Source organism: Thermobia domestica, chromosome 11 (genome assembly GCF_964235325.1).
Source record: "Thermobia domestica chromosome 11, izTheDome1.hap1.1, whole genome shotgun sequence".
Lineage (NCBI taxonomy): Eukaryota > Metazoa > Arthropoda > Insecta > Zygentoma > Lepismatidae > Thermobia > Thermobia domestica.
In genome coordinates, this window is record NC_137464.1 from 66,124,036 (window position 1) to 66,184,983 (window position 60,948).

General features: G+C 35.6%; 1 long non-coding RNA gene across 1 annotated transcript; it reads left to right on the top strand.

The window, feature by feature from the left end:
- Positions 1 to 30,190: 30,190 nt before the first annotated feature.
- On the top strand, positions 30,191 to 45,395 carry LOC145663586 (uncharacterized). The gene is made up of 2 exons (XR_014127187.1): positions 30,191 to 30,273; positions 45,093 to 45,395. It is a non-coding gene; the product is annotated as an uncharacterized LOC145663586 (long non-coding RNA).
- The last annotated feature ends 15,553 nt before the right edge of the window (positions 45,396 to 60,948 follow it).

Below are 60,948 nucleotides of genomic sequence, written 5' to 3' on the forward strand. Positions count from 1 at the left end.
CGCTGTTGGGCACATGTTACCAGAAACACAGCTTAATGTTTACAAATATTACTTCTTGCACCATGCTGATCTTGATGGGTTTTTGGTGGCTTCAAAGGTCACCAAACCAGGACATGTTGAGAGAACACTAGACTTGGATGTGAAACAATTAACGAAACATAAAACAGACGGTTATTCATCGTAGTTTATTCGTAGGTATGATATTCCTCGTATTGCCATCACTCCCTTCTCTAATCGTTCTAGATGTAAAATATAAATCGTGTATCAAATTTGCGATATACATTGTTTGCTATTATGTTTTGATCTTACATTATACAGGTAACAAATTACGGCATACAAACAGTAATATTATAGTTCAATTTCATGCGAGCGCTGAAAATTTAGTGGTTTTCTCACCAAATCTGGGGTTTTGAATGTTTGTTTAGAGGGGAAATTTTTGATCTGGTATGTACTGTCAATATCTAGTGGGTCGTGAATTAATTTTGGTGTAAATCTAATTGCTTTTTAATAGCGAACTGACAGTCTGATATACGAAGTCTTACTTACCGCTTCCGCTTCTTTCGACGAACCAATAGAATCTAACAGGCAAAACAAACAGTCCTTTTGAAAATTCCTCCGGATAAAAAAAAAGTTGTGGTTCTGATAGCGTGCAGCATGGAGGCGAGCTCTGCTTTTCTTCTTATTAATGTTGTGATGCCCACGGCTTGTAGCAGCTGTAAAATCAACACTTGATGTATTCAGTATTGAGCTGTACAAATAATGTGAGTGTTATGATGGGAATGAAGAATGGTGTGTAATAAATATTAAAAGGGACATCTCACTTGTGATTTTTCCACATTTTGTGTTTATCACTCTATTCAACTTCCGGTCTGTTGTAACAAGTGTGTCTGTCAAGAAATTTGGATTTGTTTAGTCAGAGAATTGTATATTTGGCTTTCGCGATTTGAATCACATTAACAGTTGTACTATGTTTAATAATTCAAACAAACCAAAAAGTCTATTCCAAGAATTTACTACTTTTGCTTTTCACTTCCATGTCTAATGGAAGTTCTATGGCAGTAAACATTTTTAGTGGTATTATGGTGTTTTTAAGGCATTAACCTGTTGCGAAGGGTGCTAAATTGTTGGCAACACTGTTCTCAAACTAGTCTGTTACAAAAATATAAGGAAAATGAGTCAGATCTAAGGCAATTCGTAAGAATCTAGGCCTTTTCTTTAACTTTTAGATAGTCCTGGAAAGCAGTCTAGGTTTTGTTAACTAGAAGTGTACAATGTCCCTTATATTGCCTTTAATTTGCTGTTACTTTTGCATGTAAAGGTATGTAAGCTTGTTTGTTTAGACTAGTAACTATAATTTAAGGCCAGAAGATGCAGTTCTATGTATCAAATTAGATTTGATTTATTATGGAGCCTTAGTTTCAGAGCTGGCGCCTAGATCATATTTGTTTTAAGCCATATATATATATATATATATATATATATATATATATATATATATATATATTGTGACGCTGAGTTCAAAAATATGGTTACATTGCTCTTTATTGAAGGAATTGAAAAAGATTATTTTGTTTAATATGCATTTTAAAAGACATTTTTCTCTCTTGACTTGCTACAAGCTAGCAACAGAAAAAGGAAATACGTAAAACCTTCTGAAGGTGACTAATGTTGCTTTTGCTGCGCAATTTTGTAGGAAGTTTACTTGTCGAAGGTTACTCATAGTCATCCTACAGGATACATAATCATGATTTTGGCAACGTGACACCGCATTAATATGTTGAAATTGGTTATATAGTTATGAATCTATAGATAAGTCTAGAGATCACGTATTGAATTCTTCCGGCTGTGACAGTACACGTATGTACATGTGTGTCACGCCACGTATTTTAGGTGCGGCAGTCTCTAAGAGCCAATCAAAATGCAAAAGAGCAATGAGTTTCCATATTTGTGGAAATGATAAAACGGATGTACTGACGGATATGAGGCTTGGGTGTGACCCTCGGGAATAATATAAAAGAACCTCAAGGTCTCAAACGGTTGTTCAGAAGTTCAGAAGCTCAGAAGTTCAGAAGTTCAGAAGTTCCGAGGTCCAGAGGTGCATAGGTTCGAGACGTCGGTTGTGACCAGACAGAATCATCGTCAGAGTTTCTAAGAGTTATAAGAATACTACCATAAGGTATGTATAATCCCTTGTTGCATCATAAAATTCAAGTTTAGAGATGTCATGCAGTACTTCAAAATGATTTGTGTACCTACCATAAAACTTTCAAGATTAAGAACTGTTGTCACATACTTGTATTTCATCTTCCGTTTCTTCTAACTTAAATATTTGAATATCTAGCCTGTTAATCAATCTATATTAAGGTATCAAACTATCAAATGAACTATCAAATATCATATTATTCTTGTTAATCATTCAACTAAATGTTGTTGTATATTACCATTTTAGTTATGTAATAAACTTACCTTTTATAAATAATGTTGTCATTCCCCTAGATTAAACCACTTTTCCCATGAAAATCATGGTGTAATTTAAGTATATTTCTTTCGTGACACCCGCTAAGATATAGCGTGAGCAGTTCTCAATGAAATGTGGAAATTAACGAGCTAAGCAAATAGAAAAACAGACTGCACATCGTCACAAATTGGGGCTCGTCCAAAGCTTTTCTTCTTTCTTTTTCATTTTTCGGGACGAAAAATTTTGTGGTGTTGCTATGACATCTTTTCTTTTCCATTCTATGTCTTATGTTTTGGTATTTTGTTCATAGTTCATGATAATTGTGTTATTATAGTGCATGAATTATGTAAGTTGTCGCATTACTGCAATTGTGTTATTGTGGATTCTAATGTCAATTAGTGATCTGATTATATTGCTCATAGAGAAATACTCCCCCATTAATTTTTTCTGATTAGAGAAAACAAAAAAAAAGTGAAAACAGTAATTCAAAATGTCTTTCCATTGGTTCCCCTTTTTCAAACCTAAGAAATCCCCACCAAAATTTCATGTTTGGTATATTGCAAAATCGGGTGAAGCAAGTTGCAAATATTGGAGAAAAACTCTTGCTCAGAACGCCGCGCTTACGCAGGCTTTGCGCTCCGAAGTATGTCCCCTGGCAAAAGAAGCAACAGATCTGCCCGTGCAGCAAGCCAGTTTCCCAGTAGCCAGTTCGCCTACTTTACTTGAACCGCGAATAAACCATCCACAGCAGTATAGTTTACCGGATCCTGTGGATAGGCAACCGATAACACAAACGCAGCGTTATAAAGAAAATTTAGCTAAGTTTGAAGAAACTTGTAATAAAATGCCATCCTTGGCTCCTTTGGACAGTACACAGTATAAACCAGTGGTCGCGAAACGCACAATTTTCCTTAAGCCAGAACAACTTACTAACCCTTCTAATGAAGGTGCAGATAGTTCATCCGAAGAGTCTCCTGGCATTATGACGAGTGATTTTGAGTTTGACCCTAAATTAGCGTCAACACCTTTAAAGAAAGAAGAACAGCAGCAAATAGTTGAGGATGAAGTTTATTTTGCATTTGATATACCACCTCACGTGAAAAAACCCTTGGAAGGTAAACTCCCAGAAAATTCACCACCTGAATCAAGTAAATATAATTCAGAAGACGAAATTAAACAATTGGCAAAGAAGGAGCTCTATCAGGAAAAGACTGCATGTGACGTACTAATACCGAGTCCTTTCTCATATGACTCAGGCGAAGAACTTAAAGAGTTTATAAATGAAGAACCTTGTATTGAAAATCTAAGTTTTCTTAAATATTCGCAAATTGCTTCTCACCCTCCTCAAGTGAAATATTCCCCCACTGCCGATAACGCACTTGCACTTTTGTTATATAATAATATTAGGCAAGAAATTTTAGATAATCACGAAGTGAAGACTCCCTTAGAGGATGCATTACCCTTGGACGAGAATAAGGCAATAAATGTTTACTCCCTCCGAAAGGACCCCAAATAGAAAATAGACAAGATCCTGATGAATCAAGTGCACGGGAGGAAACAGAAGATCGAGTAGCCAGTGTCCCGGTATTGAAATTGCCGAAATTTAAAGGAAGCCCTAAAGAATCTGTTACAAGATTCCTTGATGAATATCAGACCATATCTCGTGCCCTCGATTGGATCGACCAGGAACAATGTATATATCTAGCGGCCTGTCTCGAAAATTCGGCCCTTGATTGGTTCCTATGTCATAAGGATGCCATCCAACAGTTGCAGTTTCGAGAATTAAAGCAAATCTTTTCTCGAGCATTTCCTGACGATTTATATAAAGGACAGCTTGAACAAAAATTAAAGAGAAAACGACTCCCTCCTCGTTTCCCACCTGATAACTTCGCATATACTTTAATACGAGACTGGAAGTTCGTAAGACCTGAAATGGGAGAGAGAGAATTGTTACGCCTATTGTATAAAGCGTTGCCTTCAAATTATGTCCAGGCCTTAGTATTAAAGGAAGTATCGACAATAGATCAAGCTATTCATGTGTTGCGTTTATTGTATTTAGCTGACATTTATACTGAATCTCATCGGGAAATGAAGAGAAAATGTAGAGAATTAAGACCACATCATGTAAAACCTTATATGGGTGCTAAAAACAATTCGTTTGTTAAAAGAATGTGGACATATAAACGTGAAATCGGGAGAGATGGTAGGCCAATTGAAGTAAAAAGAGCTCGAACGAATTTGTGTGATCACAGATTGCCCACGATACCAATTCGAATTTTTAACAAAAAAGTAGATGCATTATTAGACAGTGGTTCGCAAATCTCTGTTTTGGCTGAAGAAATGATCCCTCAAAATTTTCCAATTGCTAAGCGAATGCGTGCCACTATTCGTTTGCGCACATTAGGGGATAAGTTAACTGAACCACTCCCAGTGGTTCGGTTAAATTTCCAAGTTGTAACTTATGGTCGAAGATCGCGTCGTTTATGGTTAAATGTGGCATTAGTTAAACAGTCTCAATTAGACGAGAAAATGGTTCTAGGAATAGATTTCATTCAGCGTTACACATACGGTATAGGGTTACAGTCTATAACTATTAATGGCAATCAAAGACATCCTAACATGAAGTTTTATGTTCAGTATTTGCCAAGTCGTAAGGAGCAAACAGTACTTAATTTATCGCATGTTCAGTTTTACAACAAAAATGGTAACCCTAGGACGAATACAAACGTTAGCTCAACATCAGTATCACCTACGAACATTGACGTGCCTCAAAGTAGTTTAGAACTTCATGATTCAATCTCCCTTTCTGAAGACGCACATTGTGATTCCCAACCTGAGGACGAATGTCCTATATTGAAAATCAACTGTATTGAGCAGCAAACATCTCGTAACTTGATCACAACTGCCGAGCGCATGCAAATACCTGCTGGGAAAGTTGGTTTAGTGCAAGTTAAGCCATGTTATCCTATAACTGGAGATCATTATGTTGAACCGAATGATATTTTGCATCGAACTTACTCATGTTTAATACCACCTACAATGTATGTAGAAGAAAATGGGTATGCTAAACTGCCTGTGTTTAATTTGAGTAAGCGGGACGTGACTATTCCGGATGCTCAAATCATAGGACATTTGGAGAAATGTGTTCCTACACCAGAGATAAGAGTGAACACGGTTAAAGCCAGCCCACTCTCCGCTGAGAAAGTCGAAAATTCGAAATATAAATTACAACACGATGTTGGCAAAGAAATTGACATTTCCCCTCACCTTTCGTCTGAAGATCGAAAAAGGGTAGTAGATTTATTGAATGAATTTCAAGATATTATTGCGTGGACAATAAATGATATAACCGTAACACACGAATATGAGCATAGCATAGAATTAATTTCAAACATTCCTGTATCTTCACCACCCTACAGAGAGACATTAGAGACAAAAAGAGCCATGAAAGAAGAGATTGACAATTTGCTTAAACAAAACATCATTTCTAGTTGTCGGTCTTCATACGCATCACCAGTTATTTTAGTTAAGAAGGGAGATAATTCTAAGAAACTCATAGTGGACTATAGAAAATTGAACTCCGTCATATCTCCTGACAGTTACGCTCTTCCATCACTCAACGACCTAATAGATTTATTCACAAATATTCAATTCATAAGTTCAATAGACCTCAGATCTGGTTTTCTACAAATTCCCTTAAAGGAAGAGGATAAATTAAAAACTGCATTCATTTGTAGTGCCGGTTTGTTTAATTTTAATGTGGTCCCAAAAGATCTCTCCACTTCCTCCGTAGCATTTCAAAGAATGATCGACAAAGTGTTTGCAGGGTTAAAATTTAATATTATGGCATGCTTCGTGGATGACTTGATTGTCTTTGGAAAATCTATAGACGAAAAGTTAGATAGACTTCGGAAAGTATTCACTCGTTTGCGAGAAGCCAATCTAAAGTTAAATCCCTCAAAATCTCACTTTATGTATGCTGAACTACCAATCTTAGGATTCGTCGTAGGACGCGAAGGGGTTAAGATAGATCCTAAACGAGTCGAGGCTATCACTAACTTTCCCGAACCTAAAACAGTTCGTGATTTACGCAGTTTCATTGGATTGGCTAGTTATAATCGAAGATTTATTAAAAACTTTTCAGTTATCGCGAAGCCCTTAATAGATTTGACTAAGCCTGATGTAATCTTTCAATTTGGAGATAAAGAACGTCAAGCCTTTAATAGCTTAAAGGAGAAGCTCGTTACTGCCCCAGTATTAGCCATCTTTGATCCTGAAGCCGATGCTACCGAATTGTATGTAGATGCCTGTGAATACGGAATTGGCGCCTCATTAATGCAAATCAAGAACAGAGAGAAGAAACCGATTGCTTATTATAGCAGAAAAATCTCAGACCATGAAGCTAAGTCCTTAACGATCCCAGAAAAAGAGACCATGGCTTTGGTACAAGCGGTGTTACACTTCCATGAATATCTAATAGGAGTGCCTCACTTCACTGCATTTACTGATAGTTGTTGTGTTTGCTATTTAAGGAACATGAAAAATCTAAAAGAAAAATATCTTCTTTGGTTGATAAGGTTACAATCTTACAACTTTTCGATTAAAGCGATAAGAGGTAACCCCTCCAATCGTCATTCCGACTGCATGTCCAGATTTCCTACGCAGACTCTAAGTGAGGAAGAGAATGCAAATCGCGAGGAAGGACTTTGTATAAATACAATGAAGATTGACGCGACTGATGTAATCAAGGCACAGAAAGAAGACGAATGTTTTGGTAGAATACGCGAATTAGTAAGGTCTGATCCTACTAATAATGAGGCTCGCCCTTATGTATTAGTAGACGAGGTATTATATCGTAAAGCCAATAACGATTTAAAACAATGTGTTCCACGATGTATGATCCCTGAAATTTTATATGCTATCCATACATCATGTCTAGAAGGCGGATATCTTGGAGAGAGCAAAGTGTTTTCTCGTGTCAATGAGCGATTTTATTGGCCTCGAATGGGATTCGATATCAAACAGTATATTAAAACATGTCGCGAATGTCAAGAACGTAAAGACTCAACCTCTACACCGTTAGGGTTGCATGAACCAATTAAACCACTAGCTCCTTTCCATACCTTAAATTTGGAAGTATTTGGCCCACTGCCCCCCTCTAATGGTTATAAGTATGTCATCACCGCTGTCGATATGTTTTCAAACTATGTAGTAGCACGACCATTAAGAACAATAACAGCCAAGAATGTTGCAAAGTTTTTATTGGAGGATATTATTTGTTATTTTGGTCCACCCCGCCATATATTGTCAGACCTTGGTTCTAAATTCCACACACAAGTAACTAGCGAAATTATGACTGTACTCGGTATACATCAAAAGTTCAGTATTAATTACCATCATAGAATAAATTTACGAATGGAGAAATATGATCAAGCTTTGGTAAACTATTTGAAGAAATATGTGTCTACTTCTCAGAAAGATTGGTCTCTATTTGTTAGAACTGCTTGTTACTCTTATAATACTATAAAACACAAACACTATCCTTGTTCTCCATTTGAATTGGTGTTTGGTAGAAAGGCTGAATTAGGATTCGAACTCGAGACTCCATGCCGAACCCCGTATGGAAAACTCGTGAAAAAGAAGCTTGGTCGTATAAAGACATTAGCACAAAAGGCCTTAATTAGTCAGCAGTAAAAACAAAAAGCCAAAATTGATAAGCGTAGGAAAGCCCATACGTAAAAAGAAAATGATTAGACCTCATTACAAATTTGGTAACTAAGCCGGGGTTATTTCCTAAATGTATGCAACGTGCATCATAAAGAAAGTTAATGTTGAACGAACGAAGTTATATTGTCCAAGTTCTCTAGTTTCAACCTGACCGAATTGTTCGATCATTTCATAGTTAAAAAAATGTTAAGTTATCGCGATAGGCATAGGAACTTCTAACGTGAAATTCAATGTTGATGCAGGCTTTCTGAAAGAAATGTTATATTAATACCTAAATAAATAATTAAGTAAGTAAATGGGTACCCAATCAAATATTTATATGTATAGAAGGAATAAATAGAGAAAAGAGTAGTTTAGAGAAGTACAAAATGGTTTTAAATCCATGCATGGTCGGAAACCCTGCTATAAAAAAAGAGAAAAGAGAATAAGAAGAAAATATATACAACTAAGGAAACAGCTTGATTCCTTGCGTAGGTATTATATTCCTGGTGTTGACAGACAGACCGATGGCCAGACAGACAGACAGACAAACAAAAGGAAAAACACCAAGATAAAGGAAAGAGAGAAGTGGTTAGAAAAACAAATGTTATTTTTATTTGCTAAAGGTAAAATTTCCGTTAGAAGAGTTGAGAATCGCATTAATGAGAATATAATTACAAAGAGAGAATAATAATTAAAAAACAGGATACGCCTTTGTATTTTGTAGGTAAAGATAGGCTCTTGCCTTCGCAGCCTCATTTGAGCTTAGTGAACCACTTGCCTTGATTGGCAAGATGGAAGAAAACATCCCATGAAAGTTTTTCGAATTATTTTTGCAGTTCAAGGAGTATGTAATAAACTAGATTTAATATGAGTGAAAACGATAAATATTAGAAGGTTTGGACCCCGCGCGTTGGAAAATATCTCACTCTTAAGCCAGGTCGTGAGCAAATAAAGTTGATTGACTAAAGTTGAATGGATCTGCCAAGGTTAAGTAGGTTTACGTGCCCTCCTTGATGCTCTCTTGGAGCTCCATAATGTGACATATAGTCAACCCAAGTTAAAATCAATCGACAGAGTGTACTGATAAATCATGGAGGACAATGATTCTATAATAATAGAGGCCGTGGTATAGGAGGTCATTATAATAATAGAGGCCAGCCGTGATAGACAGATTAACAATAAGGATAGAACTCTCAAGATGTAAGACCTATAGATAAAACTCAAAAATAAGCGAGCATTGGTATTTTTTTTATCTTATTCATTGCATTTCTTTCAATTTTATTTTCTTTCCTTTTACTGTTTATATTTCTGCGCAGGTAATTAGTAGTTAAAAGAGATAGCTAAGGAAATAAAAATATATAAAAGGGACTGATATAATAATTTATATTCCCTTATATCATAAGATAACCAATCATGAATCACTGTGTGCTTCGTCCTCGTATAGCAGAAAGGTGTACGTTTCCATATTTCTATTAGTATTATTTTACTCTAAAGCATTAGATAATGAAGCAGTGAGAACGATGAAATTGTCATTTGAAAACAGAAACAGACAAGAAAAGAACACGAGCAACAATAATTTTAATTTTGTATAATCATGTTTTGCTTCCTTTTACAGATAATGCCTCTATAAATTGTCATCGGTCGTAAGTAATTACGTCTTGCTTTGTTTGTATTAATGCAATGCAACATTATAGTATATTCTATAAAAAGGTATTATAGTTACATACACCATTGTATTACAGATACTGCAGATGGATGGCAATTCACAATTCACCGTTTGTTTGAGCACTATAGGTAGCCCCGAAATACCTGTGTACCCCTCCCTCTTTATTTTTTTTGGATTGGCATGAATGTAGGTATAGTACTCTGTTACGAAGCAAGGACGCCTTCTTCCCCTTTACTTCTTTTTATTTCCGGTTTATTTCCGGCCTGATCCAGCAACGTTCTGTACCTTTTTTTAAAGGTCTCTCTCTCTAAGCAAGTATATGTTTTGTAATATATTTCATACTTGTTAATATATATATATATATATATATATATATATATATATATATATATATATATATATATATATTGTGATATACTTCATAACTGTTAAATCAAACATTGTTCTTTTTCCAACGATCTGACTTCATAACAGTATTATTTGCTATTATGTAATAGTGTTTTCTTGAGTAGTTTCTACATTCCGGAAGTAAGTTATTTACTTCCTTATTCAACTGTTATCAGCACACACTCTCAGGACAACAATCTTTATCTGTAATTTGTATGCAATGAAGTGTGTTACTTTAAAAAGAAGAAGGTTCTAAGATATAAAAATCACCATCATTACTAATTGAGATGAATACTCTACTATTGGAATTAGGTCAAGTTGAATGACAACAGCCTTACTCAGAAAGTTTTCATGCAATAATAATAATAATAATAATAATAATAATAATAATAATAATAATAATAATAATAATAATAATAATAATAAAATGGTAACTAAATTGTACCGTACATTAAAACAAATGAATAGTCATGAGCATTCTATAATCTGGAAACAATAATAAGATTAATAATTAATTAACATCCATTAATAGGCATAGTTCATTCATCATTGCTAATTACAAGGCAGTAGTCACTATATATACCTTTTATTTTCTCAAGGGTGCATATTATGAAAACGTATTCACTTTCAGACCACTAAATTTATGGTTTGGATTGGTCCTATTCTGATGGGATCTCTATTTCAGCAGTAAAGGAACTGCTTTCCACCTTACTCACACCAAATAGCAAATTATACTGCAAGGAAAATTAATAACAGTAAATGAATTCTAAAGTTATTTAATCAAAGCTGAAAAATTTATAGAATTTAGGATGCTCTCGGATAGGAAGCCTTCCGTTCTCGAGTGAGCACGGAATTGCCTTTGATATTGTGTTACAAAATCTAGGCTGCTCCTTGTTCGCCCACTGCTCCATTTCAAAGTCTGTTTAGACGTTTGTCTTTAATCATGACCTTTAAATTGTTATCTAATTGTCACCATTAAATTAGCTAAAAACAAAAAAAAAAATATTATTGTACCACTGGCTAATAAGGAATATGTGCTCCACAGTAGCCTCTCCGAAGAAGGCTTCTGCGTACGAGTGCTTTTACTCTGACCGCTTTAGATTGGATGAAACGTCAGTGCTAAGAGTGATTTCCATTTCTTAGACAGCTTGACTCTTACCTGTGCTGATTATTTGAATATATCAAATGTTATTGAGTTATGCGCCTTACTACTCCTTATTAATGTACTATTATGAACGTTATATTGCTTTGATTACAGATGAGCTTTGATTACAGATGATAATGTAGTTATGGTGATATTATTAGTACATAATTATATGTGTTGCGCAAGTTATGTTTCAGGCTAATGTTGATTATCTTTGTATTATTGATTAATATTGATTTACTGTTGTTTTATCATTAGAAGTGTAGAAGTAACGTTATATAATGGCTAGATTTATTTGAATATGTATATGTAATAGTTATTTAGTTAAATTGTTAGATTATTATATATTTTGCACATTGTCGATATATATATATATTTGCACAAGATGCTATTAGCTTATGATGATTTTAAGCAAAGATCGAGTCATTATCATTCCTTATGTGTAATATATATATAGAGAGTGTTGACTTCGTTCACATATTTTATATAAGAACACTATGTTTAGTAACTTGTAGGCTAACTTATTAATTAGTATATTACTCATATATCCCAATAGTATATCACTTATGGATACAGTTAGCACACATATAGATATAACTCCCTTGAGTGCACTACTAATTATGAAAAAAAAAACTAAAATAAAATAAAAAAACAAAAACACTCAACAAAACCTTGCACATGAAACATGCATAAAACCTTTGCGTTGCATCTGTTATATAACTGATAATAAACTATATTGTGATAATAAGAAAAGTGAAAAGGAAATCAAGCAAGTTATGTCAATACTACATATTATACTACTACATGCATTACATGTCATAACTCATGCTACATTCCCTCTAATTACTAATTCTACATATACTCCAGACTCCATGCATTCAAGTCTTGTTCCAATGTGTAGGTGTTAATTGGTGAAATTCTTCAGTCCTCTCTACATCCACTTGCTAAGAGCATGCGAGGTGAATTAACAACATTCCCCAGGGACACCCCTGCCTAACGGAGTTTAATTAAAATCACGCTAGAGTCAGGGTTGCCCCTAACGGAAGTTATTAGTAATCAACATAGTGCCATCAACCCCATTGCAGACTGTCGGGGTCCATCCACAAACCAGGCAGGGCGTTACATCATGCAAACATCTATGGTATAGTTTAACTTTCTGCTACCGGCGTCCCCGAATAATTGGCGTAAATTTTCCTAAATTGTTCCGGAAGTATTTTGAGCGGCCAGTGAGTGTGTTCTCTTAAATGTCATTGAATGAGTGCCTTCTTCCTCTTCAACGTGCATTCTAACGTGCATTCTAAGATCTTACCCATTAGTGTTTTTATCTCAATAATTATGGTGGACAACACCGTGTGTTTTCTCGAGATTTTCCCATTTCTTCCCACTTCCTTCATTTCATCATTTTCATTCATTACTCATCGCCACCGTCTACTTTAGCCTAACCGGCATAATCATGGGACGTAATTCAAGAAATTCAATTCATTTTTCATTATCTAATAAATTTTATCGCACTAATTTATATGGTACAACATGGTATTTAACAAAAGAAAATACAGTAATTTGGTAATAATCTAATTCCTTTCTATACAGATAAAAGCTTGTTTTGCCACAAGTTGTAAGTACAATCAAGTTATTTAAAATGTATTCTCATTTCCAGCCGACGACAGACCCCTATTATCTCTTAATACAAATTCTATTATTCAAAGACACAGGTAGACTCTTGATTAGGTAAAATAGACAAATAACACCATAAATAATTAATCATATGAACAGGGGTTTGCCTAATATCAATTATGTGGATTCCTTTTATCTATTTACTATTTTTGAGAGAAATATATATATAAAAAAAGGAGAGAGAGAAAGTCTATGCAAACATTTGCATGCAAACATTTTATACTCTTCAACTTCACTATTACTTAATCTTATGTAACAAATCATTACGTAAAGTTGGAAGCCCGGAAGACTATCATCACAAAATTCCAACGACTCGCTATCAGCAGAACAAGGACACACATATGAATGAACAGACAAATGCATTATTATGCGGCTACCATGCACTTTAGATTATACTACCAACGTTTTCATACTTAAAAAAAACAAGGAGTGAACAAGAATATAAAATAACAATATAAGAATATAGAATAAATTATTTATCCTTCCTTACTATATATCCATTCTATTAATTGTGTTGTGCTGTTATAGAAGTTATCATTAAGTATTAAAGTATTAAAATTCGTTAATGGTGATTAATATTATTGTTATGTATTAATGATTTGGACTTGTTAATTAGAGTTTATTAGTTGTTATTTAGAGCTTATAAGATTATGAATTAATATATTTTCAATTGTCTTTTCATGAGTAACTCTAGACTACGGCTCGAGAAGCGCCTCGTTCAAAATTAACGGCCAGCACTAGAAGGGGATACTTAAAAAAAAAGGTTAAATCTTCAGACATTTGGAACAGCTATTGGACGGACAAGTGAATGATTGTGATCTTTACAAGGATAAGTTCACCCTTCAAAAATAGTATTCCTGGAGCACCTGCAGTATCACTAAGTATTATTCGTGGTAGTCTATATGATGTTTGGTAGGACTAAGGAAAAGACATTCAAAAATGCCTATTTACTTACCTGGTTAACGAAACTTTCCTTTACTTGTTCTCACTTTAATACTTTTGTTTTATACTAATTCTACAATTTTTTTTACACTTAATTGTTCACTTCACTAAATAACTGCACTAAATTGCACTAAATACACTGTACACTGTACACCACCTACTAGGCATACCTTCTGAATTCCTAGGATTGAATATTGAAGAACAATAGTATACTTCGATACGAATCTTTTCCGGACAACGCCCGAACGGATTTCCACTAATAAATTGCAGCCACCAATCGAATAACAGAAAACATATTTTCAACCCATATTAGGCGTTATGGGTTCGCTTGCTAACATTAGTAAGAATTAAAACGTTCCATCCCCACATTTTTTTCCTAGTATATCGGTATCGCGCATAAACAGCTTGAAGGAATATAAATTGTAGAATTATGTATACCCTATCTTGGTTTAAAACTCATACTTACAGATGGAAATATTGCTGCAACTTTCTTCGTTGCATTCACACAAGTGCCTGTAATAGCATTTTAATGCGTAAACAGGAAATCCCTATCGAAGCACTGTGGTTGTCCACGGCGTAGCTCATAATACTTGTTATCTAATATTTCCTCTGATGTACCTCGTCTATGCATGAAATTGTATTTTTTTTTATTCTATGTATCTGTTCAATTGTCGTGATGTTAGTGAAATAGCCCCCTGGAAACGTTGATTCCAGGTTGATTCCATGTTGATTCAAAATTATATTAAGGATACGATTTAGTTCCTGAATACAAGTACTCTGAGGTTCGATTCCCCCTCGTCACAGATCGACAATCTAAAATCCTCTCTCCTCGCTCCATTGGCTACTTAATGTAAATAATAGGAGAAAGGGGAGACGATTGCTCCTTAATCGAAAGGTTACAAAAACGACTGTTGCCCCTGCTCCTCCTAAATCTAAGGTTGCAAATAACCGCCTATGGCAATATACTTTGATGCCGGCAAGAAATTAATAATATGTGAATGATTAAACTTCTTTAATTGGCTCAATTCGGTATACCTAAAAACTCGCCCATGACCAGGCGGAAGTAAAAACCACTAGGTGCGAAGATCCCAAATCTAACTAAGTATTGGTTCGATACTAATAATAAACAACAAAGGATCCTTTTCCTTCCTCGCTCCTTTGAATACACCTGTAAACTTTTTAAAACGCACAAAAAAAGGAGAAAGGAAAGAGAGGATTATTCATTATTTTGGAGGATTACTTAAGACGAAACAGGGTTCCAATAAATTTTAAAATTCATGACATGTAGACTCAAGGCAACGGCTACGAGTAAACTCAATATTGAACTATTATTCGTTGTTTGTCACGCTTAAAATAATATAACCTATAGTAAAGAGATAAATTAAAATTCAAGATCACAATATCAACAGTTTGACGGTAGTTCCTCCTTAAATCTACATGCACTTAAATATTGGAAATTCATTATAATAAATTAACAAATCAATGGTAGTCAATAATAGTAATTCAACCCTTGTTGATATCTCGAATCCTTATGTAACCAAATCTCTACTAGCTATGTAACTGTAGAGATCTCTATTTAAACCCCATTAATAGTTTACGTTACTAATTACTCATTACCAATTACTTGAGGTGACTAAATTGTAATCATTCATTTATCTTTGTAAACAACGAAACTAAGCTGTCTTGCTATGTAATTACCACAAATTATGTATTGGCATATCTTCTTTTCCATTCATCTTAGGTGCCAATCTCTTAATCAATGGTTTATGTTCTCTTATTTCAATCAATCACCTCATAAGCACAATATTGAAATTAAAATATGTGTGTGATGTAATGAAATAATGCTAACTATTGTGCTCCTGAGTATATTACATTGTTACTAATTATAACAATACTATTTCTTACTTACTTGTGTAGTGTTAAATTTCTAATGGGACCCTATTTCGTTGAAAATGAGATGGTACACATCTCACTAGATTGTGGTATTTAACGTACGTAACCGTATATTAATACTTACTTTTATTAAGGTTCAGAATTTGCAATTAGTGAATCTACTGTACTAAAGAAACTGAATTGAATCTAAGACAGTGTGCTGAACATTACAAAATCACCGTTAGAATGATAAACCGAACGGTTCTCTGTTATTGTCCAGTAGTCTAATTCACTCTCTGTCATTACTTTATTCTCTGTCTTTTTTGCATATATTACAATTCCAATAAAATGTGAATGCTTGTCGTTAAGGTTTTTATGCAAGATTTTTTTAAATAATGAATCTTAAGAACTGAGAACTGTTAGTTGTTAATGAACATTATGTAGGTTGTTCTCCTGTTGCATTCTTGCAATCGTAGCATTTGTGACAATTGAGAAAACTGACTTTTTCTCTTAATGTAGCATGTTCAATATGTCATTGACTTTTCAACTTTAGTGTAATAATTCATTCGAGTGACTTCTTGCAAATTTTAACACATTGAAATGTTGTTCATCTTTACTTTGATATAGTATTTGGTCTAGGAATTAATTCGTGCGGTTGGTACGCACACATTGAAGCTGTAGTACAAACACAAAATACATAAATACCTTAAGAAAAATATTGTCCATCGCTAGCCACCACTTTCGCCCATCTGTCAGGCAATGTACGGATTCCGTGGCGAAAGAAGTCCTCATCCTTGGAAGCGATCCAGTCAGAGACCCATGTTTCGATATCTTCTGAAGAAGTAAACCGCTGTCCAATCAAATCGTTGTTCATGCAATCGAACAAGTAGTAGTCCGAAGGAGCAACGTCTGGTGAATACGGCGGGTGAGGTAAAACTTCCCATCCGACATTTTCTAAATAGGTTTTGACCGGTTTTGCGACATGTGGGCGAGCGTTATCATGTTGAACAATAAGTTTATCATGTCTGTTCTCCCATTCTGGTCGTGTTCTGGCCAGAGCTTGCTTCAAACGCATTAATTGTCGTCGATAACGTTCTCCATTCATAGTTTCACCCGGTTGCAGCAGCTCATAGTACACCACACCTTTCATATCCCACCATATGCACAGCATAACCTTTGCACAGTGAATATCTCGTTTTGGTTGTGATGGACCTGGTTCACCTGGTTTCACCCAGGCCTTTTTTCGTTTAGGGTTCTCGTAATGGATCCACTTCTCATCACCCGTAATAATTCGATGCAGAAACCCCTTTCTGCTCTGTCGTTGAAGCAGCAATTCGCAAATGGTTTTTCGTCTTTCAACGTCTCTGTCTTTCAATTCATGTGGAACCCAATGTGACATCTTTTGAATCATTCCCATGGCTTTCAAGCGTTTGGAGACTGTTGTTTGATCAACGCCTAATGCTGCTGCAAGTTGTTCCTGCGTTTGACACGAATCCTGCTCGAGCAATGCTGTCAATTCTTCGTCTTGAAATTTTTTTGGCTGTCCAGCTCGCTCTTGGTCTGCCAAGCCGAAATCACTACTTCTAAACCGTGCAAACCACTTCTGACACGTTCGCTCAGCTAGAGCATGGTCACCATACACTTCCACCAAAATACGATAACTTTCAGTCGCACTTTTCTGCATGTTAAAGTAATGCAGCAGGACACCCCGCAAAAACACTTTATCAGGCACAAATTGCGCCCAATGTGACATCTTTTGAATCATTCCCATGGCTTTCAAGCGTTTGGAGACTGTTGTTTGATCAACGCCTAATGCTGCTGCAAGTTGTTCCTGCGTTTGACACGAATCCTGCTCGAGCAATGCTGTCAATTCTTCGTCTTGAAATTTTTTTGGCTGTCCAGCTCGCTCTTGGTCTGCCAAGCCGAAATCACCACTTCTAAACCGTGCAAACCACTTCTGACACGTTCGCTCAGCTAGAGCATGGTCACCATACACTTCCACCAAAATACGATGACTTTCAGTCGCACTTTTCTGCATGTTAAAGTAATTCAGGAGGACACCCCGCAAAAACACTTTATCAGGCACAAATTGCGCCATGTTCACTTAACTACAAACTGGTGTTGTTGACGCTTTAATCCACTGCCCTATACTACGAACGATACGCGATGACAGGGGTTTTCAACACATGTGTGGATACACGGAACTGTGGGACGCTCCGTTCGTTGCGCCATCTCTTGTCCAACCGCACGAATTAATTCCTAGACCAAATACATCGGTAATGTTATATGATATGTCAAACTAAAATATTTTTGTAGTTGATGTTACTCATTCATAATCACTAAAATATTCTTGTTAGTTGTTGTAACTCATTCATAATCACCTGTATTTCCATTTTAGTTGTGTTATGTGAAGGTACAGAGACACCATTTTGTTATAAACGTTCTCTGTATAATTGTTAAGAAAAGATGAAATGCGACTATGCTGACAACAGACTCATAAGTATATATGACCTATGCTTTCTTCACTTTGCAAAAACCTTTTCTTTCAATATAATATTTTTTTTACGAGGGTCGCTCGGAAAGTTTGGATATCTATGTTCCAGCTTCAACGCTCGCTTCTTGATGATTTTCGAGTTCGAAAATTATGAAGCAGTGGGAATGTGACGCTGAGTTCAAAAATATGGTTACATTGCTCTTTATTGAAGGAATTGAAAAAGATTATTTTGATTAATATGCATTTTAAAAGACATTTTTCTCTCTTGACTTGCTACAAGCTAGCAACAGAAAAAGGAAATACGTAAAACCTTCTGAAGGTGACTAATGTTGCTTTTGCTGCGCAATTTTGTAGGAAGTTTACTTGTCGAAGGTTACTCATAGTCATCCTACAGGATACATAATCATGATTTTGGCAACGTGACACCGCATTAATATGTTGAAATTGGTTATATAGTTATGAATCTATAGATAAGTCTCGAGATCACGCTATTGAATTCTTCCGGCTGTGACAGTACACGTATGTACATGTGTGTCACGCCACGTATTTTGGGTGCGGCAGTCTCTAAGAGCCAATCAAAATGCAAAAGAGCAATGAGTTTCCATATTTGTGGAAATGATAAAACGGATGTACTGACGGATATGAGGCTTGGGTGTGACCCTCGGGAATAATATAAAAGAACCTCAAGGTCTCAAACGGTTGTTCAGAAGTTCAGAAGCTCAGAAGTTCAGAAGTTCAGAAGTTCCGAGGTCCAGAGGTGCATAGGTTCGAGACGTCGGTTGTGACCAGACAGAATCATCGTCAGAGTTTCTAAGAGTTATAAGAATACTACCATAAGGTATGTATAATCCCTTGTTGCATCATAAAATTCAAGTTTAGAGATGTCATGCAGTACTTCAAAATGATTTGTGTACCTACCATAAAACTTTCAAGATTAAGAACTGTTGTCACATACTTGTATTTCATCTTCCGTTTCTTCTAACTTAAATATTTGAATATCTAGCCTGTTAATCAATCTATATTAAGGTATCAAACTATCAAATGAACTATCAAATATCATATTATTCTTGTTAATCATTCAACTAAATGTTGTTGTATATTACCATTTTAGTTATGTAATAAACTTACCTTTTATAAATAATGCTGTCATTCCCCTAGATTAAACCACTTTTCCCATGAAAATCATGGTGTAATTTAAGTATATTTCTTTCGTGACACTCGCTAAGATATAGCGTGAGCAGTTCTCAATGAAATGTGGAAATTAACGAGCTAAGCAAATAGAAAAAGAGACTGCACATCGTCATCACATTATAAACATTGTGTAGTATTATATAACATTCAATACATATACTAGGCTGGAAAGATCAGAAATACGTCGTTGAAAGCACTAAACTCCATTTCGCCACAGTCCATACGGAATTATATTTGGCCAGATGTCGCCACAGATTTTTCTTGCCCGTTCGGCGCCCTCTTGTCATCAGCATCCGGGGCAACCATCACGCTCGCTTCCCCTAGCTCTGATCTTAACGTAGGTTGATGTTCGTAATTTGATTCGTGTTGGAGTCAGCAATATATTTGTCGCGTAGTTCTCCTGCAATACACTTTGTATGTCCTATCGAGATATATAGGCTGATGGTCGTAGCTTGGATCGTGTTAGGATAAGTAATGCATTTGTAGTGTTTTGTACGTTGTATATCATACTATCACACTTACTAGTCCCTAGGTAAGCTAATGACCATAGCTTGATTCATGTTATGGAGAGCAATACATTTGTAGCGCTTTGTACGTGGTATCCTAGCAACACATTTACTACACCCCATGCAAGCTGTTTAGCATAACTTGATTCATGTTAGGGTGAGAAAAACATTCCTAGTGTTCTGTATGTAATATTCCAGCAATACACTTCGTATGCCCTTACTACACATTCTTCAGGTAACCTTTTTTGTTTATTTATATTTCATCACTGGATGGTCTCATGGTGCTGCAATTAACGGATTGCATAAGTAGTCATGTCTTCAACGAGGTAATTAGTATGGTCTACAGTCACTGAGACTAAATTTTCTCGCTTATGGGATAGTAGGATTTAGGATTTAGGATTTAGATTTCTGGGCTTTCGGCATCTAAGGCCATTTAGCCCGTCACGATTTGAGGGATGACGTCCCTCGGCGAGCACACAATCCGGGGAAAGGGAAGGAAGAAAGGATTGGGGAGGGAAGGAGGCGGCCTGGAAGCTATAAGTTAGGTACCACCCCGGCATTTGCCTGGTGTGAATGAGGAAAACCCAGGAAAACCTCATTCAGGGTGGCTGGCCTGAAAAAGCGTGTTCACTTTTTCGACCGAGTGACCCCACCGGGAATCGAACCCGGGACCGCTCGCACCGAAGGCGAGAGCGTTAGCGACTACGCTAAGCGGGGCCACGCTTATGGGATAGTATTCTAACTTTGAAATAACTTGAAAAGTTAACTCCTTAAATAGAAAGTATTTCTGGGAATTACTTCCTTTGTCGAAATTCATAATTAACTGGAAGCAATAATATAGTTCTTTTCTCCCGTGTTGTCACGTTTGGCCTAATCCTCGTTTCGCCTAACCAATTATTTGACACTTTTATGACAGATAAATGATAAGATTTGTGTCCGCCATTTTAGGCGGAAAAAGGATCCTTGTTTGGCCTAATCCTCGTTATGCCTAAAATGGCGAACATTAAGAAAAAATCGTGGAAATTCAACTAGAGAGAAATTATAAGAGAAAATTCCCTAATATATAAAGAATTAAGAAATGCAAAATATATAGATTGTTATTATATTAACTATTTTCGAGGAGTTAAGATTACCAAAACTCCTTTATGTATTTACTATGACCATGCATACATACGAATCATATATATATCAACACGTTCTCCATCGATTCAAACAATTTATGGTATGGATTCCGAATCTTAAGAATAGATTTCATCTCAGCTTCATTCTTCTATTGAAGCCAGAAGTAGTAAGAACTAGTACAACTTCCGATTTCAATATTGATTCCTAAATATTAAAAATCGTAAGGGATAGCGAGAAATCGTTTTGATGAGAATTCAGCTTCCGATAAACAGGTTGCATGTCAAACATTATCATTCTATTGCTGCCGGAAGTTATACATATATTTCCGGTTTCAATATTGAATCTACAGTAAGTTAACAATGTAAAACGAAACTCACATGTAAGAGAATGAGGTATAAATGTTTTCATAACTTTGCTTACTGCACCGAACACCAGTAAACCTTAGCCCAGACAGCCACCAACTGAATAAGGGGTTCAGCCGGATAGTTAGTAGACAACGTTCGCTTCATTGTATGGACTTCCGAAGCCGATAACCCACGAGGTTACCACTTGTCATTATACGTCACTGTGGTTAATGTCTTGCACTGGCAACCGAACGCCGTGATTGGACCATAAAAACAAATAGCATGGTGCGATGAGTCTCAATTTCAATCTTACCACGCCGAGAGATCACCAACCACCCTCGTAACAGATCCCAGTTGGCCATCATCTGTTTGGAGGTGGCGAGGAGCATTCCACTTCTTCCTGCTGAAAGAACCACCGAGACACCCGGATTTCAATCTCATTATATATCTCAGTCTTGCGCTATGGACATTCCCGATAGTACCTGAAACGAGTGGAAATTCAACTCAAAAATGTAATTTCAAAAGTAATAGACTAATAAGAATTGTAATATATTTTTCTTCTTTCTTCGTTATAGCACATTGAGATGTTTGGATCGTGGAATTATCCAAAGAGCAATTTGCCGGCGGAGCAATTTGTCACAAATCGCTCATTTCGATCACAGTTGTTCATTGCTAAGTTATGAGCAAATTTAGGAATCTTTTATCAGATCTAGCTCAAAATATTTACAAATTTCATACGAATTATAATTACAATAGAATCACAATAGAGTGTTTATAGGATCAATTATAATGCATTAACAGTTTCAAAAAATATTGAAACTGGAATGAAATCCTCTGAAAGATCAGCAAAGGCTACAACAAAATAACTTTTGCATCCATATAAGAAGAAATACTCAAACTACATTATTTCCTTTAACATACCGATTAGCAGTACCATTCGACAAATGGAAACAAACTGCAAACTAAAAGTTACTTTTGAACAGCACTCACCTTTAAACAAAATTAATAACAGGTATAACTTGTTTTTTTCTCATCTCAAATAGAGCCACTATATACTCTGGAAAGCGCAACACTTGTGGTATCGACATTTGCGGTACTTCGAGTATCAACATTTGTGATAGTGGGACATTTGCAGTACTATTCAAAATAACTTTTTGTTCTTCAAACTAAAAGGATGTTTTGGGTGTTCAGTCAGAGGATACATATTTAGTATCAACTGCTACATAAAGACCAAGTTTTATTGCAATGGTGTAGCCATAAAGTTGTTCTGGAGGGGGGGTATAATATGACGTTTTTAGGGGACTCGGGCTTTATGCATACTAAAAGCAGACTAAAAATCTTCTTTCAGAATATGAAATCACTATTAACTCACTATACATACATATAAACCTTTTTCGCTGCACCCAAGAACATGCAAACGCAAACATAATGATCAATTATACAGAAAAGTGAAAGAACAGTTACTAGGATACATGGTAAAAACATCTGAAAAATGTAAACAAATGCTTGTTTGTGATTTTCCAAAGCCGAAAAATGTAAATAAATTCTTATCTCTGATTGGTCGAACGTCTGACCATGATATTTAAAGGGAACTTCTAAAAATATTTATCTTTTTCGTTTTCTTTTATAGTTTTCCTTAACAGTTTTCCAATAACTATTTGCCAATGGTTACTCAGAGTTGAAATAAAATATTCTTTTTTTTTTTCATTTTTAATATGTTGAGATAGCTATTTGTAATTATGCGTAAGCATTGCAGGATTATCCAAAGAGCAACTTGCCAGTTGGAGTGATTTGTCACAAGTCACTCATTTGGGACACAGTTGTGAATTGTTATGAGCATATTTAGGGACTTTTGGTCAGATCTAGCTCGGAATTAGTATAAGAAACAAAATCAAAATTAACGTTCAATGAATTATTAGTTTATTTCCCTCATTTATAATAAAGTTCAGTTAGTACATTAGTAGATACTTCTGGGACAAACAAAAATTACTCCAATTTTTGAATGTGTGCCATTTTTCTCAAGAATTTCTTGACATCTTTTGAGGCTACATATTCAGTTAATACATTTTACATTCTTTGGTTCAATCTTATATACTGACGTCGTCCGCTTCAATGTTTAAAGTTCTTCCTTCATATAGTAGTCGTTGCACACAGCCTCACTTTTTTAGATACTTCACCAAACAGTACAGATTAAGAGTTGACTCTGGTTAAGTGACTTTTTTTAGATACTTCACCAAACAGCACACATTAAGGGTTGACTCTGCTTAAGTAAAGTTTTTTTTTTAATTTTTTTTTAAAGATACTTCACCAAACAGTACATATTAAGAGTCCAATCAGTACACATTAATGATTTGAGTCTGTGGTTCACCCTTTAACAGCATTATTCTTTCTGCGCTGTTGATTCGAGCAGTTCCAAATGGATATGTCAATACCGGGATTGTTTTAGCACTGTTCTACAAAATAATTTAGAAACCTCTCAATTCTTTCGTGATATGGTGCATTTTCCATAATGGAAAGCCAACTAACATCGATATCACCTACAGGAAGAAATGCTAGAGCAGAACACATTCTCAGTCAAGCCTCACCTTTGGAACTGATGTATAATCATTTGTAGAGCCTAATTTCTGAACATTCCTGCAGAAGCACTGATTAAAATGGAAATTACACCCACTAATGTGCCTTTCCGGAAACAGTGTTCTTAGTAATGTTGTTGCAGCTTGTTTGAAATCCAATTTGATTAATTTCGGATTCTAATCATTAATATTAGCGTTCATCAAACTGAAAAATCTCTGACACCTCTACTTGTAAGAGATCGAAAATCAAATCCAAGTTACTTCCAATGTCTGCGTGTGTTGTTTATAATTGGGGAAACTACCGACTACAACACTTAAATGTTCCATCCATAAAAAATAGTGTGCTCAGTTGCATACTGTCTTCTGTTCGCAGTGCAAAATATCAACATTCTTCCTTCTTCCGTGGTGTCATCTCCAAGCAATAAGTTTGTCTCATCATCTATCTTTAGCATATACACACGTTCTACGGTGTGCACCGCAAATGTCCCACTGTCTAAGGAAAAGGTTTGAACAGTACCGCAAATTTCCCCAAAAAACTGGTTTGCTTATTGTACCGCAGATGTCCTGATACCTACACTCTGAGAGGGCATTAATATTCTCAAAATGGAAAGGAAAAATAACTGTACAATTGTCGAAACATTTTTTCGAAAGCAAATATTCCTATAACAAATTAGTTATGGGAAAACTAATTTGTATTTCTCAGTTCTTCACATAGTAGGGAATATGTTTTTCGAAAAAATTCCCTCCAATTTTATCTCCACAATTTTTTTTATAGTCTGCCATTTTAGGCAAAACGAAGATTAGGCCAAACGCCTCATTATGCCTAAAATGGCGGACGTAAATCTTATCTTTTATCTGTCATAAAAGTGTCAGATAATTGGTTACGATGAGGCCAAACGATGCAACATTCTTTTCTCCATACTACAATTTATAAGCTATTTGTCTACAGTGACGTAATATTTCGTGAGAAGCCGAGGATGAACACGTAGTTAAGAGGTCATACCAAGTAATTTTATTTCTGCATTTCAATTTCAGTGTAATAACTATGATGTTTGGATATGTTATTTTATGGGTGCTTAATATGATGTTCATTATGTCACTTTTAAGTTTCTCACTCTGCCCTTATAGTTAGTATCATGACAGCAACAAAGTAATTCTATGTGCCTACTTACGCTTCGACATGTACTCAATAAATTAACTTAACTTGATATGAAAATAATTACTTACCACGTTACTTTCAGACCTTTCGGATATAATAATGTACATTTACTATGCCCATAAACAAAAGTTATGCGTTGAAGAAATAATTGGTTGCATGTCCTCAGGCTAAGAATAAGTTGAGTATGTCGTTACATATTTCTATACTGTTTCCTTTATACCTTCCCTTGTTAGAGTCAATATGTTCTAACGATTGTTTTCTGTGTATGTTTTCCATGGGCGCAGATTGACTTTTACTGTACTACGTGTACGCACCATTGTCATTATTAACACATATGTAGCATAGTTTATACAAGCTAAGGCACTTGAGCATCTTTCGAAGTAAACATTGTATTATGTGTGGTTTTCTACCTATAGATCAGAATACAATCACTACTGCGCCATCACATAAGTTTAAAATTATTAGTTAGCAATCCATTTATGTGGAATAAATAATTTCCTTTAGGGATACTATAAAATCATAAAGTGCTAAATGTGAGTTTGATCGGACAAGTTTTCACACCAAGCACATATAATCTCCCCATATCCCAGTGACCACAATGTTCCGGCGATAATTCCTGGCAGTAGTGTAGTTTTCTCTACTAATCTTAAATGATCTGAGATCAGATCGGCGTAAGCCAGATCGATTTCTATTCTTTAAGTGTAATAATATTATTTGGGAAATGCAAAACCTACATAATTGTCACATCATTTATGAGAACAAGTCAAAACCTATAGTGTTTATTCTGTAAATATGTAAACTTAAAATTCAGTACAAATGAAAGACATACGCTGCAAGTGAAGCAAAATAAATAAATAAATAAATAAATAAATAAATAAATAAATAAATAAATAAAAATAAAAAAATAAATAAAAAAGAATCCAAATTTGTCTCCGAAGTGAGGAGTTGAGGAGGATGGGAAAATGGCATGGTAACATTAACTTGTGAACACGATTATAAACCTCCCTCCCTCCTGTAAACATGAAAACTTTTAGATCTGAGTCAATCAGAAATACTAATTTAAACAAATACAATACGATATTTCTTCTAAACAAAGAATTTGAAATTCCACACAAACGTATAAGATCAAGCTTCTAAGGTGCCTGCTGTATCAGTTTATAGAGAATGAATAATACAGTTATGTAAAAATCATATTGTGGGTCGCTGTCACTATAAACTAATAAAAACTTGCAAGATGCGTACTTTCTATAAATAAGGAAATCTGGAACTTGACACTAAAGAATAATGATTGAATATTGAACACTATTACTGTTTAGTGCACGAGCAAACTAACGTTCTATCTCTCGTTTTAGATAATTCATTGTAATTGCTTTCCAGAAAACAGTGACATCCCATTAAAAACATAAATGTAAAAAATATAGTCAAGTTCTAGTACATTAATGATATCGTTCGGCCAGAAGAAACAATATACATTTGAAGCGATGCTAAGTTCTATTGAAATTCGAAAATCGGAACATGAATTTGGCAACTTTAGTACTGAGATTAATTCGGGAATGGAAGCCTTTCGAGACAATACTGTAGAACTCTTCTGCAACTTAAAAGCTGCAAATTTCATTAGGATTTCAATAAAACTCGGCATTATTTCGGAATACTTACACAGAAGCGTTCGACTCTGGAAATCCGAAAGGATACCACATTTTATTGAAATCCTAAAAGCGGAATACGAAATTTGCAACTGTAGCACTGCACTTGTTCTTCTCATCACTGAAGTTGCAAATTTTATATACCGATTTTCGAATTTCAATAGAACTCGACATTATTTTAGATGTCTGTTGTTTTTCTGGTCAAATTAAATGATTAATGTACGAGAACTGGGCTTTTCAACATTTTTATTTTCTTGATGGGATTTTGTTTAGTCTGTAAATTTTTATCGATGGTATCTAGTTTTGGGAGAGATACACGAACAGACGGATTTCTTACATATATAGTAGAATGCATAAATATAGCTATAAACGATTTGTTAAAACAGAACTATCAATTGAAACACCCCACCGAACAACGATATGTTACATTTTAGTAACGGTCCGAACTACTTTGGTAGCACGCCAGTGCCATCTCGTGGCCCTTCGAAATAACTTTTAGAGCTATCAGGTCACTTCGATTAAACTTCATATTGTATTGGGGTAAGTTGTAGGTTCTATTGGGTTGGGATTGGGTTTATGCCAAAAGTAGATTACTCTTATGGATTTTTTTGATCATTTTAGTTCCATTCAAATCTTTCAATTTAACGTTAGGTGGAATGAGAATTTGGGAGGAAACCGAAGTACCAAGAAGAAACCCACGGACACGATGTTGTCCACTACAAACTTACTTGACCAGGGATCGAACCAGAGATCCCATACACCAGAGGTAAGGACTCTACCACTAAGCCACCGTGCCATCCTACAGTTTCATTCAAATGTGTATCCTAAGGGGGAAGAGGATTCAAATATTTTCAATACTTTTATTCTCTCCGTGCGAAGAATGGGAATTTTAGCCAAAATATACCGGTAAGCTCTCTGATCTTAATATTCTGTCATAGTGATTTAGTGAATTAGCTAAGAATTTTGACTGACGTGGTGTAATGGAGGAATAGGATATTCATATTATCCGTTTCAAATCGCGTTTAGAAAACATTTTCCCATTTAAAACAAAAGATGAAATGAGTCCCATTTGATCAACAGTCATTGAAAATTGCGAATATGCTGTCATTGTCTAAATGGAGTACAAAACTTACTCTGTTGTTGATATTAGCATTTTAGGGCCGCGGTGGCTCAGTGGTAGAGCGTTCACTTTGTGATGGACAAACACCGCGTACGTGGGTTTTCTCGGGGTTCTCCCGTTTTTTCCCACTTTCTTCATTCTACCATTTCATTCATTACTCATCACCACCGTCTCCTTTAGCCTAACCGGATTAACCGTGGGACCTAAAACTCAAAGATTTCATTTCATTTTTATATTAGCATTTTAAGTGGAATTCTGACATAGTGTATATATGAAGTCAACGTTGATGAATGCTATTTATATGAAATCAATATCTAACATTTTGAAATAGAGCATAGAGACGTAAAAGTAGTTAATTTTGTAACCTAGATTTCTTATTTGTGTTATTGTGATATTGAATGTTTTAAACGTTAAAAAAATTAAGAACAAGGAGAAAATCACTAGAATGTTGAAAAAAAGGAAAATAAGTAGTTAGATTTCAAATGGGGACAAGCCCTAACATCTTAAGAATGCGCAACTTTACGAACAAGATTGGAGGAAAAATCCTTACGTTTGAACCATTCGAGAAATGAAAAGAGAAGTTTGAGTCCGTTCAAAATTGCGAGTAGTTGTAAAACAGACCTTTGACCTGATTGTAAAACATTAAGGGTATCTTTCCTATTCCTACGCGCTGCAACTCCATATCTATTATTGGCGCACATGCAAATTGAATACTAAACTAAATACGCAAGTAGCTTCCGTGTGTATGTGTTATACTAAGAATGACGTAAGATGACGTGATTTATATAATATTTCTCACAAGACTCAGCTGTTCTCCAGTTTCGTTAAATAAAATTCAAAGCATGAAGCTAATCTTCCATTTGGGTACCTATAAACATCTGCTTCCAGATTATGACATCGAAACTCAATGTCTTCCAATTAAAATTACTGGCTTTGTTAAGATTGACACTACTACCGTAGTTGACAACTTCAGAGATGAAAATCTACACATATAAATCTTCAGTTTAGAAAGGAATAATGTATGTCCTGTTATGTCTATCTAAGATATCTAGGTTTCAAAAACATGAAGAAGTTTCTAAGAAAGTCCCAATTTTGAAGGTCCTATAAAATTTGTGGAAAAGAATATGAAAGATAAAGGAAAAAACAATAGACTCCATTAGGATAGAGGCGAGCTTAGCGTTTGCGGGGACTAAGCAGTCGTTTGCGGGACCCTTCGCCGCATGCTTGACATGATACCGAAATTGTCGACGACAGAATACCTCGGAAAGCAAATGTAACATATTGGATTGGTGCGATTGAAGTGTCTACGGGAAAGACTAGAATTAGATTAGTCTAACAGCCTCATACAAATTATCCATGTGTATGATGATGTTTCTTCGTTCCCAGGCATACTAGGTCACGGGTCTGACTGCTTCCAGGTCACGAAATTCGTAATTAGCTTTGTCGCTTCTTCCAAATACCAAGTATAACACAACGTTTTCTAACCCCAGCAACGAGTAACAGCTAATTGTGGTAGGAAACCTTTCTTTCAAAACGGGTTTCAATTACTGATGAGAACTCATGTGATTCGGAACCAATGTTAAGCTGTAGGTTCACTTCTCATATAACCTCACTGCTGAAACGTGATGCTAAACCCAAATAAACTGAAACAACAACTTAAAGAGGGATATTCTAGAAGGTGGTCTGCAGGCCATTTTTTCAGAATGAAATTTTATTCGTCTCAAACAAAATCAGCGCTTATGTATAAGAATAATAATTCCGCAACAACTTTAAAAATACTCACAAATCTTTTCATCAAAAGCAGGTTTAAACAACCAAAGTAGGCTATTATAGACATTATTAAGTTTGATGATTTGTTACATTTGCTAATGAAATGTTGCCGTTACTTGTTCTTCTGAAATATCTGCAAAGGGAAAAATATCTTTTGACCTAAAATCGGGCATGTAGAAATGGTGTAATTAGTTATGTTGATTTATAAGCATGTAACGATCCTCTTTGATCGTTGCACTTTCCCAAAGAGATTATTTGATATGATTACTGAATTAGCTCTTAGTTAAGTGTTGTTTCTTTTCCATTTTTATTTCCCAATTCTCGACCCCTTTGATGAATTCAATATGGTCGACAATTGGGCTGGTTTGTTTAGCTGAATTATGCTACTTTCTTTGTTAGTCTATGGCCTGCATCGAGTCAGATTCTCTCGATTCCGCGAGTTGGCGTTAGTGTTTAGACTGAAGTGTTTGCATTTTCGTTTAGATTGAATAATTTGTTTGTGAGTATATTAATTAAATAGTAACCTATGTTTAATCTACTTTTATCTCGCTATATTAAATTTTATATAATAATTTCCGTTTAGTTTTGTAATATGCTGCGCAATTAAGAGCAGCCAATCGGAATGCAAGGACGATTGTGAGCGCGTTTTCTGCTTTCCCTCCCTGCACTGTAACGAACATGGCTACTGGGAAGTAGCTTAATATCTATCTCCTGAATTAACAGAAGACAATAATTGCATATTGAACAGAGTTATGTGATCACTTGCACTTAAGTGATGCTATAGAAGAGGAGTGTTTTATTATTGTGAAATGCAGAAGTAGTCTAAATTGATGAAATTATCAAACTATATTTTTGAGTCGTTTGTCCCGGAAGTTTATTAGTCTAGCTCCGACTAAGTACCTACGCATCTTCAACATCCGAAGTGAAGAACATAGATGTCTACCGTAATTCCGCCTGTGGGTTGATATTTTCTACGATGACATTAGAAACTGTCTTCCTGTTTTGGTTTTGGTCTGACCTCGCTGCTTTTTAATAATCCATCAATCCTGCCTTATGGTATGGGTGACTTCACGAGGTTATGGAAGTGAAGATAAAATGCTCTCCCTGTGACGTCAGTGTGGATCGTCCTCTGCAGTGACTTTAGTAATTGTGGTCGACTTGTGTCTGTTGTCGTGAAAGCTGAGTAAGATACTGTATCCGGTTCGTCGTTTACTTTTTCTAACTTGGTGCCGCCGTAGCAATTCTGCGCTCTGATTGGAGTGTGTTGTTGCATCATGTCCAGTGTGGCCTGGAGAGATTTCTAGAGATTGGTTCCTCCTTCACGTATGCTGCCGTAACCGTGCCCTCCTGGAATTGTTTTCTGAGGTGTTAATCTCATCTACTAGTGGGAATTCTGTGAGTAGCTGCTACACTGACTTTAATCATCCATATCCAGGCAACCTCTTTCTAATATTAGAATTTTCGACACAACTTGTTGAAGAAGTAACATTCGTATTCGAACTATTCACCATTATTATTTCAAGTAATTAGTGAAATTGAAACTGTCTCCGTTTATAAGATTAGCCATTCACGAACTATCAATATTGTGTATTTCACTTAATTTTCCATTTCTTTGCGGTGTCTAAATTGTTGTTTAATACCATGCATGTCGTATTTAACATGACTGCTTAAAGAAAAGGTGAACTCTCCATCCAGTAAGTCGATCCACACGCCGACGGGGTAGTCCGATGTCAATGTTGTTTCTTTTCTTGCATTAAGAGAGAGTAATTTCTTTAGTCGAGCAGATGTGTAAATGTATCATTTACTTTACAGCTAGCTCATGTTCGACCCGTTAGTGGGCACTCCGTATTGTTTATTTTACGGTCGTCATGACTTGGTAAAGTTAAAGGTTCAGTTAGTGACAGCTAGCTCATGTTCGACCCGTTAGTGGGCACTCCGTATTGTTTGCTATAATCCATAGTTCATGATCTGTAATTTGAATTTGCCACGCAAGGAAAAGGTTTATGTCGATCCCTGAAGTATTTATATATGTCCATAATCGTTAGTTAAGAAGCTACGTTAAACCGTCTAGTTGGACGCGTCGAAGACGGTGGGTATTGTTACTGGTATTCACGCCTAGATGTGGTGGTATCAGGGGTGAAGTTTAGGTTGCTGGCTGGTTTAGTACCTCCTATGAATGTTTCTACCATATAGATATATTATGTCTCCGCCGCTGTTTAAAATTGTAATCCGAGTTGAGATGTGGCGCCCTCTTAATACAGTTGGTTGCGGAAAGAGAGTGGAAACGTTATGTGCATTGGGAAGGAGGATCATCGATTCAGCCGTATAACTACTCCTTCTGTAATAAGATGTTCTTGTAAGCAGTAATGTACCTTTCTGTATTCTTTTTCCCACCTACTACGATGTAGCTTACTAAAGTTCTCTATCCCGAATGTCTGTTCGAGAAATGTAAACAGCTGTCTAACGCATTATCAAGGACAACATCTATTACACTGTTACTACTGGTTATTCCATTGCGTTAGTGTGAGAAGTTCTCTATAAATTTCGAGAAACTGAAGTACATATGTCCAATGATTTTTTTAAACTATGGTTAGTGAGTCTAGCTGAAACTTCACAATTGCTGACATGATGTAATCGATTGCGACCATCTGTTGTTCACTAAAAGAGGTTGAATAAATATGATATGTAAGTTATATTGTGTTATTTGGCAATGGATTTTTTCTCTTTCCTTCTCGTGGTAGCGATGAGACCATTGGTGTGCAAGAATCTGGAAATAAATAGCGTTGTGCTTACTGGCCCGTAATCCTAGCATAAGAAAGAAAGTAGTTTCGGCGACCCAATCAATTTTTTTTCTTTCTCTTTCTTTCCCCTGTGCGACATTAGCTACGAATGAAAGCTTACGTCTTAAGTTGACAACCCAGTTCAGGATTCGAAATAGCGTAAAAGTCTACAAGTTGGTTACTCACAGTCGAGGATAAGTGGCTGGTTTCAAGAAAATCGGGAAAGAGTTGATGGTTCAGTGAGCCACTTCCTGGATTTATCGCTACTTCTATCAGTTTTTAAACACAATATTATAGCCACGGGATGTTAAACTTCAGTGAGTTCCTCAAGGCTGCTTAAAGTTCTTAACATATTTCAGGTTTTGTCAAGAATCGAACTCAAGATGTATATTTCAAGGTGAAATATCACGTATCCATTCAACGAACTTGTATTCCAGCATTAAGAAAGAATATTTTTGATAACTTCCAGTACCTTGCATTCCATTGCAGCTTATTTAAATATAAACCATTGCTTACTTTATCATGAAATTGTTCATTATGTTTGTCACATCACCTTCGACATTTTAAAGTACAAATGTATTCATTTTTCATTTATTTATATAACGAAATGTTAGCTCCCTCGTGGCTAAGCGGTTAGCGTGCGCTTCTTTGTTGTGGGAAGCCACGGGTCGATTCCCGGCGGGAGCTCATATGGTTCGAGTTCCGCTTGGTGTGTAGGACCACGTTTCATATCTCTTCAGCAAGGAACACTTAACTTTCATCAACAAACCAATCATTGTATACTTCTAAATTTCCTAATCCAAGCATCATAAACTTGGTACTAAAGTCAGTTTCATTTCCTATGGAATGGAAATCATGGGTTTGATTCTCTGTAAGAATATATATCGTTTAGATTCTACATCAAACAATAGATCCATGTGGATATCTTGACAGGTCGCTGGCTAACGCGCGAATTTGCTGTGTGTACATGCCCAGATTTGATTCCCGGTAGAAATATTTGTAGTGGATACATGCATACCAACAAGTAACTGAAATTTTCAGGGGAGCTTAAGAGATTTAAAGGGAGTTGGAGCCCTCTGGCCACCTAGCTACGGGTTTCAAGTATGCAAGCACATTTTAAAATGGAGGGTACTGGCGTACGCAAAGCCTTCTTGAGCAACATATCATAAAAAAATGCCATATTAAGATATACAAGAAACCTGAAGTGGCTGAAGTATGCCATTGGTAGAGAGCTCATCTCTGACGTGTGGAATTCCTCGCTCGATCCCAGTTCGCGGGACAAACAAGCAACCGGTGCATGGGTTTGTCGGCGTTCTGCCGTTTTCTCCCACTTTCATTTCACTATTATCATCCATCTAACCATCACAATCTCCCTTAGCCTTGGGGCATAATAGTGGGAGGGGAGCTTGAACTCCTTCCCCCTCCTTCCTGATATTCTGTAAACGCTAGTAATGAACAGCATTGCATGCATACGTTTTCTCATAGGTTTGTCTTCCTTCCAATCGCACTTTTCATTCCACTAAATACTTCTTTATCATATCATTTCATTTAACACATATCCTGAAAGCATGATCGGACACATTAAGAAGTAACTTTTCTTTTTTATATATAAACCATTGTGTAAACCAGTGGTCGCCAAACGTATAAAGGTTCTGAGCTACCATACCACTTTTAAACCTTTTTGTGAGTTACCAACCAAAAGAATTACCAACTTAAAAAAAAAAAAGACTTACATTTGTTTATTACCTACCAAGTGAAGGAATCAAGGTTAGCTAACCGGAGCGTTAACTCAATCTACCGAAAATATCCCCGCGAGCTACTAGTAGCTTACGATCGACGGTTTGACGATCACTGGCGTAAACTAATATTACTATGTTTTCGCAGTTGGCAATAATGGAAATAATACCTACTACTTCTTACTTTACCAGCCTAAGAGCAGGGGAAAGTACCCTTTCCTTCCAAGATCCTTGCGCAAAGGAAGGATCCAACTTGCCATATTATAGCACATAAAATCAGAACTGTTTACCTAAAAATTAAAACTACTTCTGAAAAAAGAAAACACATTTTTTCCTAATTGAATGAAAGACATTTCTTTCTTCAGTGCAGCTACAAAATAATGACTATATTCAAAGATAAGAATTATATTCAAGGTCAGTAGTATCTTCTGTTGAATAATTAGTGTGTAGGAAGAGCTCTTAACAATTTGATCACACACCTCTTGATACACGACCGAAGTTTCCTTTTAGCATTTTTCATTATCTTTCACTTTCTTTCTTTTGTTTGTTTGTTTGTTAAATATCCATGCATAGTAACTAGTGTAGAAACGTGAATGTTTGTCACATGCCTATCGTCAGTCACTAGGTCAAGCTAATCATTTATTTTCATGAAATTCGATCTTGTAATTAGCTCTTTGTATATCTGAGCGACTGAATAATTTGTTTATATGTAACGATACGTAGGCAGAGAAAGAGAAAAAGGAAGTACTATTAACGCACTGATGCGATATTTTTTTTAAAAAAAAGCAAAAAATATATAACAATATCGGACGTAGATTGTCTCTGTTATCACCTTATTTCTTGATGTAGAAAAGAAAAATTAGGAAAAATAATGACGAGAAACAGTTTTAATTAAAAATTTTCGAAAGGAAACTTTTATAGCTGCGTATATAAAAAGCTACGTAATCTATCTTGTAAATAAAATATAAATTCTAGAGTTGGCGTAAGTTTTTATACATCTTAAGTCAGTTGCGTGTCGCAGAATAAAATGATCGCAGTACAAAAACAGAAGTTCCAAGAATATTACCAGTGTTTTACTCATAGGAAAGAAGTATGGGAGAGTATAGTTGTTGGAAAAGAGATATTTAAAGGTCGATTTAAAAAAAACTAAAATTCCTCTAGTAAAGTAGATTTTCTTTAGTAGAATTGGAAAATTAAGCTGATAATACTTTGTGATTATATAGCTTATTATAAATTAAATGTTTTAATAATTGGTATGTTCGTTAATAATTCTAAATAAACAGGTATAATGATATATTTAACAATCAAAGGCCACGAAACATGTGCCTTCAAAAAAGATGAAATAAAGAACATTAACATGTTCTTTAATATTTTAAAGATATTATAAAAATTATATTTCATACTGCGGTACACTGTGCTCATGAAACCTCCCAGAGCAAGTAAGCGGGGACATTCGTATGGATAAGGTGACCCCAATCTTGAAGAAATCACCTCACGTTCTAATTGATTGGATTAGCATTTCTGAAGAAATGCACGAGTCGAATGTTAGCTACCGTATTTCTTCGAATATAAGGCGCACCTTTTTGTCAGTTTTTATACATCCAAAATTCAGGTGCGCCTTAAATTCGATTTCGTCTTGAATTCGATGTATATACTGCAATGTATATACATTTTTATTAATTGCACGTAGGTTACAACATAGAATCTACTGCAGTCTTTAATACTGGTAGTTACAACTAATTTGCTTAAAATTGGTTGTATTACAATGACAGACTGCATAAAGATGATAATCGCTCACGAACAATGAACATTTCGTTTTACTGATAAGAAAATGCTTATCGAAATACGAATGTATTTGTATATACATCATTTCTGCGCCTTAGATTCGAAGCTTTTTAAAAAATGAGTTTAAATGAGGTGAAATTACAGGTACGCCTTATATTCGAAGAAATATGGTAATTCAAAAGCAATATTTCGAAACTCATATCATTGAGTTCCCTCTACTAGGTTCGGCAACTTCAATAAATAAAGATAATTACTTACACCTCGAAATCTTGCTAAATTTTCCTTCCAGGTTAAACAATAACAGTTTTCTTCAGAAACAAGGAGCTTTATATGAATGTTCCAAGTAAATACAGTTCCTTAACAAACGATAATTAACAGAATTTTTATCGCATAAAAATATATGAAAATGTTCGGACTTAACCGACTTTCATTTAACAATCAAAGTTCAGCAAAGTAAGTTTCATTTTACACCATAACAACCTTCTTTCACAAGGTTTACAGCTCGTTGCACTACTATATATACACACAGTTTGGTGTTTTACCCTTGCTATTATCAACTTCAGTATAAAGCTCTCTCCTACGTATTATATATATCCAATGTTTAGGTCTTAAAATTTCCAGTTGGTGGCGCTGATAACCCATTCCATCCAAACAATCTGCTCATCTCTCAAATGACGTTTCTTTCTGTAACATGTTACAATATCTACTCTATAATATAATATGTTGTATTTGAATACTAATGCATATGCTTAAGTGTTTCTAATCTACTGTCATTTATTACAACTTGTTTACAGGTCCGTATCCAAGGGGGTCTAGGGGGAGGATCCTCCTATATTTTTGCTGGCCCTCCTAAAATTTTCACGGCAAGCTTTGAAATGAACTATAATATGGTGATGAAATATAATATGGTTTGATCGGCTCCCCTAATTTCTATCGCCCCCCCCCCGTACATTTTTGGGCTGGCTACCGGCCTGCTTGTTTGTATGCACAATCAAATTTTTAAGACCACAAACGATACTATCTGTAGGAGCCAAGGAGAGAACAAGATAAAAGTGAGAAAATTTCTAGCATCGAGTGTTACGTGCGGAAATTTCAGAAGAAGATGAGAAGATTTGGAAATGTTACTTTGTGAGAGATAGAAAGAGAGAGAGAGAGAGAGAAGGGAACTGTAGCGGAAACCTGAAAACTTTGCACTATAGTTTTATGGCTAAATTGAAATAAGGCGATGGCTCATACAAGTGCTCTCAGTGCTTAAATGAAATCTCTGTACTGAAACAAATTTTAAAAAGACGAACAGACAAAAAAGCCTCTTTTTCTTCCTGTTAGTATTATGGGTGGTTACAGCAGATGAGAAGCAATATGAACAATATCCAATGGTACACGATATATAGCGCAACGTTGTCGGATTGCTGACTCATCTTTTCCTTCTCGCTCTTTCACAATGTTAAAAATATTATTCCAACACTATTTTTAATATTCAATGTCCATGCTGGAAATTTAAATGTGAACTAAATTAGTTGTCTTTTAGTTTGTTCCATTAGGGCTGTTAAAAACTTGTCGTTTTGCTATCAGGATTGTTTGTGATAACTCGAATTTTGCCGTTTTGTTAACCTGAGACTTAAATTTATTATAACAGGTTACAAATTTTGTTAATCACTACTTCATTAAATCTTCTCTTGTAATTGTTCTATATGTTGTTCAGAGGATTATCCCCAGTCTTCTTGTTACGAGGTTAGCCTCCTCATTGCTTTAAGAGAGGATTTCCTGGCTTCAGTACAGATAAGTCACACAAACGAAATGTATTCTAAAGCCTTTTAAGAATTTGTTTCTTTTTTCCTCCGATGTGAATGTCTTTCTTACATTAAAAAAATAAACTCTAAAAATAATTCTTGGAACCATTTATAAAACTGATAACTATTTTTAAACATTTTCTATAAATTCGCGAAACCAGTGCGAATTTTATTTACTAGAAAAAGAATTCGAGGAACAGTTGTACGAGAAAAGGTAAGAAGCCTTGCTCGTGCCTAATTGTATCAGCTCTCTGCGACTCGAAGCAGTCAAATTTGTTCTAGGTGCAATAATTTATGACACCATTTAGATGCCTGCACGTTTGTTCAGCAATCATGAGCTCAAATATTGAATAGAAAAGAAGAGAGAGAGGGAAATGGATGATGAAATAGTCAAACGTAAAACGCTGTTAAAAATACGCAGTTACATATGCATCTCTTAGTAAAGAGAGCCCAAGTAGTGTTAGTTAGTAAGTTCTATCTTGAGATAGGTCACGGTTTCGATTTCATATGAGAGGGAAAATATTGAATTAAAGCTTGAACAAAATCTACTAGCAGTTATGCGAAACAATGTATTCTAAAGATTTTCACAATTGTTTTATATGGAAACATTTAAAAGTCTATATCATGACAGATAATTCATTTTTCTACTTACTAAAGACAGCAATTAGTGTAGTAATATAGTATTTCTAGATAGCGCGTCTGGTATTGACAACATGCGCAATGGCGCAAAAGTCAGCATGTACTATCATGCCACAAACTGACAACATCGCGTAACTACAATTGGAGAAAACAGACATCCCGCTCAAGGCCGCGCAAATTATCATTTGAATAGCGCTATAGAAACGAATTAGCAATTCAAAAGCACGTAGATATTTCAGTTGAGAAAGGAATCTACATTACAGAACTATTAAGACTACCGAGGGAGTGGCCAAACATAGAAGTTGTCGTGATGGTTACAGGTGGAAGTCTTCTGTAGAAAGTGACAACATTATAACGTTACCACTTTACTACACGCTCAACAAAGATTTGAAATGTTGTTGAGAAACAGTGCTGCCAACAACCTCTGAAGAAAATAGGCTAGATAACTTTTAGAAATAAGTTTGTTTTACCCAAAAAATTGTTAGATTTTGAACTGCTAACCTATAACCCATATTATAGGTTTTAAACAGTTTTGTGTGTGTGTAAGATTAGAAGTGAGTTACAGTACAACTTGAACTGTTGAATTTTATTCGCTGAAGACTAACAAGCAACATATAACTTTAAATTACAATAACATCCATCAACAACTCATCTGATTTGTAAAAGTCAACAGCCATATTATCAGTTGAATTGAAATAAGTCATCATCGATGACGTCGCAACTAGCCGAGGCGTTGGAACTGGATGCACCATTGGATTGTGGACTGGTTGTGTAGATTGCCATTGTCCCAATTTTCAGTAGTACTTCTTTCGGTAGGTCATAGTCGTTACAACGCTTCTAATTTCTCCGTACACCTACTCGAATTGTCATCATTGCATTGAATGTTTTCAAGCTAATTAGATGTCCTATTTGTTCCCTTTAATAAACTAAAACAATCTCCGTGGCTTGAAGAACCGAATAGTTACTAAATTTGTATTAGAAAACTTTCTTGTGAAGAAATGCGAAAATTAATATATATAATTAAAAAGTAGCAAAGGGGGCTGTTACGGGAGCGAAATTAAGATTCTTTCTCAGTCGACAAGTATTGTTAAGTATCTGTAATGGATGGAGAGAGGAGAAGACCTGGTTTGTTCGTAATAAAACACCCTCAGTGAGGAGAAATTAATTAATACGAGTATATATAATGACAAATAGGAGTATTTTTTTAAAAAAATCAGCTACAATTGATTTCCAAAGAAAAAACGTAATTTTAGAATTAATTTAACGGCTAATAAAAAAAGCCAAAGTGGCAAAAGAGTTTAATAAAATAAGCTATATTTAAGGCTATAAGCATTTCGTACTTTTGTATGGCTAAATGCCTCCCCAATTAGACTAGTTTTAGCCAAAAATAGGCTAAATTGGCACCGCTGTTGAGAAAGTCATCGACCGAAACAAATGGTAATCTGAAGGAGCGACTTCTGGTGAACAGGGTAGGTGGGGTAAGACATCCCATGGAAGTACCTCCAAGGTCTCCTTAGCTAGGTTTGCAATGTATGGTCTGATATTGTCAGTAATTGTGTCATATCTTTGGCATATTGCATTGGCCCACCTCTTAATTTGGAAAGTGACAAAAAATTAGATGTTGCAAGTCATTTTCTTTCGTATGTCATGAGTACCTTAATGTACTCGTTAAATTTTAGAAGGATAGGGTTACATTTGGTGCATTTTGGAAACTGCCAAAACTAAAAATTGATTTTTAAATGCCTTTAGGCATCTGTGATGTGAATGAGGAATTCATTTGGAAACTCTAAGTGTCTGCTCTCGATGAATTCTTTTCCTTCAACCTTCAGAAAATTGACTTAAACTATTGATTTAGCAAAACTCACTGCTAGCTTCTCCCTTTAGGTAGTGTATATTTACACTTGCACCTTTGCACCCCCTAAATCCAGCCCTGTGTATATATATGCCTCTCTTGATGAGTACCTTGATGCTTCCTCTCTATATTCGGCAGAGGTACATTTGGTCCACCTTGAAATTTCGGGAATTGTCAAAGAATAAAAAAAACTGGTAATTGTTCTCTAGGACTCATGAAGTTTGGGTGATCCATGTTTTTCCCTTCCAGGGTAAAAGATTTTTTTTTTGAGTTTATCGTCTCGTTCAGCAGCGAGGCTATATGAGACGTGGACCTACTGATTAACGTGGAATCCGAACCACATGAGCTCCCGCCGGGAATCGAACCCGGGTCTCCCGCGCCAAAGGCGCGTACGCTAACCGCTTAGCCACGGAGGAGCTCTCCAGGGTAAATGAATTAAAAAAAAATCAAATTTCGTAGGTTTATGACCTAATTTAACATCTAAGATGAAATCTTATCTCAATATATGATCGTATGTATGGATACAGAGTCTCATTTCTTTCCTTGGACCAAGAGTACTTTGATACATTCTTCTCAAATTTTGGGAGGTCTACATTTAGCCCAACCTTAAATGTGGGAATTCTTAAAAAATAAAAATTGGTAGCTGTTCTCTAGAACTTGGATATACACTTTTGTAAATTTTGATGGTTGAAATTGGCGTCGATGGTTGAAGTTTTCTGAAAAAAAAAAAAAAAAAAAAAAAAAAAACTATGAGAATTCAAATTTGGGAGGTTTGTGTTCTAACTTACTTAAAATGTATAAAATGATAATCATGCCTGTTGTGCTGGATGGTTATGAAACATGTTTGCTTACTCTGAGCGAAGAACGTAGACTGAAAGTATTTGAGAATAAATACTTTCCTGGGACGAATATTCGGACCCAAGAGGAACGGGAATGATGAATGGCGGAAACTTTATAACGAGGAACTGCATAATTTAATACCGTTTACCAAATTTCTAGGATCATGTAGTCAGAATAAATGAAAGTAGAAATGATTTTAAATTGCTGGAAATCCAATCGGAAAACGTCTATTAGGAAGACATAGGGGTAGATGGAAGGATAGTATTCAGACAGGTTTCATAGAAATAGGAGTACGAAATAGAAACTGGACCCAGTTGGCTAAGGATAGAAGTCAATGGAGAGCTTTTGTGAGCGCGACATTGTACTTCCGGGTTCCATAGACCATAGAGTGAGTGGTTGTGTGGCTGAACTTATCATCAAAGATTTGATTTCATTTGAACATATGGATAGATACAGAGTTTCATTTTCTTTCATTGGATATGAGTTCTTGAGACACTCCTCTCAAATGACGGGGGTGGGGTACATTTGTCCACCTTTAATTTTGCAAATTATTTAAAAATTTGAAAGTGTTCTCTAGAACTCAGGTATACACTCTTGTAACTTTGGATGATTCGTATTGCCCCTTCCATGGATAAAAAACTGCTAAATTCAAATTTGGGCTATTTTGTCGTAATTTATCATATAAGATGTGACTTTACTACAACGTACAGGGAAACCCATCGATACTCAACAAAATTTTCACACGTCGAATCTTATGATTTGTAGCTATGATTTATACATAGTCTAAGAACTATGGTGCATTGGTGGAGACTTATCTTTGGTGAAATCTGATTGATTGATTCCTGCCTCTTATTAACTCCAAATTTTAGACTTGAAACCCGATAAATAATCATGGAATCCTATTGATATACGTGAAGAATTTCGCACTTTGTACCTTAGGACTTGTAGTCACGACTCATAGTCTAAGATCATTGGTTGAAAATTATCTTTCGAGCAACTTGATTGGTCACTCACTGTGAAATACTTGTTTAAAATTTTTAGCTTGAAATTTTTCCGATCGCTATTTGAAACTTTTTTCGATTACTGAAAATTTTTGTTTCAAAATCTTTATATGAAGTCTTGTTTTAAAATTTTTGTCAATCAAATTGCTCTAAATTTATATATATTAAGAATTGTAAGCAAAGGCTATGCCATTCCAAAGAGAAGTTCATTTTAAAAGTATCTAAAAGTGTATAATAGAAACTAAATTATGATTTATAATAAAAACTGAACTGTAAGAAAACATTCATCAATCTTGTTTTCTAGTGAAAACTTCTTTTAACATACTTCCTACGAGAGATGCTGAGAGTTCTCGGTTGCGGTTTTAGCACCCGTACGGACGAATAATTTCTGAACAGTGGACATTCTCAATGGCGAATGAAAAAGCTGTGAATTATACTACCAGAGCCATTAAAATTTCCAATATCGGAAGCCTTAAAGAAAACTCTTGTACTGTGTGACTATAATAAGTAAGAACCCTGACTTGTTGCTGTCAATCATAAACTTCCTTCAAAGCATGAATTGTGAGAACGATAATTATTATTCTTTATAAAGAGGCTACGAATAGTAGAATTATATTGTTTTATGATAGAGAGAACTTGATGAGATCTAAGCTCTTAGTAGTGTGCCTTTACTGGAATTTTTAGGGATAATGCAAAGGACTTATAACTATCGCATTGGTTATGTAATAAGATTTCTTTTCAAGAGTACACATGAAGTAATTTTCAAAATGATGTGTGTGTCGTATATATTGTCACAGACGCAAACAGTTAACATAAAATAAGAAAATTGATCTATGACTAGAGTACGGGACTTTTGAGCCTTGAGTTGATTTTGAGTTTAACGTCCTTTTCAGCAGCGAGGCTATATGAGATCTACTTATTAACGTGGAATCCGAACCACATGAGCTTCCGCCGGAATTGAACCCATGTCTCCCACGGCAAAGGCGCGCACGCTAAACGCTTAGCCAGGGAAGACCCGGGTTTGATCGCAACTGGAAGCTCTTGTGTTGCGGATCCCATATTACGCTGTAGGCTTACATTTCATATATCCTCTCTGTTGAAAGGGACGTTAAACTATAATAAACCAACGAACCAAATGAGAAACGTTTTTGAGCCAGCCGTTGTTGGTGGGAGAGGACATATTAGAGTGATAATCAAGAAACGAAAAAAAAAAAAAAAAAAACAGCATCCTTTAATTGTAGGCTGAAAATGAAAACCTTGTTGGTAAACGCTTCTTTCCAATAAATCTAGTTTTAACCTTTTAAAATCGTTGTATCACTCTTGTAATATGTTGAAACAGAAAAAGTGTAGTTATTTTCAGACCTTCTAGCCCTACTTCACCATTCTGGAAGCTTTTTTTCCAAAGAAATAACAATTCAAATCTGCCATCGGAAGCATTCTGAACTATATTGGCATCACAAATGTACACTATATACAAGCTACATCACTGAGCTACCCACTGGGCATTGGTTACTCACTGGGTATTCAAAAACTTTCTCCGGCAATCCTATTGTCTTCTTAATACCGCCAGTAGATCAGCACAACGTCCAGTTAGAAAGTTATATTTTTCTAGAGAGCTTTATTGATGGACACTGATAAGATACGGTAAATTGTTCAAAAACGAGAGCACTGTGTTACAGAGCAGTTGCACAAATTTCGATTACTTACACCTCATGTTGTAATTGTACACATTATACAGTAAATACATTATTTATACGTGTAAATATTGTATAGACTAATGAAAAATACTATTGTATCCAATGTTCAAATTCCTGGGAGGATGAGGGTGAAATCCCTTTTGGTCAAGAAACGAAAATATCGCTGGATGGGCATATGCTATAAGACACTAGTGATAATTTTATTCTCAGGTTCGTGTCTCCTCCATATAGAAATCCGTTAATACATATATTAATTGTATATACAAAAAATATAGAAAAAAAAATAATGAAATCTGCAACATTCTTATTAAAATTTAACAGAACTCGTCAATACTGACAGTTTTTTCTTAATTTCTTGGGGATAATCCCGCAGTATTTGTTCGAAGTGTACATTCTGCAGACGCTAGTTTATGTACAAAATTTGTTTGTAACTGCTGGTTTCATTATCACAACGACTAACAGCGAATTTATTTAACTGTCATAAATACGTATGAACTGAGAATTAATCTGTCCGTAATGGAGATGTTACTGGGAAAAGAAGCTGTCCATGTCCGTATCTGAGAGTGTATGAAAATGTCCGTTAAGAGAGGTTTCATGCAGAGATGGCTTCTGAGATAAACAGACCGGTCAGTTACCCAGAGCTTCTAAAATAAATTTGTTGGGGTGGGGTAGGGGAGTAAGTGTCCCAAAACCAAATAGTAGAGCTTTGTGGTGTTGACTGACCCAATATTTTGCGTTTTCTAGCAACTAATTTAGAGCTATGATTAGTTGGTAGGTGAGCCTTTTGAGCGAAGAGTAACAATTTTACTCCAGATCATGTGGAAATATTGCCAAAGTGGAATCAGTGTTTTCCTGAGATTTCTCAAGATCCTCTTGTTTCTCATTACTATCTTCAGTCCATCATTTTTTTTATGATCATTACACATTTATAATCGGATTTCTTAATTCTTGAGAGCGTAAACAGGGAACACTTTATTTGTTTTTAATTTAAGGATAAAAGTTACTTTATCTAAATTTATAGAAACTATACGTACTCAGTGTTCCTGTACTATTAGTTCTAAATAGGAAGTACGAGAAGATCTAGAGCTCACCTTGGAAATAAGCTTGTATTTCTTAATATTCTTGTATTTCTTAATATTCTTGTATTTCTTAATATTCTTGTATTTCTTAATATTAAGTTTAATCCTGTTATTTCCAGTTTCTTCAACTGCATAGAGAATGTTCAAGAACCTTCTTGAATACGTTTTGCAAAGGACAATCTACCTCTTAAAGCAATGGAGACACGTCTGTATACTTTCTATCTCCTTCTCGCTGTCTGTGTCTTTCTGCTTGCTTTTTCTTCTCTACTGTTTGTTGTAGTTTCCATGACAACTTGTCTAATGAGGTATGATGTGGAAAGCTATGAGATTCTGGAGCCGATAACAACCACGAGATTCGATCATGTTACATGCATTATTATGAGCATGCTACGTACATAAATAAATAAATAAATAAATAAAAAGGAATTCTCAAGATTGTAATCTTATTCCATAAATATTTGTCCTAGTTGTACATTTTGAGTTTCTATTTAGATCTTCCAAGTGTATAAAGACTAAGGATATTTTTAAATAGTTAAAATTGTGTTGTTACACTTTCGAGTAAACCACATGTTTAATTTCAATTGAGAACGAATTTATTTATTTATTTCAGAAGGATAACACAACAGACTTAATGCTCAGTTACAATACATAACTATCATACAGGGGCAGGAGTTTTTCGCAATGTGAAATTAGATATTTCCCATTTGAAATTTTAAAAAAATCGTATTTTGTCGCATTTTGAGATATATAATTTCTGATTTTGTCGTTAAGTAAATTATTTTACATGCTCTAATATACAAACTTTAATATAAATTATACAAACTCTAATATAGGCCCAATATAAGTAAACAACAATAATACTATTTAGGACAATGAAGTTATTATTTATGTAGTTACTAACAACAAATTACTTCTTTCTTCTTTTACTGCCAAAAACTTAAAATACACTACCACAGTTTCATCACGATTGCCTTCACAAAACAACCATACATTGTATTAGCTACACACCAAAAACACATACACATGGGGAAAAAAGCGTTTTGCGGCATATTTCGCTTAAAATATGAGTTATCGCATTTTGTCGCTACTTCAAACTACTATTTCGTTACTCAATCGGAGGTAGTTCGTTGAAAAATCAACTCTGGGCTTTGTCGAAAAACTTTCGCGATTTCGCAACTTGCGAAAAACTCCTGCTCCTACCTATCAAGCATAGTGTATATGTTCGTTTGGATGTTTTTGATTGAACAGGATTAGGATTAAGATTTAGACTTCCGGGCTTTCGGCATCTATGGTCATGTTAGTCCGTCACGTACGAGGGATGACCTTCCTCGGCGATCACACTATCCGAGGAAAGGGAAGGAAGAAAGGATTCGGGAAGGAAGGAAGCGGCCTTTGACCAGTACCATTCCGGCATTTGCCTGGTGTGAATGAGGAAAACTCAGTTAAACCTTAGGATGACTGGCCTGAAAAACCCTTTACATTTTTTCGACCGAGTGTCCCCAGCGGGAATCTAACCCGGAACCGTTCGCACCAAAGTTTTTGATTGACATTTGTTTTGAATCTATTTTCAGGCACATTGAATATATGTCTATCTACTACATGAAATTTAACTATCTCATTATATGAAGCACACATTTTCCACAAAGGAGACAATGTTTTATTTACTTACAATAGAATGTTCTTGTATTTATTATTCAAGTTTCACCTTTTGGAACAAGCAAAAGCAATTCTGAAACTAACCCTGGACAATCAGTTTTATCTTAATAATTTATGCAAGAACATTAAATCAAATAGCTGTCAGTTTTTATTGGTTGGAAACTAAGATTGGTTACTAAGTCTTCATAACTAACGTACTTTGGTAGAAAATAATTTTCCTATAGGAACGCATTTTTAAGAATTTAAACTGTATATTTCCTATTGCTTCAGAGTATTTAGTGACATCGAAAGAATACAACAGTATTCTATTTTGTAATCACATATGAGAAATACCGATATAACTTCACAAATGTTGAATTCATTGTTTGTTGAGTGTCGAACTCATGTTTTGTGGAAAATGTTACTCGGAATTCATGCAGACAATAAATATACAACACACATTGAACAATCAATAAATAGAAAGCTCTTAGTTTTTAAGAACTGAAACTCGGTACTTCAATTATTTATCGATTTTAGAAAGGTTTACGACTCAGTCAGGAGGAAAACTTCGTATACAACATTCTTATAGAATTTGGAATACGGAAAAGCTAATTAGATTAATTAATATGTATTTAAATGAATCCCAAAGTACAGCCCGAGTAGGAAAACTCTAGTCAACGAGCTACCACGTCGAGAATGGTTTGAAACAAGGAGATGCTTTGTGGCCATTATTATTCAACTTTGTTCTGGAGTATGCTATAAGGAAAATCAAAGATAGCAACCAGGGCCTAGAGCTGAATGGTATTCACCAGGTTATGGCATATGCTGATGATGTAAATCTAATAGGGTATGATAGGAAAACAATAGAAAGAAATACAGAGGCCTTATTAAACGCTTGCAAGGACATGAGTTTAGTACTAAATGTACGGAAAGCTAAATACATGGAACTTCCCCGGGACCGCAATACTGGAAATTATGGATGCGTCAAGGTACCAAATAATACTTTTGACAAAGTGAATACTTTCAAACACGTAGAATCAATATTAACATACCAAAATCATATTCAAGAAGAAATTAAATGCCGACTGAAAGCAGGGAATTTGTGTTATTATTCAGTTCAAATTGTTTTGTCTTCGCAAATTCTGTCGAAGAATTTGAAGCTTAAGATATATAAAAAGATAATAATTATGCCTGTTGTGCTGTACAGATTGAATAGTTGCGTAACATGGTCCCTTACTCTGAGGGAAGAATGCAGACTGAAAGTATTTGAGAATAAAAACCTGAGGCAAATATTCGGACCAAGAGGAATGGAGAATGGGGAATGAAAGAAACATCATCATAACGATGTACTGCAAAATTTATAGCATTTACCAAACATTGTTAAGAACATCAAGTCTAGAAGGCTCAGGTGGGTAAGTCCTGTAGCCAGAATGGATGAAAGTAGGAACACTTTCAAAGTGTTTACTAGAAATCCAATCAGAAAACGTCTATTAGGAAGATCTAGGCGCAGATCGGAGGACAACATTAAGACGAATCTCGCAGAAATAGTAGTAGAATGTAGAAATTGGATTCAGTTGGCTAAGGACAGAAGACAATGGAGATCTTTTGTGAACGCGACATAGAACCTCCGGGTTCCATAGGCCATAGAGTTAGTAGTTTTTAAGATATTCGAAAGAAATGAAAGCTTTACCTAAGTGCGAACAATTTAAACCTCACGTGAGATGAAACAAAATCAGTAAATGTTAAAGGAACATTCCTATGTCTTCCTCAAAGTGCGTAAGTAAATAAGCTAGAAATGATTGTATTTAAGTCAAAGTGCAACGAGAAACATTGCAATAAAAATAATAATATGGACGAATTAAAGATATTACAACATGACGGGGATACTGAAAGTTGTAAGCAACGTTTTTTTCTACAACCATAATCTTTATTTGTAAGTGAAACCAAATATATCATCTCAATCTACAGACCTGTCTTTCACTTTTCCACACAATTTCCGTTTTTTGCACACACGTTCCCTATCGTTCTGCAAGTTTGCAAATACCCTCGTGATAGAATTCTGTTTTAGCTGCCCGTAGACACTGACGCACTGCTTGCGGAATATCCTCCAGTGTCTCGTAGTGATGGCGTCACATCTCTTCCTTCAAAAAATCGAAAAGATGGTAGTCTGAGGCCATGTTGGAGCTGTAGGGAGTATGTGGAAGTTTTTTCCACCCACATTTCCTAATCTGCTCCATGGTGGTACATGCGGTCTGAGAACTCGCATTATCCTTTAGAAGGATGCTCTTTCCAGGAGGTTTATCACGCAAGACACGACGGAGCTCCAAAAGTGTCTAGATGTAGCGGGTAGAATTTATGGTTTTTCCAATCTCAAAAAGTCAACCAGAATGCAACCATGGGCATTCCAGAAGACGCTCCTTATAACTTTCCCTACCGATTGCACTGTCTTCATTTTCTTCTTCGGTGGCGAGTTCAACTGGTGCCATTCCATACTCTGTCTTTTTGTTTCAGGTTCATAATGATGGAACCAGCTTCATCTCCAGTCACAATACTCGTTAGAAAGTCATCACCTTCATGTCGAATCTCTGAAGAAGGGTTTGGGCAATGGCTTGTCTCTGACGTTTGTGGTCTTCGGTTAATAAACATGGGCCACAAACCTTCCGATAACGTAAGCCGTGAATCATTTCTTGCACCGCACTATGTCCAGCACCAAGTTTTGCAGAGATTTCATTCACAGTGATACGCATAGGCCTATTTCCCCTAATCAGCTCATCAACCCTTACCTTGTTGAATTCCGTGGAGGCAGTTCGAGGGCGCCTGCTGTGAGTCTCATCTTCGATACTCGTGTTTCCATCCTTAAAATGTTTCACTCACCTCCTAACACTGCTGACACTCATGCACACATCTCCATAGGCACGCTATAGTCTGCGATGAATTTCAGAAGAAGATTGGTCTTCTTTAACAAGAAATTCAATCACAGTACGCTGCCCGTCATTTTGGAAATCCTGCCTGCGGTCACGTGCTAGCAACAAACAGCATCAACGTCTGGAAAGAAAGAAAGAATGGTCTGTAGATTGAGTTGATATATTTGGTTTCACTTACAACTAAAAATTACGGTTGTGAAAACATGTTGCTCACGACTTTCAGTATGCCTTTCGTATTTAATAATTGCAAGAATGGAGGAAATAAATGGGCATGTAAAAAGTCAGTCAATGGTTAGAATGCATACTAGTCTACACAAAAGCTGTCAAAATCTCAACTGACATCGAACTGTAATAAAAAAAATGGTCGATATTTCGCAGGATGGATAAGGTTGAAGCTTTTAATAACCAATTCTTCAGAAAAAAAAATATTCGTGGGGCATAGAACCATGAGAATATACTAGATTACATAAAGCAAAATTTCACACCAATGTGCAGGCATGTGAAGGGGAGCATGGTGAGTCTCTCGAGCGGTGAGGTCACTTGTATGATTCCAGATTAGGTGGGTTTGTGGTGGACATCATCGCGTCCATATAACACGTATATATATATATATATATATATATATATATATATATAAAGCATGATTGATTGCCATAGGGTTGGTAGTGTAGTGTATGGAGAGAAACTAATTGATTCTTTTAAAAATAATACAAAATGTGGTTTCATTGGATAAGCATACATAAAGAATAACCGTCACCAAAGAGTCAAGAAGGAAATGAATAACATTTTAAAACAATATGGGAATATGGAGAAGATAATAAATAATGTTTCGATTTACATGGGGTTACATATTCTCGTTCTTATGTTAAGACTGCCATATGCACATTTCATTATAATAATGGACAGAGTTCATGGTTGCGTACTTACACTTGGCTGAAGTCCATGATCAGGCCCAGTCAATTGACAGCTGAGTCTGCACACCACTATCACTAAGATTGTCGGACACCACTGTTAACGATGTTATGCGAATGTGTTGATGTTGAGTTGTGATTGTAATGTAATGATTTTTGTAAGACTTCTAGAGTATATACACTTATTTTCCATACTTTCATTTTCTATTTCGGATTTGAAAAAACAGGATTGTTTATTTTCCTTTGTGAAAGTTTTTCGTGTTTATAATATTTGTTTCTAACTTTCACTATTTTTACCAGGATGTTTTTCCATACTTTATTTAAAATATTTCACTTTTATTTGTTTATTGCTTGGTTTCTCCGAAAGATTAAGAAAATACCGGTACTTCAGTTTTTAATATCACAAAAGAATGTCTTGCATAGGTTTTCTGGAAGGTCTCCTTTTTCATCTCATACTACTATATATTCATTCGATGCATTTTTCATAGTTATTCGCTATTGTCAATCACCCGTCTCCTAGGATTTAGGATTTAGATTCCTGGGCTGTCGGCATCTATGGTCATTTAGCCCATCACGTATGAGAGATGACGTCCCTCGGTGAGCACACTATCCAGGAAAAGGGAAGGAAAGAAGAGGCCTAAGACCTATAAGTTAGATACCACCCCGACATTTGCCTGGTGTGAATGAGGAAAACCCAGGAAAACCTCATTCAGAATAGATGGGCCTGAAAAAGCTTTTTACACTTTTCCGACCGAGTGCCCCCACCAGGAATCGAACCCGTCTTTTGTACCATAAAAAAATAAAAGGTGATGAATTACCTACAACGGTTTCTCCTGCATTTTTCATGAGACTTCTTCTTTAATATCACATCTTTCCTTACCCCTTACCCCAAAATGGAATTTCTAAAGTGAAAGTGTAAAATGGATTTGCATCACACCAGAACACCTAAAAAAATGAAAATATAATCACTGAGCGAAGAAATGAACAGATTCAGAATATTGAAATTGAGGAGAGGCGAGAAACAGGCCTTTTAAAAACAGCCGAATATTCGCTTTTTCCATCCATTTACTGTTATTTTCGTTCCGAGAAGCAGACATAGATAGCGCCGTCCCTCGGCAAGCAAAACAAACAGAATATTAACCATTTCTCTTCACTATGACTCATTTTATTTCTCTATGGTGCGAGGGTTTTTGAAAAGAGACCACATGGAATGGAATATATATATATATATACGTATATTGATTTTATATCATAGAAACGCAATCTGAATGGGGACTGTTTTACACCACAACTGGGAACTTCAAGCAACACCCACATCTATAACTGCTTGTCGAGAGAAAGAGGCAGGAAAATGTGACGTCACTACCATAGCTATTCAATTCGAATATGGCGTCAAAATAAATCTCTTTCCCTTCGCTATGAACAGAATAAGGGGAAAGATAGGTAGGAAAAGAGAGGCTGACTGGAGAGAATAATGAAAGGCAAATTGTATTGGTAAATAAAGGGAAAGAGAGAGAGAGAAATAAAATTTAAAAAATGAGAAAATAAAGTAAAATGAATTTTAAATTTTCTTCGTTTGTATCATCAGCGCCAAATGATTGATTATGTTCTTAAACTATTCTCCAAAAAAAAGTTATTCACGTAAAGCTGTTAATATTTTTTTCCATCGCGCGCGAGAGAGCATTCATCTTTTTCCACGTTTTAAATAATAATTTAGCACACTCAAAGCTGTTAAAAACTTTTTTCTTTAGATTGCTTTTGCTGGTATATACAAATATTAGCATCTGCTATGAAAATCTTGTTGTTAGAGCTGCTATAAAAAAATTTCGCAAACAATTCTCTTCCAAAGCAAACAAGATCCATTTTAGTATACAATACCAGGTGCAAGGATCATCGATCTGCAAATAAAAAGAAAATCTAGTGCTTAGCTTTTAATGACAATTGTTATTAGCAAGCTTATATAAGCCTTAGGTCAAGCCTATATAAGCCTTATGTTGTTGGGTTAGAACTTCTCTGGAAGTTCGTAAGTTTGCACCAAATAACATAAAATAATTTTGAAGTTTCTCTATAGTAAGGGTTCTTGTGCATTGGCAAATTCCCCTCTCCAGTTATTTTCTCTACAACCTTGCTTCATAACCTATAGCTCAGAGTTGAATCCAAGCCGTTACTTAGACGTTATAATCTTAAATTGCATAGGTTGGTAACCTTTATTTGCTGCCCCTTTATAGGCCCTACAACTCTATGCCCCTTGAGTTGACCTACTATAATACCTACTATCACGGGATGTAATTCTGGGTTCGATTTTATATGGGGACTTATTGAGTGATTCATCTGTCACTTTAGCATCTACCAGTATCTTGTGCTCTCAGGTTAAGAAGAGAGTCAATTAATGAACTGCATCAATATAAAAAGCACGAATATATTTAGATGAGTAATAGTTGATCAGAGTTTTCTTTTTAAATTTATTTTAAACAAACAAACTACAACAGGTTTATCAATAATATACTTTTTGTTGTTGTTTATGACTTTCTCTGATCGTTCAATAAAGTATTTGATGTCTAGGCAGTAGAACGCTCTAGTCTTGACTCAAATAATGCGTAGGGGGGCGCGGTGGCTTAGTGGTAGAGCGCTCACCTCTGGTGCTTGGGGTCCCGGGTTCGATCCCAGCCCCCGCCAAATGAACTTTGTGGTGGACAAACACCGTGCTCGTGGGTTTTCTCGGGGTTCTCCTGTTTCCTCCCGCTTTCTTCATTCCACCATTTCACTCATCTTTCATCATCACCGTCTCCTTTAGCCTAACCGGCATAATCGTGGAACGTAAAACTCAAAGATTTCTTTTTTTTCAAATAATGCGTCTAAATAAGGCCTCAATTTCATGTATTTATTAAACGATACACCATGCAAAGCGTTTGAAACCGATCGAAAGAAATAAAAATATGGCGGCGCTAAGTCTGGAGAGCAAGGAGTATAAGGCAATACTTTCCACTAGGGATGGCCACATTTTCCGGAAAAACGGAAAACGGAAAATTGAAAACGGAAGACGGAAAATTTTCCGGAAAAGCGGAAAACGGAAAATGTGATTTCCGGAAACCGGAAAATTATTTTTACGGAAATAGCCATCGCTACTTCCCACTCGATTTCTGGCTTTGGATTGTGGCTTTGGTCATATTGGCGATGTGAGAACGGATGTTGCATTGCAGAAGAACTCAATATCGCCTATTCGGTAATTTCTGCTTTGTTGAACGTAGAGCTCCGGATTGAGTGTTTAGTTCCACTATAGCAGTTTGTAGCGAATTATGCCTCCCCAGTCCCACCATACACACAACATGGTCATTCAAGGATGAAGGTTTTTGTTTTACTTACAGAGTCGCTTCTTTGTCAGGGTAACCTATTATTTTGGCTATTTCATATTGATGTACAGGCACTAACATTTATTACCAATAATACAATAATGAAAACGCCATTTGTGTCTCTATATTGAGCGATGTTGAGGTAGTGAACCGGCGACGATTGTACGAGCGTTGATTTGTTTGTTGTTTCGCTCGAATTTGTGGCGAGTAAGAGATGAATTTCTGAACCTTGTGGAAAAGGTGGCTCAACACACTGTTTAGATCAAAATCCATTTCTTTCGCCAGTTATCTGGTTGTTTGACGTGAATTTTCGTGAAGAAGGTTTTTCAATCGCTTTTCATCGAAATCAGTCAATCGGTTTGTTATCTGTCCTTCAAGTCAAAATTTCAATTTTTGAAGCCTGAAGACCAATCAAGGTCTTACTCCTCAGTTGTGTCCACTTAACATTCCACTTTATTGATCTAAAAAACACTAAAAGCAATAAAATTAAAATATCGAAATGCAGTGCCTTGTATAGCAAACATTTCCCTTTGAAATAACATCCAACATTTTAACAATGCATTTGATATCAACGTGCATTTATAAAGTTTTAAAAAGAAGCTCATGAGCATTTCCTGAAGCCAATAATTTACACTTTGTTTTCTGTATCATCGAATACTATTTCAAATAATGTAATTAACAATGCCATAGGACGAACAGGTCGAGAGATATGAGGAAAAAAACGTTCGCCAAAAAAAAAAAAAAAAAAAAAAAAAAAAAAAATCACAAGGCGCCCACGGACTTCAAAACACTATTCTACAGGTCAACGCGAAAATATATATATATAATTATACATTTTTCGGGTTCTCGTCTTGAGACGCGAACTGCACTATATGCAGTACCGTATTTACGTATAAGCTAAACAAGCTAGCTATAGCTTAGGACTCCTCTCTCTCTGGGGCCCCGAAAAAATTTTAAGGAAAGAAAACTGTATATACATTCCAAAAATATAAGATAAAAGTAATTAAAATAAAACCTACCTAGCTTTACAACAACAGTGTTTTGTGTTCAAAAAGCTACTTCGATGTAAGTAATTGGGTTCCTCCTGCTAGCCTTCTAAGTATTACTAATTTGCTCATTTTTGTATAATGGGGCCTTGTTGTGCATGGGTTGGTTACACATGGCAACATGTAGCATACATCTGAAAACTTCAGTGCAGGCAATTTGCCATAGACAAAGAACAGCTGGACATATAAAGGGCCTCATTACCTTCAATACTTTACGAGGAGTATTATTTATATTTTGAGCGTAACAATGAAGAAACAGTAATTTGCCATTGAAACTTGATTTATTGTTTTACGAAATATTCTCCTTTATGAACAATACACTTTTGTATTCGTTCGAACCATTTGTCAAAGCATTTTTTCCAGTCTTCTTGAGACACCTCCATAATATGGTTTTTGAACCCATCAACGGCTTCTTCCACCGACGAAAATCGTTGTCCACGCAATTTATTCTTGACATTCGGGAACAAGAAGAAGTTATGTAATGTACCATTACAGTCGTGGTGGTGAAATTTTTGCTGGGAGGGACCCAATAATTTTTGAACGTACTGTGTACTGTAGATTTTTCAATATATAATTTACGGTCCCTGTAGTAAATTCATTCGCTCTTTACTCAAACCAAAATTAACATGGAAGCTTTGGAATAATCTAGTAGGAATTATATTTCGGGGAATAATATCTTTATTTATACATTATTTTAATGTAAACACTGTATATGGACATTTCAAATAGATGAGTATTTAAATTATACATTTTAATGCTATACGAAAACATAGGCCCGCAATTGGATAGAAATTCTTGAAATTATCTACCAATCTGATATTTGGCAAAATAATTTAGACCCCCTTCGTCCCTCTGAGATGCCCATATCATTGGCGTCATTTTTAGAACACCCGTTTTCGGGAGCGACATACGACATGACACTTACACAATTTGAAAGCATTTATTACAAATTCAAAATTATTTATAAATTATAGTTGAAATTACAGCCCAGAAAATTACAATGAAAGAGAAACGAAAATTTCAATCATTTTGGAGAAGACGTGTAATATTAGTTCTTCCATATCTTCTCACTTGTGTATTGTATACGCTTGTGTTTTATATCATTTTATTTTTAACAAAATGTTATTAGACTTCTAAACTATTATATGGTTTTGCCCGTTACCCCATCTGTTGGCAGGTATCAAGACAAAAACGGTAAGAGATATCGAGAAGCGGTTTTTTTTTTTCAGTCGATACAGTGTCCCAGGAATATGTTCCATATCCCCATTAACCTTCTATTTAAATCAGAATGGCTTAAATTAGCCATTTTTGGGTTCAAGGTTTATCGACATAGAACGAAAACGTTAAAGATAAGACTATTAAAAAAAAATGATTCAGCTTCTCAAGACAACATAACAGAAATATTCGGAACACTCTACTAAAACCGAAAGTAGTTGAAATTTATTACTATTTCTAGTTTCAATACTGATTTCCAAAGAGTAAATAACGGTAAGATTTATTTTCAATCCATTCATTATCCCAAGAATAGGTTACATCTTCTCCGTTAATCCTTTATTCAAACCGGAAGTGGTTCAAATTAACAATTTCCTGTTTAAACGCTTATAGTCCTAAAACAAAAAGGGTAATAGATAGCCACAAGCGGTTTTCTGCAATCGACTGAAGGAGTCTTAAGAGAGGGTATAATTACAATCAGCAACAATCAACAAAAACCGGTAGTGTTGAAATTTACTACTACGTACAGATTGAATTACGCATTTTCATAGAGCGAAAACGATAAGAGATATTAGATGCATTTTTTTCAGTCGATTTGGCTTCCAAACAATAGATTCCAACTTTTCGATTAGCAATCTATTCAAACCATATATGATTTAACTTTAAATTACCCATTTCCGGTTTCATCATTTATCCTCATAGAAAAGAAAAGGTAATAGTGACAATCGGTTCTTTGCAATCGATACATCCTATGAAGAGTATATATATCATTAGAACCCGCATCAATGTATCGAAACTATAAGTTGATGAATTTACTACTATACTACTTCCGGTTTCAATTCTGATTTTCATAGGGCAAAAACTGTACGAGGTATCGAGAAGCGGGTTTTTGCGATTAATTCATCGTCCCAAGAATACACTCTGTAAAGAAAAAATAGCGACACCTCAATTCTTAAACTAACTTACACAGAAAACCATAGTTGCAGCCCGTTAGAAGAGGAATAGAAGGAAATGAAGAGTGGGATAGTTCATTTGCGTTATCTGTGACACCTGTGGTGTAGGACATCGCTTGTCAATTGTTTGTGTATCACTAGTATTTTCGATAGATGGCACTGAGTGCGTCTCGTAAATTATTGTAGTAAGAATTCTGCATTGCATTTGTAATGTGTAGGCTGAGGTAAATAGCATTTTATGATTGTTCTTTGCTTTCTCATTGTTTGGACAGTGTGTCAAGTGGCAAAATTTTTGTTGTGCAGTGTTGTTTGTGTGTGATATTGTTGCTACATGTGGACTGTAAACAAATAAGATGGGTAAGAAATGTGAGTTGTGGCAAATCTCTAAAAGAATAGATGGAATTCTGAAAATCCATCATTCTACGGCAGGAAGAGTAATTCACAAGTGCAAACAGCATAACAAATCGTCCCTTCGTCAACAGTGTGAAAGAAAAAAGAAAGCATCACCCAGAGCAGATTGCTAAATGAAATCAATAGCACCGCAGATTTAATGAGTGATTTCCCAAAACATCGCTTTTGTAGTTTGACATGATCTTGGAACTGCAGTTACTTGTACAACTGTATTGTCTTGACTGTATGAAGAGGATATTACAAAGAAAAAACCGCGTAGAAAGTCGAAACTGACAAAACACAGAGGACTTCAACATGTAGTTTTGTGAGTCGATATACAACTTGGACTTATGACAACTGAAAGCATGTCGTTTTCTTCATTGAAAAGAAGTTTAGAATAGTGGGAAACGATAGTGGTGTGAAGTTGTGGATACGAACAAGCAAGGAACTTGACAAGGATTTTGTTTAAGAGATTCAAATATTCAGTTACTGAGTGATGATATGGGCATGGTTCACCGTTAAAGACGTCAGAACGACGGATATATGTGAAGGATCGTTTGATGCACGAAAATATCATCAAATTCTGGCACGTAAAGTTCTTACAACAGCTAAAGATGACTTTTCTGAAGAAGATATGGACTACTTCCTTTCCCAGGACGATAATGCTTCATGTCACCGAGCCAAAATTGTTAATACGTGGTTCAAGAATATGACTATTTAGAGACTCGTGTGGCCTACAAACTCACCCGACATGAATCCAGTTGAAAATTTGTGGATCAATATGAGTAGAAATTTCAATAGACAACTATCTCAAATAGAATGGAATTCAAGGAACAGATAATCCGGGTGTTGTTCCGTGATATCGAGGTTGTATTTTGCAATAGCTTTGTTACCAATGCGGGAAGCCCATGGTGCACATACAAAATACTAGTTTGGTGTATCGTACTTCTCGATGTTTGCACACAATATGTCTTACCCTAAAGAAATTCCATTTCTTGTTTTCTGCTATTGTTGTTGATCTTTTTTCAGTTTTATGAATTACTCTTCCTACAAACGATTTTGCTCAAAACACACATAGCTACTTATATATGCATATAAATTCACCAAATTCATGTCAAAAGCCTGAAACTCTGGCGCAAGTATTAAGAATGAACTGCTCATTAGGAATATGCCTTGTAATATTATCAGGAATTCATGTAAAAATTCATATTGATTAAAGTATGTTGAGAAAACCATATTAGAGCAAGTGTCGCTATTTTTTCTTTACAGAGTGTAGGTTCCCTCCTCCCTAGGTCTCCCCTCTTAACTCAGTATTCAAACCGGAAATGGTTGAAATTAACAATTTTTGGCTCCAACGTTTATTGCCATAAAACAAAAACAGTAATGGATAGCGAGTAATGGGTTTTTCATATGAATTCAGCGTCCGAGGAACAGTTTTATTTTTGGTCTTATTACTTGAAATTGAGATACACAATTTAAAAATTGAGGTGGAAATTTAAATTTGTTTCTGTAATTGCTACACAAAAATTAAAATCTACACAAAAATTCAAACTGCATATAAAAGTAATTTATTTAGTGCAGTCATAGACGTGGGAACTCAAGCTAACTTCTTGTTGACATAAAAGATGATGCTTTATCCTACGTTTGAAGGTCAAGAATCTCTTTCACAGAGTTATGTAGGGCGGTAATGAAATCCAAACTCTTGACAGCTGTAGTACAGAGAACGCTTTCGCTGCTTTTGTGTAGTGTGCGCCGTGGGATGTCGAGTGTTTCAGAACTTTTTGTTAGACATAGATGGATTTCATTTCGAACTGTCAGCTTAGTTTGAAGTTAAGGAAAGCTGTTATCGTTTATGATGTTACATAGCAGGCAGTACAGATGCAGCAATGAATGTTATTACAAGTAGTATAGGTATCTATACTGTTACTTCTTATACCACAATTAACAGTAGATACAATATGCTAGTCAACAATGTACTTTTACATATACAATAACTATTTTAAATAAATAACAATCTTAAATAAATAACAATTTTAAATAAATAACAATGTTCCTTATATAAGGTTTTCTATGAAACGAAACGAAATGAAATGAAATCTTTGGTTAAATGTCCCATGCTTACGCCTATTAGGTTAAGGGGGATGGCGATTAAGGCGAATGAATGATGATGAAAACATTGATGGAAGAGAAGGTAATGGAAACGGGAGTACCCGAGAAAACCCGTAACAAACCTACTTGGCCGGGGAACGAACAAGTGATCCCACGCACCAGAGATTCTACAACTGCGCCTTCCCATGAGGTTTCCTTAATTTCCTCGTAAACTATACCTGAGGAGGAGGAATTATGTATCTGGGCTTTCGCCATCTGTGAGCATTTTAGTCCGTTACATATGAGAGATAACATCCCTCGGCCATCACACTACCTGGGGAAATGAGAAAGGAAGAAAGAAGTGGGGAAGAAAAGGAGGGGGCTTCGGACCTTTATGTTCGGCATAGTCCTGGCATTTGTCTTGTGTGAATGAAGAAGAACCGGGAACCTCGGTCAGGATGACTGACCTGAAAAGGCTTTTACATCTTTCGGTCCGAGTATTCCCCACCGAGAATGGAACCCAGAACCGCTCGCAACAAAGATTATCCAAATAGGTTTACCCACCTACATATGTTATAATGTATTTTATAACTAGAACCCAAGTGTTTAAGCACTGAAAATTTCGAAAAACTTCCGCAAATAATTTTGCAAAAAAATAAAAAATAACATCCTGAACACAGCGAAATTTTTGCATATCATGCACAACTTGTCTCTACCAGTTAAAAAGAAATGGGAAGAAACCGTAGGAAACTATTGACTGCCCGGTCTCTGTACTATGCGGCTTAGTTTTAAAAGAATATTTCCTTTTAATAAAATAAGAGACATGTAATAAAGACATGTAATTTATGTAAAAAAAAAAAAAAAAAAAAAAAAAAGACGTACGTTTTTCGTTAGTTTAGTTATTTTAAAGATGTGACTATATATTCATACTACATTGTACACTTGGTTTTTTGAGTCAGACATTATTAACTTTATCTTAAAATGTGTACAATACTGTACATATTTTCATTTTCTATAATAAATTATTAAAATGCGTCGTACAAAACATAAAAAATGTTTATTGAGTACTGGCCTGTACCAAGAGGTCAGAAGAAACGAATAAGAGCTGTTTTTGGAATAAAAATGGTATTTTTAATGGGTGATTCAGGAAGTATTCAGGAAGTATTTATTGAATGCTTTTTTTTTTTTTTTTTTTGTTATTTGATCTGTCCATTTACTGTGGCCCCGCGTAGCGTAGTCGCTAACGCTCTCGCCTTCAGCGGTCCCGGGTTCGATTCCCGGTGGGGGCACTTGGTCGAAAAAGTGTAAAGTGCTTTTTCAGGCCAGCCACCCTGAATGAGGTTTTCGTGGGTTTTCCTTCGAAAGCGGGTGGGCCGCTTCCTTCCTTTCCCAATCTTTTCTTCCTTCACTTTCCCCGAGGGACATCATCCCTCAAAACGTGAAGGGTTAAATGGCCTTAGATGCCG